The sequence below is a fragment of the Arachis hypogaea genome, chromosome 8 (genome assembly GCF_003086295.3).
Source record: "Arachis hypogaea cultivar Tifrunner chromosome 8, arahy.Tifrunner.gnm2.J5K5, whole genome shotgun sequence".
NCBI lineage: Eukaryota > Viridiplantae > Streptophyta > Magnoliopsida > Fabales > Fabaceae > Arachis > Arachis hypogaea.
In genome coordinates this window covers 36,502,675-36,574,763 of record NC_092043.1, presented here as the reverse complement: position 1 = coordinate 36,574,763, position 72,089 = coordinate 36,502,675, and the positions used below count along the sequence as shown (strand labels likewise).

The following is a 72,089-nucleotide window of genomic DNA, read 5'->3' as shown; positions in this document are numbered from 1 at the left end:
ACGGGTGAAAAACGATTTAAAATGAGGAAGTTATGTCCGTTGGAAGATTGGGGGTTGAATCTGTGAATTCTGCAGCTTTTAACTTAAAAAATTTTTAGCAGAATGACCCCCCGCGCGTAGGCGCACTTGGCGCGTACGCGCCATTCTTCCAGAAAGCGCCATCCACGCGTGCGCGTTATGTGCGCGGGTGCGCCGAATGTGCTGCACCCAATGCCCAGCCATTTTTCAGAGGGTTGTGCCTGAACTATGCCAGTTTTGTGCCTGGGGCACGAGAGCACCCACGCGTACGCGTGGCGGACGCGTGCGCGTCGCTTGGGTATTTTTCAATCCACGTGTTAGCGTGCATGACGCATACGCGTCGATGAGTTTTGTGGCCATCCACGCGTGCGCGTGGAGTACGCGTACGCGTGGCCCTGTTTTCATCCCAAAGTTGATTTTTGAGTTTTAAAAACTAAATCTCATACTTCTAAGCCTCCGATCTCACCCTTCATGTATTAAATCATTATGATATGCCTATCAATGAGAAAGGAGTTAGGGGATGTGGTAACTTATGAGTGAAGCAAGGGAAAAAGTTATGATCAATGATTATCAACGATGATTATATGAGATTTGGAGGATGACGGTGGAAGTACCGTGTATGCCATGAGCCGAATGGCTATATTTATTGATAAATGGCTGGTTCTTGATTGAACCATGAGCCGGATGGCTGAGTTATTGCCGGGTTACGACAAAGGCATTATTGATTATAGTTGAGTATAAATGCATATATGATTAATGAATGAATGTGTTAAATGAATAATAATGGAAAATGTTGAAATGTGATGTGTAACCCTGGGTAGTAGGCAATGGCATTGTCCATTGCTCCGGGTATGAGACGGAAAAGGATGTTTATGATAAATGAGTTTAATTATGGAGTTTTGAATGAATGTATTTGTGATACCTGGGTAGTAGTAAGGGTTGTGGTTCGTCCCACTTGCTCCAGGTTAATGTTTGAGATTTGATAACAATGAGGATTGATAATATGAATTGAGATTGAATAAATATATGTTTGAGATACCTGGGCAGTAGCAAGGGTTGTGGTTCGTTCCGCTTGCTCCGGGTCAATGCTTAAGATACCTGGGCAGTAGCAAGGGTTGTGGTTCGTCCCACTTGCTCCAGGTCAGAGATTGTGACGCCTGGGTAGTAGCGGCAGTAGTGGTGAATCCACTCACTCCAGGTTTAGCTTTTAAACACCCGCCTGGGTAGTAGCCGCAGTAGTGGTTATTCCACTGGCTCTGGGTTAAGCGGGTAGTAGCAAGGGGGTTGTAGCTCAAACCTACTTGCTCCGCAAGGGGTGTTTCTGTCCAATGGTTAGCTACCAGGACATGTCGGGTTGGCTTGATAACCGACAGATGATATCATCAGCCATAGGGCAGGCTTTCATCATTTGCATATGTTTGAATTGTTTGGGTTTGCCTATTTGTTTTGGATTTCTACATCATATATGCTAAGTTACCTGATTATGTGCTACTTGTTCTACTTGTACCTTAATTGTGTATTACTTGCATGTATTGCTTGTGTTTGTACAATTGAGTGGCCCCTCATGTTGGTGTCGGTGGAGGTTGAGGGTTGTTCTTGATGAGATGAATTAATGATGCGATTGCATGATGATGATGATCATTGGATGAGATAATTTGAGCCCCATGGGTAGACGCAGTGGTGTGATTTCACTAGCTCCAGGTGAGGGTATGATGTATTGATATAGAGTTGTTGATGCAGATTAACTGGTAATGGTTTTGCTTATGATTCTGAGTCTGATTCGTGGAAGAGTCAGCGAGTTGGGAAACATGTGTAACATGAACTAGATTTAGTATCCCCTTACGACAGTTGCCTATTCATGGATTAGTGAGAATCTAGGCTGGATACTTGATGAAAAGGAGTTTAGGATGCTTAGTGAGTTTTTATTGCAGTGCATTGTATTTATTTGGCACTTTTACCGTACTGGGAACCCATGGGCCCGGGGTTCTCATTCCGTATACATCTCTTGTTTTTCAGATACAGGTTCAGGTGCTCAGAAGTGAGATGCGGTTCGTCTGAGAGACGGCGAAGATATTTATTTTCTCTACTTTGTGTTTTGCTTAGAATCTCTCCACCTTTGTTTTGAAAAGATTATATTATGTATTGAACTCTTTTAGAACTTGCCTATAGAGGCTCTTATATTTCCTTTGGGAGAGATTAGGATATACTGTTGTCAACTACTTTCATATTGTACCCTAGCCAGCCTAAACTTCGCAGGTCGCGACTAGTGGCTATTACCTATGTTATATATATCTATCTGTTATCTATCTCTTAATCTCCTTTATGCCTTGTCCGTATATCACTTTCGGCTTCACAGTTTAACTTTTCATTGTCGAAGCGTGAGGGATACGTCTTCGCGATTTTATTTCTACTCTTTTTAGGCTTCTCGATTAATACTCCTTTCGAAATTAACTATATTTATATATTAAAAATCCACCTGAGAGTCGTACCACCGTAATATCATTGACTTATGACTCGAGCATAAGGAATTGAATATTAGGGTGTTACGGAATGTGGTATTGAATTTGACTTTTTTGGTAAAAATAAAGGTTTGAGGATTTTTGTGAAAAAACTGATTTTTGGCCAAACTTCAATGAATTATAACTTGGCTTCCGAACCTCCAAATTGTTTCAGATGAAAATTGAATTTGTGAGGTTTACGACGTTCGAAGAACGGATGAAAAATGTTTTAAAATGGAAAAGTTATGTGCGTCGGAATTTCGGAGGGTGAAGCTGAAATTCTGCAGAGTTAGTCATTTCTGGCCAAGCTGCAATGTATGCATACACATACCCTTCATTCGCGAAGGGTCAATTCTGCCTGCATACATGCATACGCGGACAAGGCTATGCGTACGTGAAATGGGCCAAAATGCACTCCCACACGTAATCCAGATTTGCTGAAACAAGGGTCACGCGTACGCGTGGGGTACGCATGACCCCTGTTTCATCGAATCTGAATTTTGTGTTTTTAAGCCAAACTACAAACTTCTAAACCTCTATTTCCATTCTATATCCTAAATCTTATTAGTAAGTCTAGGAACATCATGGGGTTAGGAGATGGTGGTAACTTGTGAGTGAAGTAAGCTTAGAAATTGACGAATTATGAATGAAAAGTGCGAAGATGTGACTGAATTAGAATTTAGGGGTGAGTGTTAAGACTGGCAATGACTAGTATGGCCGGAATGGTCGATATGACAAGGTTTGGGGTAAGAAACCCGTTTGCGTGTTAACTTAAAAATGTGTTCGGATGGCAAGTTGAGGACGAAAGTTCTCCCTCTTGTCGTGATGGGGATGTGAGGAAGGTGGAAAGGCACTCTCCTTTGTATTATTTCCTCTACATTCTATTCTCTAGTTGTAAGGTGAAAAGGCACACTTCTTCGATGTGGAAATGCACTCTCCTTCGTGAAACCTCCATGAGGAGGTGAAAAGGCACTCTCCTTCGTTTATGATCCTCTTGGAGATGCGCAACCTAGAGACAAATGTCTGGGTTAGCTACTAGATGTGTCGGGTTTTGGCAAAGTAACTGATGCATGAGCTCACGGCTCGTAGGATAGACATTCATCATGTGCATTTGTATGAATTGTTTGCTTGTGCATTAATTAGGAATGCCTAAGTGATTTTTAATATGCTAATTGTTATACTTGCTATTTGTATTACTTGTATTCTACTTGTGTTTGCCATTGTCTGCTTGTATGTCTATGCAATTTCATTGGAGTTGGAGAAACGAAGGAAAAGCGGAGAGATTGAGGGTTCTAGTTAGGTTTTAGTTAGGTTTAGGAATCCCCAGAGGACCACCCCTTTCATGGTTTCTGTTTTAGTCCTTTAAGATTTATAATCTGAGTGTCGGCATTCTAGGATTGCCTTTGGCATTCTCAGGATCTTATATCTTATGTGTGTGTCACCTTTACCATGCTGAGAACTTCCGGTCCTCATCCCATACTATGTTGTTATTTTTCAAATGCAAGTCGAGAGGCACCTCGTTAGGCATCTGGAGTTTTGCGGCGAAGTGGATTATTTTGGGGCCTACTTTTGATATTTTGATATATATATATATATATATGTATGTATGTATGTATGTATGTATGTATGTATGTATGTATTAGACTCTCCTCATGTGTATATTACTACTTTGCTTTTGTACCTCTTAGAGGTTTATGGAGAACTACGGCTTTTAAACATGTTCTTTTGGGCTAAAGGTTATATATTTTATATGTAAATATTCTACGGTCAGCCTTAACTTCGTAGGCTGAGTTAGGAACTTGTTATATTGTATTTTTGTCCCTCTATTCCTACTTTTTGTTTAGTTATGCTTATGAATCTTAGATTTCTTTGCATGCAAGTAATCATGTTTCTTGAGCGTTGCGCTTTTTATTTTGCGATTTTGCTTTATCCGTTTTTCAAGACTCCTCGTATATTGTATCATTTTCAATATTATTATATATAAATTTTATTTTAGAGGTCGTAATACCACACCACCTCTATTTTACTGCTTAAGCGTAAAGCCCTGTGTGGTAGGGTGTTACAAAAAATAGATTAAAAAGAAAAGCCTTGTATCTTGCCATCTTGAAGTTTGGTTTAAGAATTTTGGCTTAGAGTTCTGTCTTGACATTCGTTTCTGGAACTCTAGTTTAGAGTTCTATCTTGGCATTCTTGAGAACTTGATAGGGAAGTTCCATTGGTGCCATGGCATCGAAACTAGAATTTAGTTCCAATTGTTTGGCATTTGTGAAAAGAAATTGATTATAATGAAATTATACCATAATATGCATGAAAGTCTCGTTACACTTTGAGATTAAATTAAGATATATGATTATGTCATTTTTCAATTCTTCCTTGGTTCTGTTTCAATTTTTAGCATTATGAGAAAAAAATAAAAAAATCTCATGAAATATTTTGTTTCTGTACTAAGAATAAAAAAGAGGATAAAAGTATAAACTATCTTAGTTCAGTCTCCGATCCCATCTCAAAGTTTAAAAAAATTATTATTTGTAAAAAGATAAATATGACCTTGCTCCTATTCTTAGAATTGCCTTGTGAAGAGGTTGCTTTAAGCTCTGATTAATTATTTGTTCAACAATAGATCGGCTCCATTGGTTGTTGGTGATGGACTTTTAAATTAAAAAATGTTAGAAAGTTATGAAAATTTATTATTTTTTATTATTATTTAATTAATAACACAATTTTTTTAATTTAGTTTTTTTTAGTCTAATAATTCAACAATATAATATATATCTGATACTTTTAAATATTAATAGTTAATTGATGGTCAAAAATAAAAATTTTTAATAATCTTCTAACATTTTTCCTTTATATTAGTGTACGTGAAATCTTGTGGTTCCTAGCCTCTAATATATATGCTCCCTATGAACCTTTAATTGTGCAACTTCATACAAGTTTTACGTTCCTTGAACATCTCTAGTAATGATTTCATTGAACTTCCTTCGTTGTTCTTCATGAATTTGTTAAATATATCTATACACAAGTTTAATCACCCGTGTCATGTACGTGATAAAATTGAAATTATAATTTTAAATTGTTACGTTAAATTTCATTTTAATTATAATAATTTAATTAATAAAAAAATTACTTATATGCGTTATTTTTCTTTTCTTAATATAGTGTTAATTGTATTAACTATAAAATAGTTATTTAATCTACTTTTTTCAATAAATCAGGCATATATACTCAATATGACCATAAATAATCTAGTAATACTTAAATCTACCAACAAAGTTTTATATGTTGGTTTAAACTAAGAAAATATCAAAATCAGCTTAAAATGAAGAATAAATTAATAGAGAATTCTAATGCAGAAAGTTTTGTAATAAACAATAAATAATTTAAACCTACTGAATAACAATTCAATGTTAGCCTTTGATACCTGCAAAATATATACATGATATATATATATATATATATATATATATATATATATATATATATATATATATATATATACTAATTACAAACTATATGAATTTTTAATGGAGTTACTAGATACTAATAGAAAAAAATTATAAAAATAGAAATTATTTAATTTCAATTTCAATTTCATATAACAAAACAGTAGTTTTCAAAAATTATGGAATCTTTTTTTGACATATGTATTATGCCATACGTATAAATTATACGGGTTATTATATAAATTCATATATATACATAACAAAACAGTTTAATATTATATATTTTTTACATTAATTATATGTCAATATTTTAAAAAAAGAGATATATAAATATGTATAATATTATTGCTATATATGAAGCAATTTTATATTGCTTTAATTATAGAGACTTACTATAATTATATAAAATTTAATTTGAGGAAATAATTTTCATTGCCATAAATAATATATTAAAACTGTTAGTATATTATCTTCTTTATGGTTAATTGAATTTATCAATATCGTTATTACCCAATTTTTAATAATGACTTAATATACAAAATTTGAAATTAGAAATTGTTATTACTAATTCAATTAACTGGTTAATTGAGTAATAATTGTCAAATTATTAAGGTGCAAAATCATTGATTTACTCGATAGATTTCCATATATTATTTATATTTCAAGTAATAATTTAAAATTATATTATTTATCCAGGTAATAGTACTATTATTAAAAATTATTTTTTTGCATTGATTTTTAAATCAATTATTAAGTAATTATTTTTGTTAAGGTAATTGTTTATAAATTATTTCAAATTATATTTTGTTAAGATATAATTATTTAGATTATTACTCATGACACGGGTATAATTTCATTTTATACCAATTAATCAATTATAATTATATGGCACGGGTGTAATTTCAATTTTATCTATGGATTATTTTCCGTAATAATATACAATATATTATTTACCGTGATAATTTGATTTGATTGATTTCTATTTTATTTATGTACATAAATGATTAAAATATATAACATAAATATCGTAATTATTATAATTTTATGATATAATTATAATTAAGATATTTTATCATAATTAAATATTAATTTGATATAATTATAATGAAAATACTTTCTCAAAATGATATAATCTACTATTATTCATCCACTAATTATTTGGCAATAAACCTTAATATGATTTTTTACATCTCCGCTATGAGAAATAACTATTTAGATATACCAAATAATATGTAACATATTACTACCTGTATACGTTAAGGCATAAAGACAGAATTTAATTAAGATGATTAAAACTTTCACCAAACAGAATATGACCTCAATCGAATAAAAAAGGGTACAAGATTTTGTATTAATTAGCTAGTCGAAGAAATAACATATTCATTCATTATTCATGTTTCATTATATTTTTTAAATAATATATAGAAAACATATATCCTGTGTATAAAAATGTGACTATTAGTAATTTTATTAATAAACCTTTTTTTAAACTATTACTAATTTCAATTTTAATAGAAAATCTGAGGAAATAATTTCGCTTGCCATAAATAATATACTAAAATTGTTAGTATATTATCTTCTATATGGTTAATTAAATTTATCAATGATTTTCCTGTGTAAATCGTTATTATCCAGTTTTTAATAACTACTTAATATACAAAATTTGAAATTGGAAATTGTTATTACTAATTCAATTAATTGGTTAATCGAGTAATAATTGTCAAATTATTAAGGTGCAAAATCATTGATTTACTCAGATTTTCATATATTATTTATATATCAAGTAATAAATTAAAATTATATTATTTACCCAGTTAATAATACTATTACTAATAATTATTTTTTGCATTGATTTTTAAATGAATTATTAAATAATTATTTTTGTTAAGATAATTATTTATAAATTATTTCAAATTATATTTTGTTAAGATATAATTATTTAAATTATTACTTATGACACGGATATAATTTCATTTTATACCAATTAATTAATTATAATTATATGACACGGATGTAATTTCAATTTTATCCACCGATTATTGGCAAAAAAATTTTATTTCAATTATAAATAAAATCTGTTTTTATTGGTAAATAAATTGTCTTTAGGTCAACGATTTAATATATGTGTAGGTTTATTTTTTGTCAAATATAATGAAAATACAAATAAAGAAATAAAGGATAAAAATAAATTTAAAAATATCTGACACTACTTCATTTTATTAAATTATTTAAAAATAGCACATCCACAAAAAATAATCGTAATATATAAATTGAGGCAATAATTTAAAATTCTATAATTATAATTTAATCAAATACTAATAGTAAAACCAAATTACCTAAATAATATTGAACCTATTCTAGTCCTTAGTCACGTATAGTATAGAATCATTCTTGTAACGACAACCAACTGAAATAACATCGTAAGTTTCAATATTTAGAATTCGTGCAAAATCAGACCATCCTCTTGTTAGATAAGCTTCATCATCCACTATCCATGCAATGCAGTAAGGTATAGAATTGCCACACCGAGAAACCAAACTAACTCTTATTCCCCTCAATGGCATTGCATTGCATGCATGCAACAGAAAGCTGCTAATTTCTGAAAAAAATCAAAATATGTTAAACAATTATTCTAATAATGAACGGCTTAAACTAAGAAAATTTAAATATATTACCAATCGTTGAAATTGCATATCTGAATTTGTCACGAATTTAGCAAAACTGAACTGAAACTGAGGGAATTCAATTTCATTATATGCTCCACTTCGAAGATTTTCGGGCAGACGTAAAAAGCATGGAGGGGATGAAACTTGAACTTGCCCTATAAAATTGTATGGATGCAATTTCTCAATCAAAAATCGAGCTCTTCCTAAGAAATCTAACTTTAACCACATTCCATTGGGTTGGTCATAATAGGTGAGTAGATCCAACCATCCTTCGGTAAAGTAGAGACTATTGCCTCTTCTTTGAACGCTTACATCCATGTAGTTGGAACCCAAATCAGTGAAGACAACTCGATGAGGTATTTCATGGATGTGATGCATTGTAAATGATTGTGGCAAAAGACAATCGAACTAGAACATTAGACGATAAGAATAACTTAGAGTAACAATAAATAAAAAATTATCAAAAGAATAATATAATAGAATGAGTATATGAAAAATATTATAAAAAATTATAAATTGTACCTTAAAATGATCAACTTCAATAAAAAAACGAAGAATACATTCTTATTCTATGAAGTAGTAAAAAAAATACTAAATATAAAATTATGAATTGACTCTCAAATTTAAATTCATGTACCACAGAAAAACACTATATATAGACTTTAGTAAAACAAAAATAAATATGTAAATTACCTATTATTAAGGTAAATTTTTAATAATGCATTAAATATTGATTTGATACAATTATAATGAATATATGTTCCTAAATTAGTATAATTATATATTAATTTCATCATATCACGGGTAACAAAGATTTTTTATTATTAGTATTACTATTATTGATATTATTATTATCATTAAAATGAATAAAAGTATTTTTAATTGATAATTGATAAGTAGTTTAATAGTGCATTAAATTTTGATTTGATACAATTATAATGAAGATATGTTTCTAAATTAGTATAATTATATATTATTCATAAATATTAAATACAAAATAATTATATTAAAGATATTTTTATAAAATAATTTAGAAAAATTATTTGATATATGTGAATCGGGTAAAAAAGATTTTTTTATTATTATTACTATTATTGATATTATTATTATCATTAAAATTATTAAAAGTATTTTTAATTGATAATTGATAAGTAGTTTAATAGTGCATTAAATATTGATTTGATATAATTATAATGAAGATATGTTGCTAAATTAGTATAATTATATATTATTCATTTAGTATTAATTATAATATAATTACAATAAAATCATTTAGAATAAAAAAAAAAATTATTCGTTTTGAAGGGAAAACGGAGGCATAAGAGATCAACACGTCACCTTTAGTAATTAGGGGAAAATCCAGTTTTAATATATTAAGTAGATAGATATAATTTACTCTAAAATATTAGGTCCATAGTGAATTGGTATTGAATTTTCTATTCTAGAGCTCAATTAGCTTATTTCAATTCTACGCACCTTAAGAAACATGATATCGATTTTGTCGAATCAAATAAAAGAATAATACATGAAAATGAAGGCTATCTTGCTCTATATAAGACTATTGTTGGTGAAATATATAATTGTAGCTTTGTGCTAATCTATTCTATTATATAAAAATCGGATGTCTGCACTTAATGATGGAGCTGACGTGGCATGTTCTGGAGAGTGTTTTTCGATTTAATTATTTTAACTCATTTAATATAATTTATTATCATGACTTAATTATATCAGCTAATTGATTTGATTAAATATTTAAATATTAATATAATTTATTATAATATATATTACTTAATTAATTTTACTACATTAATTATAATTTGTTATATTAGTTAATTAATTTATTTATTTATAAAATCTGAAATAAAATAAATAATTTATTATTTATTCTAATTGAATTCATTAAATTTAATTATACATTATATACGAATTAATAATAATTTGTAAATCACTTTATATTATATATGTATTAACAAATTATTATATATGTCTTAATGTGTTAATTAAATATTATATACGCACAGAAAAATAAATACAAAGATGATTTATATAATATTAATAATATTATATTAGCACGGTGATTTTTTTTGATATCATATAGTATTAATAATGATAATATTATTATATAGTATTATATAAACTTTCTAATATTAATATAGAAAATTGAAAAATTAACTTATGGTAATCATTCTTAGTAGAATAATGTGTCCTTTATATAGTATTGATAATTGTTGCTTAAGTTAAAATAATTGTATGTTAGTATCTTAAATTTATTTTTAATAATGACCTAAATAGACAAATCTAATTGAATTGAATGACTATATAAAATATTTTATATTATTAATATACTAAAATTAAATTTATTTTTTGATACAGAATTTTATAGGCAAATTTTATACAAGATTAAGTAATTTTTTTTATTTGTTTTATCTATGTTACTTTATTTAATTTTAAGTAGCGTCATAGTTAAAATTACCGCCAGTATGATATTTTATAAAATATAAAAATCAATTTTTTTATAATTTAAATATTAATGTTTGAATAGAAGAACTTAACAGACTCACAATGAGAGAGAGAGAAAAATTTACCTAGAGAAAAGAAACTCGGCATGAAAATGGTGGTGACAGGTTCAACAACGACGGTAACGGGATGAGCAGCGATGATGACATAAGCTGTGAACATTGACGGACCCAGAAAAATTTAGTAATGGGGACAAAAATATAATAAAATTTAGGTATAGATATTTTTTTTTGCTTCCTACGATATTCAACAAGTTAAGGACTAATCCGTCATGAATTTGAATTCCATTTAAGAATCTACAATTGGTTGGCAACGAGACAGAATTCGAACCCTCAATACTTATTTAAGCGGATGACTAAGTTGATCACTTGATCAATCTAAATTGGTTTAGATATATTCAAAATTTAAAATTAAAACTATCTAATACATATTGATAAGAACTAAAAATATACACACAATCATTATTATAATATTTAAAATAATAAAAATATAATTTCATACACATAATATAATATTTAAAATAACAAAAAAATATTTATAAGGACTTTTTTTATTTTTAACATGATTAAATATTATTTTTTATATATATTTTTAAACAATTATTTTACTTGTCAAATCTACTTATTATAATTTTTATAGTATAAATAAATTTTTTAACCAAAATAATTATAGTATATTAATACATAGATAATATATTTTTTATCTTAAACAATTTTTAAAAAATCACTAATAATTTAAATTGTATTTAATTAGAAAACTAAGTTTTAATTTAATTATTAATTAATTAACTAATATAATATAATTAATTATCACTAATTTTTTAGTGTATTTATTTATTTTTCATACTAAATCAAATTTAACAATATAATTATTATTATGTGTTAAGTTTAACAAAATATTTTTTAACATAAAATACAAAAGAACTATTTATATTTTATTTTGAGACAAATATAATATAATAAGCGGTATATATGTATACAAGTATTAATTTTTTTTCAAAAAAATTTGTGGGGGCAAATGCCCCCTCTATATTAAACGTGGATTCGTCTCTGGCTGTGAAGAAAGATGGGAGTTGTGAATAGGTAAGCGGCGATGGACTCAGTAACAACATGACAGAAGCTATGCGATTTTTTTTTTTTGAAGAAGTCGAGAAGAAGAAGATTTTAGATGAAGATAATTGAGTTTATCTTGCATGGCTATATAGAGTATAGACTGAAGCTATGAATCATGTGTGATGTGAGGCAAATTCTAATTACTAAAAAGTGTTTATATGTATATATTCGGGGCAGGTACACCCTAAACTCGACGATACCTGTCTTAAGCAAAATCTGTCCCGACTCGAGTCAAGTTATTACCCTTTTCATTCGGGTATAGATGGGTCGGGTACCTGTGTATTCGAAAATTCCTGCCAAATCTAACCACGTAATGATACCCCTTTTATTAAGGGTTTATCGCTAGCCAATAAATTGCTATATACACAAGGCTAGATTCTAATTCCTAATAGTTGTTTAAACGGACGAGTGAAATAATCACTTAACAAACTCAAATTGATTAAGATAAATACTAATTATTTTTAATATTTTAATATTAAAAATTTTAAGAGTTTAATTTTAATTATAATTTTATAAAATATTTGTAATAATAATTATTATATATATTATCTAATTTTTTAATAAAATTTTTAATATAATTTTATGTATTATCCCGTACCTTAACATTCACTAGTATTTTATTAATTTCGGATCTAAAATGATGAGATAAATTCAAATGTTGGATTGAGTCAATAAAATATAATTTTTGTAAGATATTATCAGGATAATTTATTTATATAAATCATATTAATATCAAAATTATCATATTATTCTAAAAATAAAATGGCTACAATTTTTATCTTCTAATTTTTAATATAAATTATGGGTATTTTAAAAATTGTATAAATAAATGTAAAATCATGGTAGACCTCATAATTTATGGCAAAAGTAGCATGCATCCTGGTTTAGTAAATTATGGGATTTTGATAGATTTTGAGTAAAGTACGTAACCCACAAAAAATTCCCATGATTTATCATAGTCTTAGCTTGCATAAAATTTGAAAAAGGTCTATGATTTATGCATGGTTGCATAAAACTCTATAAAATTCCATGATTTACTGTTGAGAGAGAAGTGTGTATAAAATTAGTGTGAAGTGATCAAAAACAAAATTATATATTAATATCAATTCTTTTGTTTCTATAATTTAAAATTTTTCACATTGACAATGGATTTTTTTAAAATTTAAAATTATTGTTTATAATATTTTATTTAATTTAAGTTATATTATTTAAATTGTTTACTATTTTTTAATTTCATATACTTTTTATAAAATATTTAAAAAATACTATTACGCTTAAAGAAATGTGTGGGTATAAAATCACAAGTCTATATATAATTAAGAAAATTATATTAATATGTTGTGAAGTATTTTAATTTTTATTATTTGAGGAATATAAATTTAATATATTTTATGTGAATAATAGATAAAATGTCATGAAAATAAAATATTTAATATATACCCATAAAAAATTTTATTTCTCTCTTAATAGTAAATCATGGACTTTTATAGAATTTTATGCAACCATCCATAAATTGTGAGTTTTTTCCAAGTTTTACGCAAGACTATGGTAAATTATGAGAATTTTTTGTGGGTTACGTATATCATTCAAAATCTATCAAAATTCCATGATTTATTATGGCATAGTCCATGCTATTTTTGATATATATTATAGAATCTCTCATGGTTTTACATTTATTTGTGTATTAGATATTTTTCGTACAGTTGTGTGATAGATCGAAAATTTACGAGTGGAGGCAGTAGTTGAATTGTCTAATCGGAGCGAATGGGGTGGATATCTGCAAAAATATTCTGAGGCTTAAGTTAGAATAGATTTCAAAGATATGTGTGAATAGGATGAGTAACGTATCTGAAGGGAATTTTGGCTCCCCTTTATAAAGTTTGAATTAGTTATTTTATCTTCTCGACTAAGATAAGAGGATATTTGATTTCGAATATTAATTAGAAATTGTAAAATCGATTTGGGCCGTAAAAAGGAAGTCAAATGCTAGGTAATCAGGTTAGAGGCAGTTTCGATATGGAATTCGAATAACGGATCCGTAACAATTTGTAAATTTTTTAAAATACTCATAATTTATATTAAAAATTAGAGAATAAAATTATAGCTATTTTATTTTTAGAATAATTTAATAATCTTGGTGTTGATATAATTTATATAGGTAAATTATCCAAATTATTATTAGAAGACAAATATATCTTCAGTTTCTTTATGTATTTGAACTTTTTGTTTCATAATTGATTTCTTGAAAATATTAATAACAATGATTACAGGAAATGAAATTTTAACGAAGCATTTGTATTTAAAAGACGTAGTCTTCTGATTTAAAAACAACTTAATTAAAATATAATATTATATATTGGTGGCGATCAAGTAGATTTCAAAAACCTCAAAATTATTGGGGAATGAAGTTTTATGGAGCATTTACATGCATATACTATAAATCCTTTAAAGAAATATATACATGCATGTCAGTGATAAAGAACATACCAAAGACTGTGAATCAGCATAGTGAAGGAAGGTATCCTGCCAATTGCTAGGACCAAAGTTTGCACAAGGTCGCTCATCAACAGAAGCAGCTCCAAGAGACATTGTAGTTTTTTTTTTTTTTTACTTCGAATTATATTTTGCTGATGGAATACATGTTTTATATTTATCAATGGACGATGATAAAGCTCAATTTGGGCAGGGGTATATATATATGAAAAATATGCTTTACAAGAGCCAATCCAAGTCTTTCTAGTCCTCTTAATTTTTTTTGTGTCTGTATCATTTTTCACTTTACAAGAGCCAATCCAGGTCTTATATCCTCTTTTCTCTAAAAAAATTTCCGCTGTAGTGAAATTAGTCTTTTCGCAACTACCGCTGACATTTTATAAAGGCTGAGATAATAAATTGGTAGACTATTGATTACTAATTTGATGAGGATCAACTTTCCTACTTTACTGAGAACATTTGCTTTCCACAAACTAAGTTTCTCTTCCACCTTATCAATTACCGGCTTCCATGTTTTTATCAGTCTTGGATTTGCTCCAAGATTAATTCCCAGGTACTTTACCGGCAGAGTGGTTGTCCAACACCCTAGTAGTTCACACATTCGATCAACCCACTCTTGATTGCAATTTGCCGGTATCAAACTGGATTTTTTAAAGTTAATGCTCAACCTGGACATAACTTCAAAGCACCGCAAAAGTCTCTTGTAATTTCGAACTGTCTCCTCCTCTGGTGGACAGAACAATATAGTGTCATAAGCAAATTGCTGGTGTGACAACTCTATATTATCCCTACCAACTAAAAGAGTGATATTCTCCCATTTCTAACCGCCTCCCCCGATCATCCTATTCAACACATCAACTACAAGGACAAACAAAAGCGGTGATAAAGGATCACCTTGCCACAACCCCCTTTTCATCCTGAACGATTTCGATGGTGACCCGTTAACCAATATGAAGATAGAGCCTGATCTGATACATTCTCCAACCCATGCCCTCCATCTTCTCCCGAACCCCATCTTTTCTAGAATAACATCAACAAAGTTCCACTTGACTCTGTCATAAGCTTTTTGGAAATCCAGTTTGATGATTGCTGACGCCTTTCTTTTCAGTTTAAACCATTGTACAGTTTCACATGCTATTAACGCCCCATCATGTATCCTGGCCTTAACAAAAGCACTCTGTGATTCTCCTACTAAGCCTGGTATTACACTTCTCATTCTCATTCTCCTCTATCTCCTTTGTACCCACAAATTTCGGTACCAGCGCTACCCAAGTAATATTGGAATCTATTGGTAGCCTCGCCATCTCAAAGAAAGTCATCACAATTTTAGTAAATTCCACTCTAATCTCCTCCCAGCACATTTTTATAAAGTTCATGTTATACCCATCACTATCCGGCGCCTTAGACGATTCGCAATCCCATACTGCATCCTTCACTTCCTCCTCCGACGGTAACATCTCTAACGCTTGAGCTTCCTCCATCCCCAATCGGTTGACTAGACCATCTCGAAAGCTGATATTTGGCGTAACTTCCTGTTGGAACAATTTCCTATAGAAATCTCTGATAGCGACCTTGATCTTGCATGACTCCTAACCAACCTCCCGTTAATGACTAAAGACTCAATCTTGTTATTTCTTCTTCTCGCTTATACAATATTGTGGAAATATCTTGTGTTCCTGTCCATCTCCTTGGCATGCCGAGCCCTTGACATTTGTTTCCAGTGTATATCTTGCCTCGTATACCACAGTTCACAGCACCTCACTAGCGCCTTTCTTCTTGCTTCGATTGTACCATCATAAACCCCATTACTGACCATGTCATCCACTTTGTTGATCTCATCCTCAAACCTTTTTATCTTTTCAGGTATATTCCCAAAGTGCTGCTTGTGCCATCTACCTAGCGGTTTTGATAACGCCTTCAGCTTATCCAGAAACTGAGCATCTTCCAACCCTCTCCATTCTTCCTTCACCATCCTTAGGAAGCCTTCATGTGTGAACCATGAATCTAGGCTGCGAAAAGGTCTTGTACCCTAAACTACTCTTCTGTCTTCTACTATCAATAGACAATGATCTGATAATCCTCTCGGTCCTCCTCTAAGCCGAGTATCTGGGTATGTGTCCAGCCATTCCAAACTCACCAGGCATCTATCAATACGACTACAAGGCTGTCCTCTAAACCATGTATACTTGCAATCATTAAGCGTTAAGTCCACCAACTCCATATCATTTATCAATGCTCAGAAGTCTTCAGCGGTTGCTGATAGACCTGTCGCCCCTTTTCTTTCATCCATATGCACAATTTCATTGAAATCCCCATGTAACAAAAAGAAATTTGGTACAACCCTGTAACATAACTTAACTCCTCCTATAGTAAGAGTTTTTCCTCTCTCACATGCGGTCCATATACTAGACAAACAGCACAGTGAAAGTTATTTTTAGTCATCATTCCTTGCACATATAACCACCTATCTCCTTTATAGCAATTTAACAATTTAAAAACAGATTCATCCCAAATTAAGAGTAAGCCTCCTGATGCTCCAAATGAATTAACGCACTCCCAACTAGCACTATCAAACCCAACATAACTATTCTAAACTTATTTTTGAAGTTTTTTATCATATTCAATTTTGCAACTCCTCTCAAACACCTAACATTCCAAGAGCTTAAAATCATTTATAAAATTTATTACACACCTGCTTACGAATTTTTGGCCGACTTTTTCTGATTTTCTCCTTTTGCTTAGATTGTCTCCATTTTCTAGCTAATTCGTCATTTTGCTCTTGGAAAATCGCCATAATGTCTTCTTCATCATTGCACAGAATTGCACTTGATTCAACCGCCAATTTCCAAGCCTCCCTATTCTCTGCCATTTCTTCTTTCTGACTTTGGCCTTGGTTGCCTCCGTATAACGCCGAATCTTTGTTCCTACCCAACCCTGCTTCAGACTCATCTTCTGCTTGATTTTCATTCCCTGTTTCTCGCCCAACATCATAATCTTCTTCCAACCCTGTCACCACTCCTCTACTTGCTGCGCCTCTGCGTTCCGGTCCCACAAGGTACTCTTTAGTCGGTCCTCTTCCATCCCTCTCATTCCCCATAATATTCTTTCTCAAGCTTTCAAAATCATGGTTCTGTTGCTGTGTTATAGCCTTCCCAGGAGCCTGTTGATCCTCGCCATTGCCGCGTCCAAAACTCACAGCTACACGGTTTAGATCTCTAACGTCATTGTCGGCTCCATGACTGTCGCTCTTCGCTCTTCCGTCAGCTCTTCCCGCTGCACAGCGGCGCACTTGCGCCACCCCAGGGATCTGTGCGTCATCCCCATAACCGCGCCTGACACCGCCATCTTCAGGGTACAAATTCGTGGTGTCATCGCCGTCCTTCTACCCGCCGATTTCTGCGTCTCTCCCAGCTCCTTGGGATGCGCTGTGGCAACCTTGTACTGTTCCAGTCTATCGCGAATTCACCTCGTCCTCTCCCCAACACATCCATCGCGACCTAGCAAGGAAACAATTTGCGTTCGCTGGTTCTTTCTCCATCCGGGTCAGGGGCTGCACAACCCGTTGTTCCACATTCAATCGGGCCGGGTCGTCAGCTACTCCAACCCTACCCGATATGGGCAGCCCACAACCTCCCTCTTTCAATTGGGCCCTCTTTAATTTGTTCTTACCATCCTTACTCTTCAAGCCATTGGGCCTGCTTTCGACCAGCCCAATCCTCTCCCTTCCAATAACGGTTGAATTGGCATATAGGATATGAATTCGCTCATAATTACATGATAGCGTGTAATCTGAATCAATCTCCTGATTATTTGCAGCTGTTAACATTGAGATTTCCTTCCCCTTTGTTAACACGTAATCACGGCTCTCATAATGATAATTTGAAAACTGAATATTCCACTTATTCAATTCAGAGGGCAGAATTTCTATTTTGTCCTTATCTTGTTCCTCATTCGATTGTTTCTTCTTCATGAGTCCAGCTGCTGGATCCCATCTTGCCACCCTCGGCTCAGCGCCACCACTAGCTGCCTCCCTTATATCATCCTGCTGTATATTTTCCGTGGCTACTATATGCTTACCTCCTTGGTCAAATGTGGTCTTTGGAAAACATTCTTCTCTATACACCTTACTGTCTACCTCTTTTACAAGAACATCAAATAGTGACATGAACCCACTCGTTGATCATATCGAACATACATGTATCTATCAGGACGCGACCAACACTAAAAGAACTACACATTTCCGTTAAAGTATCACACTTTACCACTTCACCTCCATTGATCTCCTAATCTTGTGAAGGTCTCCTTTGACCAGGCATGCAAAGGTACTCCATAACATTTCAACCAGACTCTTCTAGTTTCGCTCCTCTCAGTCTCATCCCATCTCCATACCCTATAGAACAATTTTAATAGATCGTTCATTCTGAATGTGTACGCTTCCTCCGCATTAGCTAACGTGTCAAACGTTAGCATTGCTTTGTATGCACCCAACTCCCTTTTATGCGTTACGCACTGCCATTCATTATGAATCTTTTGACATAGTGCCTAAAAATTGATTATCTTCTTTGTGCCTCCCACAATATTCTTTTGTAGCCAAGTAACATTATCTTTTGCCACTGGTATTTCTATTTTCTTGGACCATCTATCCATTCTTATTCTTATTTGGGTCCTTGCCCTACGCATCTCTTGCAAACTTATCCACATGCTCTTCCATCTTCCTTGCAATCTTGTGCTGCTGAGGTCCACCTTCCTGCTATTTTCTTGTCGGTTCCTCCACTTCTTTTCCTTTAACGTCCTTCAATTCATGTTTTCTTCTGTATTTTACTTCTGCAACAAACATTTTCTTATCTTTCAACACCATGTGATTCATTTCTGCAATAGCCTTCAATGCTCCTCCTTTTGTGGTGTACCGGATAAACACAAATAGATAGATCTGTCCATTCTTATTCTTCCGTGCAAGATAAATGTCTATAATCCTGCCCGTCCAGTTGAATTGACTGAACAGTTCACGCTTTGAGATATCAACTGAAAGATTATCAGTAAAAACCGAGAAAGAATCTAGCTCCAATCGATGATACTCTTCTTTGTTCCAAATCTGAGGATCCCTATCCTATTGGTTTGTATGCCTATTGCTATGCCTCTCCATATTTATCCACCCGTGTTTCCCCCTCTCTCTCGCTCTCTCATGGCTCTCAAAACCAGTTTAACCGCAACATTGGGCAATTACTAACATACAAACCACTTTTCTTTTGATTAACTTTTGGAAATAAGGTTGAAGGTCTCTAATAATTGATTTTGGATTCTAATAATTGCCGCAAAAAAAATTGACTAGAATAATAACCAGCTAAAATTAATGATATCAAGTGAAATTCAGATATGTAAATATCTGCCACTTGACCTTAAGTTTGTATGATGATTATTATTGGAATAATGTTATAATTAAATAGTTATTATTAGTATTTTTAATGGTGTGAAATTACATCTAATGATATAGAATTATTCATTTTTTTATTAATTAAGTGTTGGTCAGATTTTAATAAAACTTCACGAGCGACAAGCGAATTGTATAAGCAAGACAGATGGAAACGTGAACCATTGGCTGGCCACGGGCAAGTCGAGGAAGCACGAGCAGATCAGAGGGCATGAAGGAAGCACCCAGAGCAGAGAAGAGCCCAAGGCAGCAGCTTACGGTGACGGCAAGCCGGCAAGGTGGCTGAAGGTTTTTTGGATGTGACGTCGATGAGAATAATTAATTTTATATTTTAATCTTATTAGTTATATTTTTAGTTCAAGGCTATTATTAGTGTATTTTCTTATTTTTCACTATAAGATAACCACTTTTCTTTTTATATGAGTCACTATGTATATTGCTCTACATACTTACTTTGAAGTTTGAATATGCACCACGAGTAGTGATGAGTGATTACATAAAGATGATAAGATCGGACATTATGAAAAGTGTAGTTGAGCTGATCTAGAGCAGCCATATATTGCAATTTGAAACTATATAAATGGACACTTAGAACAAGTTTGGTACTCTGAGGTATAATATTAGGCTAGAGAAAGTTTATAGTTTAAATATATTGAAAAACCATACTTATTACACCCTAATAGTTAATTGGTCTTTAAATTTATTATACGCGAGCATCAATTTAATTTTTAAAATTTTAATTCTCTTTATTTAGTTTTCAAACTTTACAAACATAAGTTATGTTATATACCATCTTAAATTCAGTAAAACAGACGTTTTTGTTTTGGCACTTGAATAAACAAAAACAATATTTTAAGTTGTGTTTATTGAAATTTTTTCTTCCAAAACAAATAATACGACATCATTTTATAGATTCTATAGCGTGATATCTAATTATTTATGTCAGTATTTGTTTCGAGGGTTACCTGAAATTGTAGGTCAATCTTGGACGAGATCTTCTGTATTGGTCAGAGCTGTTGTGTCCGGCTTGTTGGACTTGGTGGTGCTGCTGATCCTTTGTCACCGGAGGGTGGTGGTACCTGCAAGGGACTCCGATGCTTAAGTTAGCAAGGGTATTAAACAGGTTTTTTGTAGAATCAGAGTATGAGTTATACCTAGGTGCTCCAGTGTATTTATAATGGTGTGAAGTGGCATTCCTGAGGATAAGATAGTTATCTTATCTTATCTTTGGGTGAAGTCATCTTATCTTTAAGGGGGAACCGCCTTATCTTTCTTTAGGCTTTTGCCGCCTTTAAATTCGGGTTGTATTCCTCCGTTTTGGGCTTTTTTGGGCCTCCGTAGCGTTTTGGCCGACCTCTTTTACGAAGAGGTCGGATAAACCTGATCTGAACAGGTCGGTTGATTTGTCGTCTATCAGCCTGGGTCTTACAGCTCGACCCAGGGCATGAACAGTATTCCATTAACGTTTGTGTATCGAAAATTATCTCAAGAACTAATGTGAGTCATGTTTGTAAAATTTGAAGATTAAAAAAAAATTTAGAGGCTAAATTGAAGATTATTTCTGCTTAAAATTGAAGATAAATAAACTATAAAATATAAAAAAAATGTATTTTCTTGTTAAATATATTATTCAATACAATTGTTTCTTAAGAAGCATTTAAAAGAAGTTCAATATAACACTAGCTGCCCCCAACAAGCTATTTTATTAAACAAAAAATAATAACAGAGAAGGTGAACAACATCCATATTATTAAAGCTCCTTATTAAGGATTAAGGACAATTGATCCCGGTAGAACCCAAAAGCTTAGGACCATTGAAACTGCTACACGACCACGGGATCCAAAAGTAGTGCCACAATGTGGTCTTTGAAGAGTGCACAATTTGTAACTTTATCCTCAGAGTTCGCATATATAAACTCACATATGCGTGCCATGTTAACAATGCAATCGAGGACTGGCCTTGGGATATATTCAATTAACTTGAGGTACTCTTCATTCATATCCTTCCAACAATTATTGATATCCATTTTGATGAATGCATGGGCCTCCTCTTCAGAAAAGCTATATTGCTTCATGCAACATTCTACCGAAGAAGCAACATGTTTCCTTTGCTGCTCAAACTACAAATAATTGGTTCAAATATTTAGGAAAATAAGATAGTATAGGCCCATGATTTAGAAACAGAGATCTAATAATATGTGTATAAGCATTTTTAATTTTGTCCGATCAGCTCAACTACACTTTTTATTAAAAAAAAAAAGCAAATGTAGAAAGAGAAAATCTAATCGAAGAACGAAAAGAAGATACAAGAGAAGAAGAAAAGAAATGTAAAAGAAGAATGAGGAGTAGAAAAAAAAAAGGAAAAAGAGTATTAAGAAGAAGGAAAAGATGCAAAACAATGATGACAAGTGACAACGTGCTATTGGGTGAGCAGACGAAGAAGTGATTAAGGTTCTATTTGAAAGGAACATAGAAACATATGAATAAGAGAAGGAAAAGATATGGTTAAAAGTATTTAGTTAGATTTGGTTACAAATATTTTTTAGTTATTTAAAAAACATTTTATGTTAATTAACACCTAAACAAAAAATAATATCTTTGTAAATTGATTTAATTTATATTTGTTAACTTAATTATTATACTATTATGTAAAAAATAATAACAAAATAAACTTAATTATTAATTAAGTTTTACTGCAACTAGTGAATTGCTTCTTCGTACCATTATTAATTTATCAATGTTTCAAATAAATTAATAATTCTTTATAAATGGATTAAATTAAAGTTATACTTTAATAAATATATAATCATTTATATGAAATAGTTTCATGATACATAATTTTGCGCACACAAAAAAAGTTAAATTTATAACTCTTCCTGTGGCGCTACCAAACAACTTTTGAAATAAAATATTTATGTCAAATTCTTCAAATATATAAAGTTATAAACCATTCATATAGTAAGATCTAATAGTTTAATTTATAACTTTTTTTTTGGGAGTTTGGGGAGGATTTTGTTATTTTTTGTTATAAAATTACTTCTTTTAAAAATTTAAACTGGTAGAAAGAATTGAACATAAATAATTATATTTTTAATATATTTTCTTAAATAATTTTTTTCTTTTATTTGTTAAATTTTTTGTAAAAATTCTATTTTCACTTTTTATTTATCTTATATAAATTTATTTTTCCAAATCACTAATTATCAAATTTTAAATCTTTATATCATAAAATCTCTTATACTATATTATAAAATTAAGAAAAAAAGATAAATAGTTCCTGACGACCTTTTAAAACTTTGACAAATAAATTCTTTAGAAATTTTAATTACAAATACATTTTCAACGTTTGTAAATAACAGATATAAATACGTTCTTCCGTCCATTTGCCTCTCCTAAAGCAAACGGAGATGGCTGAGTTAGCTCCCACATGTCCATAACGGAGCTACGTGTCTGATATGGTATTAAAATATAATCTCCTCAAAAAAATTATAGGACAAATAGGTCCTTGTACTCCTAAAATGGCGCTGTTTTGAGAGTCACCTTAAATCTTCAAATTTTAGTCGAATCCAGATCTCGCGTGATCCGAAGATGGAGATTCTGTTATTGTCGAAGACTTCCTTCCACCCCATGTGGATTGGAGAGGCTCTTATGTTGGTGTTGTCGGAGGACTTGCAATGGTGGATGTGGATGTTGTGGATGATCATGTTTGAAACGTACTGAAGCGTGATGTAGCCATGACTAATGACGTGCACATATTGGTGAGCGAGCTTCTATCGGTTTGTTGACCAGTTTAGGTCGCACCACTAACAGTTGTCGACGGGATTTCCAGTGAGACAAGATGCATTGGTCTTTTGAGAGAAGCTCCCTTCTTGAAAGTAAAGCATTGATTTTCTTTCAAAATGTCACAATTTAATTTCATGGAACAGATATAAAAAAGTTGAATCTTTTAATGTTTGTATTACGAGAAAGCAGCTAAAAATTAACTTTTTATAAAGAGTTCTGGTTTAGTATAACAATGACAATGTTGTTTATGTGCTGAGCTTGAATTGAAAAGGGGCTTATCTCTGAACTTGATGAACGGTATTGTAATGGAGTCTGACTAGAATTTGAAATTTTAAGACAGCTCTCAAAACGGTGGCATTTTGGGAGCACAGTATCGTAACAGGTAATTCCGTTATAGATATGTAGGTGCCAGCTCAGTCATCTTCATTTGTTTTAGGAGAGACAAATAAATAGAAAAACGTTTTATAAATGTCAAGAATGTATTTGTAATTAAAATTTTTTTAAAAATTTGTCTATCAAAATTTTAAAAGGTGAGAGATATATTTATTATTTTCTCTAAAACTAATTTTTTAAAAAACTTAAATTTATAAAAAAAATACATATAAATTATTATATATCTAACCTTTCCAAAATTAATATTTCTACCTTATGTGAGGCCAAATCATTTGTGAGCCTGGCAACAAGTGACGAAGCTTGTAGGATGAGAGGAATATTATTAGAAATCCAATGAAGAGTTTCTTTGGTTGCGAATTCTCCCAAAGCAATAAATGTTATTGCAAGCATTTGGTATCCTAAATTTGAAGCTGCGTTAGTCTTGTACTCATCATATGTCGGAACATAACTCTCATAGCACCATTTTGCTTCAACAACATAACCTTGTACATAATGAGACAACTGTAGATAGAATAATTAATGAAATAATAATGTTAGGAGGACAAAAAAAAAAATAGCCAAAATTTATTTTATTTAATATTTATTAATAGTTATAACAATTAATTAATGTTAAATAAAGTAGGTTCTTGCAGTCTTTGGCTAATTTTTTTATTACTAAATATTTCTGTTAATGAAAATGATACTTAATTTTGAAACTAAGAAATAAAGCTTACCGCCTGTTTAACACATTGCAACACCAAATTTGATTCTCCATTTCTAGCACTACTCAACTCTATTATTTCATCGGTGACTTCCAAAATTGCATTAAAAATAGTTTTGAAACACTCTGGAAGAGATGCAATGTAACTAATATCCCATCTGAAACACAAAAGGGCTAAAAACTAAGAAAGTGACATAATCATGGAATTGAATTATTAAGATGATAATTTTGGATCCTTTTTAATTAAAATATAAATAGCATAATGTAAAATTGGTCAATTCTTGTTTTAGTAAAATCAAACCTTTGAATTGCCAGTGTGAGGAGCTCAAGTTCTTGAATTGTTCCATAAGCATCATAAGTATCATCAACTATAGTCATCCATTGATTCACTTTGGTTGTCACAACTCTAAAAGTAGTATATTTAAGCTCAGAGTTCATAGCAAATGGCCAAAAGTATAACTCAACTATCCTCTCTCTTGCATAAGGGACCTTTGTCCCAAACTCTGAATTTCTCCACCATCTATAATAATACAAAAAGTTATATTCTTGTTCATTAGAAGAAATTCCTTCTCTTTTTTAATAAGGAGTACTTGTCTAAATTTATATACTTACTTGGTGGTAATACCAATTTCTTTTTTATACCATTTCTGTAGCATATCGAAATTTAGTTTTGCAAAGTTTAGAATAACTTTGTCATGCAAAGGATCTTCTTCGTAGAAAGACATATATGACCTTGCCCTCATTCTTAAAACTGCCTTGTGAAGAGGTTGTTCTAAACTCTGATTGATTTGGTCAGCCAAAGATGGGTTCAATTGATTGGTGATGGACTTAAGTTTATTGTATGTGAATTCATGTGCTTCCTCTAATATATCTTCCCCATAAACCCTTAATTGTGCAGCCTCATACAAACTCCATATTCCTTTAGCATCTTGAACAATAGTTGGTTCATTGAATTCTCCCTTTTTATTCTTGAATTTGTTGAAAATATCTATGTAATTCACATAATAATTAGTGTGAATCCATAATTAATAATTGATATTTTTTTTAGGAGTGCTAGAGGCCATCAACTTTTGGGATTTATAATAATCAAGTAGTCATCAATGATGTTTTTAATGATGTGAGATTTTATCTAATGGTGTGGGATTATTTACTTTTCATTTATTGGTTATATGCTGGCTAGAATTTAATAAAGTTGCTGTCTCTAGACTTTTTCATTTTTTTATACTGCAATTATATATAAGATAAAATATTGAATTTTTTACATATATACCTGATGAAATATAATATCCCTTTTGTCGGAGTAAACGAAAACGTAATGCAATAAAGTGAAGGTCATGATCCTCTGTAGCAAAGCCATTGTTGATAAAATCATTGTGGGCTTGTACTAATATCTCATCAATTTCACGTTCAAAATGATAAGATATACTCAAACGTTGAATTGAGTCAATTAAACTTAGTTTTTGTATGATATTATTGTCATTAGAAGATAGATACATCTTCACTTTCTCTTTGTATATTTGAACTTCTTCTTTCATACTTTCGTTCACTCCCTGCAAATGTTTTCAGTTTAATATTTAACTTAAAAGAGTAAAAAATCAACAAATTAAAATGTGATTTATCTCTATATATGATCAACTCGATGTAGATTGTTATGTGATGATTATTTGTTGCGAATTCATTGGTTTTATTTGTTTCTTAAATCAAATTTGATATTAATCAAACTAATACAAATAATACTTTATGTTTTGATCATATATATGTAATTTTTAGTCAATTCTCTCATAAATAAAAGTCTCTTTTCTAAACGAAACTATCTCATCCAATTTTTTTTGGCATGACCATCAAAGAATAGAGACGAATCAAATCAAGGACAGATCTAGAGATTATTAAAGGAGAAACCAAATTTTAGAAATTATATTTCAAAGAAGAATCTTCTTTGTTATTAAGATCAAATTAATATTTTAAATAAGCATTGTTATTATTATAAATATAATACTACTTGATGACTTTAATTTGCACTTGGGTTTGGTAAAAAAGTTTCATATGCAAAAATACTATGAAAAAAATCATGACATTAAAAATGAAGACGGAAAAAATCAAGGGAGAAATGGACAAAGCTTAAAAGGAAAATTATGATAACGGAGAGCGCACCTGCTGAAGGAGATTACAATAAAAAAAATCCAAAAAAAAGATGAGTTGCAAATTTAAGAAGTATAAGTGCAAAATAGAGTTACATTATAAAATCATTGAATGTCATCATATCTAAAGATGATAATACTATATAGATTTGCAAGTATCTATTTTACTCTTATCTCTCAGATCAGATTTTTAGTAAGATAGAATTTTAGAGAGAGTCGAATTTAAGTAAGACATGTCCTTACTCACTCTGATATATATATATATATATATATATATATATATATATATATATATATATATATATATATATATATATATATATAAATAAAATAATTAGTAAAATAATAATTAATAATATTATGTTATCCTTAAGTTTTTATTTTAATTTATATTATATATATAATAATAGTTATATAAATTTTAAATTTTAATTTTATTTGTTAAATTTTAATAATTATAAGAATGACATGAATATTCATAAAAATAAATTAAAATTTAATTTTTTATTATCCATAAATAAGAACAGAATAACTTCTACGCAAGTTATTATAGAATAAAGCTAAGTGGGATTAAATAGGACAAAAATTTACCTCTATTTTATTGTCATCCTTAGTTATTTCATGGCAAGGGATAATTTTATTCTGATGTAGCAAAATGAAAAATCACAATTGCAAATCTTGAAAAATTGAAGCCTAAAAGTATTGGATCACTACAAGAAGTGTCCAGAGACATTTGGATCAAAGTTATTGGAGTTAGAATCCAATATAAAAAGGGGAAAAAAATCTTAAACGATTCTTGAGCATTATTTCAAAAGACAATAAAATTTTTAATAAAAAAATATTAATATTTTTGGTCTTTAATCTTTATTTTTTATGAGACTTATTAATCCTTCTATCAATATTTTTTTCTATATTAATGGAATAAAGCATATTAAACTATTGATTTATCCGTTAAAAGTTTTTAAGATTGATAAATTATTTTTGCTGAAAATTTTGTTGTCTTTTAGAAATTATTGTCAATGCCATTTAGTTTTTCTTTTGTTACTTTTTTTAAATATATTAGATAAATTTATTGTATAAAATTAAAAATATTAATAATTTTTAAATTATTTTTATTTATAAAAATTAAATAAAAAATATATTAATGATTAATGTGTTATATAAGTATGTTTTAAAAAAAATAAATAATAAAATAATTAATTAGTCTTACAAAATTAAATATCAAAAACTTAAAAAAATATTTTTTTATTTAAAATTTATAATCTTTTAAAAAAATTATCAAAGACCGAAATAAGTTTTCACCCATATAAAAAGTAAGGTATGCAAAACTTGGAGTGAGCAAAAAAGTAATAACATCATGTGATACAAATGATTGAATAAAAATGAAGGATAATGAGTTAATGACAACATCACATGAATACCCTTGACACAACAACAAAAGACAGTAAAAAAGGACAACAACAAAGTACAATAACAAGTCTTAATAGCACAATTGTGTAATTAGAACGAAGATTAATAAAGTTATATTTAAAAGAAAGATTGAGATTGAAAGATAGAGATTAAATTAAATTTTTATGTTATATTTAGTATAAAATATATAGATTTGAGTTATATTTGAATATCATATTTGATTTAAAATAAATATAAAGATTGAGTGATAATAGATTTAAGATTTAAAAAGTTAAATAAGTATTTTTTAAAAAAGAAATGTTATTAAAATTTTCGTCCCTAGTTCCAGAAATTTTAGTCTCCTCATTCTTTACATTTTAAAAGTACTAAAAGATCTAAAATTTTGTATCATGAAATTGAAATTTTTGTTTTAATTTCTAACTATTAAATACAATATTTAGTTCTAATTTTTCGGTCTCAATTCTAATATCTAAAAACAAACATTAACAAAAAAAACAAACGGGGCCATTAATTTGTGAAAATATTTTTTGTTTTTATTTTCTGAAAATGAAAATTATTTTTAACTTTTTGCACTTTAGAAAACAAGATTGGTTTGTGAAAAGAAGATTCATTTTTAAGTATCGAAAATAATAAAAATATGTTTGGTTGATTTATTTTCAAAATGTATATTCAATAGTTTAAAATTATGAAACTATATTTTTATTAAATGTACGATTTTAGTTATTTAATTTTTTATTAAATTAACAATTAATTTTTATACGGTATCAATATGAAATAAATTACTATCTTATTATACTATTTTAGAAAAATTTAGTATCTCTATATATATATATATATATATATATATATATAGTTGATTTTATATTTTCTATGATACTATATAATAATAAAAAATATCAATTAAAATAAAAAAGCGAAACTAAAATTAGTTTTACATCAAACGAATTAATTAATATCAAAATTAATAACAATGATGACAGGAAATGAAATTTTAATGAAGCATTTGTATTTAAAAGACGGAGTCTTCTGATTTTAAAAACAACATAATTAAAATATAATATTATATATTGGTGGCGATCAAGTAGATTTCAAAACCCTTAAAATTATTGGGGAATGAAGTTTTATGGAACATTTACATGCATATACTATAAATCCTTTAAAGAAATATATACATGCATGTCAGTGATAAAGAACATACCAAAGACTGTGAATCAGCATAGTGAAGGAAGGTATCCTGCCAATTGCTAGGACCAAAGTTTGCACAAGGTCGCTCATCAACAGAAGCAGCTCCAAGAGACATTGTAGTTTTTTTTTTTTCTCTTACTTTGAATTATATTTTGCTAATGGAATAAATGCTTGATGTATATTTATCAATGGACGATGATAAAACTCAATTTGGGCAGGGGTATATATACGTGAAAAATATGCTTTATATATGTATATGACACGTGAAAAAAATATTTTAGACACTAAAATATAAAAAAAATTTGTTATGTCTATACCCCTCATAATAAATACGCTTTTTATTATAAAACAATTTTGTTTTGGATATTGTTCGGTTGGTCGGTGTACCGGATGGGTCGGGACGATCTTTTACGAGCTGGTGGAAATGAGTTGGAATCTGGGTTGGATGTGCGGGCAGACGATTTCGCGGGTTCTTCGTGTGATGAAAGGCGGTGCCACCTGCAATGACACTCCGACGCTCAAGTCAGACGATGAGCAGGTGGTATTGGAGGAAGAGATTTGGTGACGTATCTTGGGAGAGGAGTAAGTCCCTCCCCTTTTATACCTTGTCAATGAGATGGGTCCCGCGAGAGCAGACTCACCTTTCTGGAACTTTCCTAATCTCTAGCTGTCAATAGCTGGATCTCATGAGGTGTCCGGATAAAAGGCTGAGCATGCGGTGCTTTGTTGCCCGTTTTCTCGAGTCGGGTTGGGTCGGTCACGCGACCAGCTGGGCAGGCCGCAACAAATATGTATGGTACTGGACAATGGACAATGTATGTTAAAGAGTTAAGAATCAATCATTAATTAATATATAGATGTGATTTCTAAAGTGCTATTCATTAACTAAAGGGCGGTTTAACACCCTTCATGTAGGGGTGACAAATGGGCCTAAACCCACCGGGTCGGCCCGCGTAACTCGCCAAAAAAGATGGGTTGGGCTGGAAAATCGGGACCACCAAATAGCAAAAACCCGCCTAATCCGCACCGCTTAAACCGCGGATTTTGGCGGGGCGGGGCGGGCTTTCTCACCGGACTAAGGTTTTTTTTAGTGAGGGGGTATTTTTACAAATTTTTTTGCCAAAATCTAACTTTTCCCAACCTAACTTACAAAAGTATGAAGATAAAAATTGAGTGTTTTGAATTATGTTTATGTTATTTTGGAGACAATATTTATAATTATGTTTTGGATTATGTTTATTTTGCTTTGAAAAGAATATTTATACTTATATTTTGAATGAAAATTTGGTTTATAATTATATTTATTAGATATTTATAATTACAAAGACTTTAATGTTTGTGAATATAAAAAATATAATTTTTTATGCCATTAGAAATTATAAATTTATTAATATGGTTGTAAAATTATATATATTACTTAGTAGTTAATAGTAAAAAAAAAAGGAGCTTTGTCGGGTTTAGCCTGCCAGCCTGCCAGCCCGCAGTTAGGCGGGGCTGGCCAACCCGCCAAAGGACGGGCTTCTGGCGGGGCGGGGCGGGCTTCCCGGCTTGCCACCCCTACCTCCATGGTTGGCAACAAATATTAGTCTTATTTTGTGCACAGTATTTAGTCAGATAAATCAAAAATTAATCTGTGACAAATTAAAATTTTATTTAAATATTTATTGTTGACTGACAAATTACTATATATATAAAATAATATTTAAATTTTTTATATTTATTGAAGTAAATAAATAAATTAACTATTTAACTAATTCAAATTAATTATAACAAAATATTAGTTGAAATGTTAAAGTTAATTTCCACAATAAGCTAAGTTTCACACTAATGTGCACTGCTAATTTCTTTCATGTTCTATTATTGGAGCCGTTCTAAGTATAGTTGTCAAAATCGAACCGAATTGGTCAGTTTGATAAAAAAACTGGTAAATCGGATCCTATACCAATCTGGTTCGAGGTTAGGACCGTTCAAGACAGAGAACCGAAACGAACTGGTTGAACCTGTAATGAACTGGCTAAAACCGGCCAAATCCTGTAAAAATCGGACCGGATCGAATCATTTGATCCCAACTGAAGGCGAAGCTACGATACATCTGAGTTCTGCAAGTCCACCATGCTCTCCATAAGCTCTAGCGTGCCAAGTGTCAAAGCTGTGTAGTTTTTGGATTTGAAAAATTTTTCAAAATGGCTATCATGGGGTTCAAAGTGCTCACACCAAGGTTGCAAGGAAGACAATCTAACCACCAAGCTACATTGTTTCTTACTAATATATATTCAAATTATAATACATATAGCAATTTTCTATTTACTTATATTCAATTGATTTTAATTTTAAAGTCACTAATTTTTAAATCAATTATATTTTATTTAACTATAAATTTTATTAATATATATATATATATATTAAAAAGATAAAAAATTATTAATCATAATTTCTTTTTTCTTTTCATGATTATATGATATCTACTAATATTATTTTTTCAATAAATACTTGTAGTATATAATAATAGGTAAAGACTCACATGCAGTTATCTTCATATGAAGTTGATAGTTGAAAATCGTTAGATGATATTTAGTTAAATTTGTCAAATTATCTATTTTTAAATATCAACTTCACATAAAAATTAACTGTATGTAAGTTTTTACTTATAATAATATAATAATACAATAAATATAAATTAATTAATAAAATATTAAAATTTGAAAATGATAATTATTTTTATGAAAATAAAATAAAAATAGTTATAATAAAAAAATAATTAAATTTTACATAATTATTTAATTATACCGGATTAACTGGTTTGATCAATAACCCACCGGTTGAACCAGTAATCCAGTAACCCAGTAATCTTATCGGTTCGATTCTGACAACTATAGTTCCAAGTGCCAATTCTAGAAAAATTGGTAGATCATAACTTAAATCGGTTAATCTAATTTCACTTAATAAAAATATAAAATTTTTAAAAATTTAAAATTAAAATTTTGAAAGGCATATATTTTTATTAATATTTTAATAATAATTAAATCTCAACTTTTAAAAATAACTAATACAAAAATAAATATTAAATTAATCAACAGAATAATATTTTAATTTAAGACAATAAAAGTATAAACATAACAATTTATATATATGTCCAATGAACCAGTTACTTATTTAATAATATTAATTATAAAAAATTAAACAGTTATCTAATCCTAAATAAATTAAGAAGCAATAAGAGCCTCAGAAAACTAACAATTATTTGGACACAGGACACAAAAAGAAAACCTTAATTATTTATGTGACGTGGTGGCTTGCACTTTTTAATTATATCTTCTTTCAGCCACTCTACTAAAATTGAAAAAAATGATCATGTGAAATAATATCTCAATTGTTGGTATATTATTAGTATATTTTCTTATTTTTCACTATAAGATAACCACTTTTCTTTTTATATGAGTCACTATGTATATTGCTCTACTTACTTTGAATACGCACCACAAGTAGTGATGAGTGATTGCATGAAGATGATAAGATCGGACATTATGAAAAGTGTAGTTGAGGTGATTGTGTGTAAGATGGATTGTGTGAAAGCGTTTAATTTTATTTCTAATCGTTAAGATTATTTTGAATTTATCGATCCGTTGAAGTTCAAAATAAAGAATATCATACATTAGAATTTATTACAATATACAGATGCAGAAAAAAAAAGTAATTTTATTAATTAATTTTGTTACAGATGAGATATATATACATGTACATAACACAGGGGTTTAACTATTTAGTGAAGGAGGGGTACTCTAACTAACTAATCGCTCATATTGTAGAAAAGCTAACTAAGTTACATGAGTGATTGACTAGTGACTAATTAACTTAGATAGTCCATAATATCTCCCCCCCCCCTCAAGTTGGAGATAAAGATTTATCATGCCAAATTTGGAAATGAGATTGTTGAATTGAGCTGGGTCACTAGCTTGGTAAACACATCGGCTAGTTGATGTTGCGTCCGAACATGAATGAGCTTAATAAACTCCGCATCCACCTTTTCACGCACAAAGTGGCAGTCCACTTCTATGTGCTTAGTTCTCTCATGAAAAGTGGGATTGGATGCTATGTGAATAGTAGATTGAGAGTCACAAAACAGCATAGAAAAGGGAACATCAATTTGAAAGTCAAACAAGAGGCCTTTCAACCATGTGAGTTCAGCAGTAGCTGCTGCCATGGCCCGATACTCAGATTCTGCGAATGATCTGGAGACTGTGGTCTGCTTCTTCGATCGCCATGCAACAAGAGAATCTCCAATGAACACACAAAATCTAGTGATACTCCGTCTAGTATTTGGACAACCTGCCAAATCTGCATCCACATAAGCCATTAGTCTCTTCTCGGAGTTTGTCGAAAAAAGTAAGTCTTGCCCTACGGTGCCTCTGATGTACCGCAGCAAATGATGAAGGGCATAAAGATGTGCAGTGCGGGATTGGGACAAAAATTGGCTTAGGGAGGAGACAGCGTAGGTGATGTCTAGGCCCGAGATAGTGAGGCACATCAATCTCCCTATAAGCCTTCTATAGCTCGCGGGATTCTTGAGCAACTCCCCATCTGAGTTACTACGCCTTAGGTTGGGTTCCATAGACAAAGAGGTAGGCTTAGATTAAGCAAAATTGGTGTCTTCAAGGATGCTGAGGGTGTACTTACGTTGGCTAAGAATAATTCCCTCATCTGATCGTGCCAATTCCAAACCCAAAAAATACTTCAAATCACAAGAACCTTCAATTTGAAGAGCGATTCCAATAACTTTTGCACCTTATACAACATGTCCTTAGATGGACTGGCCAGAATGATATCGTCTACGTATACAAAGAGATAGACTGTTTGGTCGCCATTACCATAGGTGAAAGGGGAGTAATCACGCCTCGATTATTTGAAGTGGTGACCAAGCAAAGCTGAAGAGAATTTGCAAAACCATTGACGGAAAGCCTGTCTCAAGCCATAAATGGATGAGAATGTGTCCTTGAAGTCTATACCAGCTTGTTGGGTGTATCCTTTTATAACGAATCTAGCTTTGTATCTGTCCACAAAATCATCTGCTTTGCATTTGACTTTGTAGACCCATCTGCATCCAATGGTGTATTTGCCAGCAGGTAGGGGCACCAAAGACCAAGTATTTGTGTCTTCCATGGCCTGGAGTTCTTCATCCATTGCTTTTCGCCATTCTGAAAACTTGACTACTTTATGGAAGAAGGTAGGTTCAGGGATTGCAGCAACATTGGCAATGAAAGCACAGTGAGATTGAGAGAGATGTTTAAAATTCATGTTGTAAACATTGTGGCATTGATAATCCTTGAGATACGGAGGTGGTCTTGATGGTCGAGATGTTCAGTAAGGTTCAGTGGTGGGAATCGCCTGAGATAAAGCTGGGACTTATTGAAGTTTTGGCTTTACATTGGTGGCAGGTGAAGAGGAACTAGGTGTCACATCAGAAAGGTAAATAGGCATGACCACATCAGAAAAGATATCAATAATAGTGCTGAAAGTCCTAGAGGATTGTTGAAATGGAAACTCGGACTCCACAAAGGTAACGTCCCTCGAGATAAAAATCTTCTTAGCGATTGGATCATAGAGCTTATATCCCTTGTAGCCAGAAGCATATCCAATGAAAACTGACCGCACTACATGTGGAGAGAATTTGTGTCATTTGGAAATGAGGGTGGAAGCATGAGCTAGACAACCAAAGACCCGTAAAAAATGGTAGTCCGGCTGTTTAGAGAATAACTTCTCATACGATGAGCTATATTGAAGGGCTGGACTTGGCAATCTATTGATTAGAAATGTGATAGTCAGAACACATTCGCCCCAAAATTCAATTGTGAGCCTTAGATTGGAAGAATAGAGCCCGAGCCACATTGAGTAAATGCTGATGTTTTTGTTCGACTGCAGAGTTCTGCTCAAGCCTTTTGACACATGAGAATTGATGCACTATCCCTTTCGAATTGAGGTATTCGGTGAGGAAAAGTTTACCTGCATTGTCTGATCGCATTTGCTTCACCCTGGTCTTAAGTTGAGTCTCAACAATATTGAAGAAATTGATAAAAGTATTAGCAGCATCAGATTTATGTTTCAACAAGAAGGTCCATGTGAATCTAGAGTGATCATTCATAAGAGTAAGAAAAAACCTCATACTATTATATGTAGGGACACGATAAGCCCCCAAATGTCACAATGAACCAAATAAAAAATGGCAGGACAAAAGGTATTATTTGATTGAAAGGATAAACGCCTAAGTTTGGCTAATTGACACACATCACAATTGGAGTGATTGAATTTTAAGGGTGTTAAAGACAAAATAGAATTCAACATATTGAAGACTTTTTCAGACGTATGACCTAATATTGCATGTCAAGTAGAGCTACTAACAGAAGAAACTAAATGACAATTATCAACATCAAAAGAAGGAGCATGCATTAAGGGTGGTGATTGCAGAACAAACAGATCATCAACTTCATCACCTCTGCCAATCACCTGCTTGGAGTTCTTGTCCTGTATCACAAATGATAGGTCAGAAAAATGGACACTACAATTTGACAATTTTAGAAGGGAACTAACCGAAATCAAATTAACTCTATAGGATAGAATGAATATGAAATTAAAAAGTGTTAAAGAGGGGTTGAGGACAACATTACCAATGGCTAATGCACGAATTTTGGTATGATCAGGTAAAGAAACAAAGTGGTTAGATAATTATTTTGGGTCAATTAAAGAATTAAAGGAGTTGGTGATATGAGTGGTAGCACCTGAATTAACAATCCAGGTACTTGGAACTGCCTTTTGGTTCAGTAACAAGAAGAGAACACTTCACCTGCACATATCTCAGGTTCAATGTTTTGAACAGCTTACTGTGGTTGAAGAAGAGCCATCAATTGGTTGTATTGAGCTGCCGTGAGAGAGAAGGGATATGTGAGTGATGAATCTTGCACTTCTTTAGCATGATTCACTTGAGCTACATGATGCACCTGAGGCTTGGGAGTCTTGTTTTGCAGATAGCCTGGTGGATAGCCATGAAGGTGATAACACTTATCTTTAGTGTGTCCCATGAGTCCACAGTGAGAGCAAGTTGGACGATCTTTCTTACCCTTTGGCTTTGAATTTTGGTGCATAGAGAACTTCAGAGACTACTTGACTGCGAATGCCATGTGTTGGCTAGGTTGAGGAGAAGTAAGTGCCCGTTGTTTCTCTTCTTGCAAGACCAGAGAGAAAACTTTATCAATTGAAGGGAGGGGATCTGATAACAAAATTTGGCTTCTAACATTTGCCAAATTTTTATTGAGCCCCATGAGGAACAGCATGACATATTCTTGATCGAGGTAGGTTTGAATCGATTTGACACCGCCGCAGGAGCACGAGACCAGAGGCTTGAAGGTATTCAGTTCTTCCTAAAGGATCTTCAACTTCGTGAAGTATTGTGAAACAGAGAGAGCGCCTTGGGTCAGTGACATGAGAGATCGTTTAAGCTCAAAGATGTGAGGTGCATTGCTTTGAGAGAAATGAGTCTCCAAGTCCTGCTAAAGGAGAGCGGCTGAACCCGCGTAGATCACGCTTGCAGCAGTGTCCTTGGAGATCGAGTTTAGCAACTACGTCGTGACGATGTCGTTGGTGCATTGCCAAGATTATGCAAGCACGGGATGAACATTTGGATCTGGTTTCTGCAAAGAACCATCAATGAAGTCAATCTTGCGTTTGCCACTCAACGCAAGACACATCCATCTGCACCACGAAGCATAATTGTCTTCTTGGAGCGGCTGAGAAACAAGCACGAGTCTTGGATAATCGCCGGACTAAAGTGAATAAGACTCGGGAATCGGCGAAGACTGTGCCGGAGAATTCGAGTTGCCTTGAGAGGAATTTGATTCAGAGATTGTGAACATCTTGATCGGAATCAGTGAAGCAAGCAGCTCGAAAAGGAAAGGAAAGAGAAGAAAATTGAGGCGAGAAAATCAGAAAATTTTCCCGAAAAATCACAATGAGAAGGAAAGTATAGCGGAATTGTGAAGAGAATTCACTTCTGATACTATGTTATTATATGCAGATGCAGAGAAAAAATGAGTAATTTCATTGATTAATTCGATTACAAATGGGATATATATACATGTACATAACACAAGGTTCTAACTGTTTAGTGAGGGAAGGATACTCTAACTAACTAATCAATTATATTGTAGAGAAGCTAACTAAGTTACATGAGTGACTGACTATTGGTTAGGCTAGTGACTAATTAACTTAGATAGTTCACAATATAATTGGCGTATTGACTTTTGTTTGATTATAAAATATACAAACATGATGACAGACACCATGACAAAAATAGTGATAAAGTTACAACTTTATTAAAAAAAAAATTTCTGCTTAAAAAAATTTAAAAATAATCTTAAATAAAATTATTCCTCTAATAGTTCTTTTATTTTTTTATTTAATTTATTTAAATAAAAGAAAAATTAAAAATCAAATTTAAATCAACATGGATCTTTATTGCAATGCTAATAAAAGAAAGAAAAAGAAAAGACAAAACACAATCCTAATAAATCTCCGATAATAACGGTAACTGACCCTCCAACCCTGTAGCATCTATACTTATTTTTCAAATTATAACCATCATCCACGACTCCATCCCTCTATTATTCACCCAGTTAAACCTCCATATGTCTCTCCTCTGTCTCAGCTCATCCACGACCCCATCCTTTTATATATATATTTTGTGTGTTGTTTAACTCATTGTTATTATACATTTTGTATTTCAATATAAGAAAGTCTAGATGCCAATATTTTTATTAAAATTTAGTTAGTACTTAATTAATAAAAAAAAATAAATAATTTTATATTATTAGATGTAATTTTATATCATTAAAAAAGTTAATAATGACTAATTGATGGCTATAAATCATAAAATTTATTAATTTTTTAACATGTTTTTTAACTATAAGAACAAACTATCAATATAAAATACATGTTAAAATACAAATATACATTTTTATAATTTTTAACATGATTATCATAAATTAGTTTCCTTTCCTGAATTAATCTCATCATCAATAACTGCAATTTTCAATCCGTTATATCTCATTCAAAATTTTAACATTCATGTGAATCTTGATCCCCGGATATTCATGAATACCTACCTCATCACGTGTTTGTTATAGTTCCAATTTTTTTTTTTCTCATCAATTACAAATAAAATAGGTACACGGTACAACAAGTCACCAATTCAACAAGTTAAGGTAAATAATTACGTTGTGTCAGGATAGTGTATATGAGAATAATCAGTAAAGTTGTGTTTGTTTTGAAAGACAAGACAGAGTATGATATGAGCAGAAATAATAGAATAAAGGTACTAAAAATTATTTTTTGGGTATTATATTTAGATATGATATATAAGATATTAATGCAATGTTTATATAGACAAGACTAAAATATTATATAAAATGACTAAAATAGTTATGTAATTCTAAATTTTTTACATCAAGTATAAACTAATTTAATAGAAAATGAGAGTATGTAAAAGTACAGACGAAATTTGAAAAAAATGTTTAGAGAGGCAAAAAATTTTAATAAAAACTATATAATAATATTTATATTAAAATAAAATTTATAAATATAATTATTTTATTTTTAAATTTATTATTAATATATAAGAATACATATTGTTAAGATTAATAAAAAATAAATCTGAGTTTGATTAATAAATTTTTTTGTTTAGGTTAATAAGCCAAATTAATTTTAAATAAAAAATCAATTTTAAAAAAGAATCCGTTTTTACATGAAAAGAAAATTAATTTTTGCACATAAAAATATTTTTTTATTTAGAAAATCAATTTTTTTTATCTAAAAACTTATTTTTCTTTTCAAAAACTGATTTTTCTTTAAATTATATAAAATCAATTACAATTTATAAATTAATTTTTAGTATTTTAAAAGATTAATTTTACTTTTGATAATATTTATCTTTTAAAAATTTTAAGATTAATTATTTTTATTATTATTTTTATTACAAATCAAATAATATAATACAAGATTAAAATGGTATTGAAGTAAAAACGATAAGAAGGAAAGAGTAGGAAGAAGAAAGTACCTCATTGAAAACAATGGAATAGAAAAAATAAAAAGGGATAATAATAAAGTCTGTATCCACTCTTTTAAATTCCGTGTCCATCATTGTCCTGTGTAAAAGAGTGGACACAAAAGTATAAAAAATTGTTTTAGAGACCATGTGTTCAATGTCCATGTCTCTGCTTTCAAACACTTTTTAAAAATGTATTGTCCATATCTCTATATCTTGCCTCCAAAAACAAACGCTACCTAAAAAAATGTAGTGCAGTCAAAACTAGAAAGAGTGAGTTAGAAGCAAGAATGTTTATGTCTATGCTAAGTCAGCAGTTATTAGTAAACTGGTAAAGAAATAGGAAAATTTGTCCAAAAAAAAGATAAATTGATTGAATTGATTCCGTTTGTAGCAATTAACCAATTTAAAATAATAAAACACAACAAATTAAAAATTATATATATTATATATAAATATATTACTTTATTATATTTGATTCAACCTTACATAAATTTTAACTAAACCTTTAGTTCAATTAGTTTAGTTTTCATAATCTTGTTTGAAAGCATGGCCTTCACAGCTCAATCAAGCTTCACAGAAAATCCAATTTCAATGAAGTTAGATGGAGACTACTTTCTACAATGGAAAGATAAATAAAATTCACCATTAAAGGGCATGATCTTGTAAAACACATAACTAGAACAATTAAACTAAGTGGCGTTGTGAATCCTAAATATTCGAAGTTAAAACAACAAGATGCTTTATTCAAATCATGGTTGTTGGCTTCGATGACAAATCCTTCCACCACAAGAATGGTTGTATGCCTTTTCACTTTTTCAATTTGGAAGAGGTTAGAGGCACATTTTTTCCCTGTCATGTCAAGACTATTGATTTGTTAATCTCAGTAGGAGAACAAGTTAGTGAAGATGATCATGTTAATGGAATGAAAAAGTATTGGTAGATAATGAAAGTATTAAACAATGTAAATAATGAATATATCGGATGTTTAATTTACTAGGTGTGCAGATAGTTATTCTAATATTAAGATTTAGGTAAATACTTTAGGAATATAGTGTATTTTTTATTTTATTGGGCCAATTTTAGAATCCATTGTTCACATTGTTCACAAAAGTCATTATCTACCTAACAAAGTCCATATACAATTTTGCATGGATTAATTACAGAATATGGATCTTTGATTATTGTTCTAGTGTCAAGACCAATGAGTATAACAGTTGCAGAATTAGCGGCATTGCTTCTTGCTCAGGAAAGTATGGAAACTAGATCAATTTGCTCAGATATATGTAGTTCAATACAGTCTTCAAAGTGGTTTCAGAGAAAATTTAAGAGGTAGTCTTGGAGGAAATAGAAGCAAAATAGGAGGAAGAATGAAAAGAGAAGGTTATAGTAGAGGATATGGTGATGGCGGAGGTGTCAATGGATCATAAATTCATAATTCACTCCAAATTGATTGTGAATCAGCATAGTGAAGGAAAATATCCTGCCAAATGCTAGGAGCAAATTAAGTTTGCACAAGGTCGCTCATGAACAGAATTATTACTGCCCAGGACAGCAATAGTTCTGTTGCCTCAGTTGTCGTCTTGTCGATCCTAATATGGTTTGGTGCGATACCGTATTTAAGTTGTACAAGAATCGCTTCTATGAGTTGGGGTAGTTCTTTACGGGTCCGTCTAAAATCAGCCCAAGTATTTTGGGCACATCTGATGTACCATGTAATTAAGATCATTGGATTATGTTAAAAAAAATTCAACGGTTGAGATGATATTAATTTAAAATTTTTTAAAAATTAAATCAAAGGACATGATATATTTCAAAATTCTAAAAAGATTCCTCCTCTTCCTTAGAGTAAAACGAAACCCTCCCTGCCTCTGTCTGCTAATCTGGGTAAGGCTGACTAAAATGAAACCCTACTCTACCCCTATGTGCTCATCTAGAAAACACTTCCTTGGACGAATGCCGGCAACATCATTCCGAATGCCGGCATTACCAAGATTAGCGCCAAGAAGGCCATGACACCGATATTGTCGAGGACAACGGTGAAGGGAAAGAGCAAGATTATATGGTTTAGGTGACAAGAAGACACGGATGGGGATAACCATGTGTTACTGTGGTCATTGACGCCCTGTTGGTGGTTTCGAGCTCCTCTTTGAATTTTGTTAGAATTTTTACAATGTCAATTTCTGAGAAATCACTTGTCAGATCTCACTAGAACTACACTCAAGACTGTAATGATTATAACATGAAAAGTAAATTCAACAAAATCACAGAGTACTTGCATTCAATTTCTGATTATGTGGATATCAAAAGGGGCTTCATGGGTTGCAATTTTGTTGTTTTTTTCATTATGATTCTATTGTTTGTAGAAGACGTTAATTACTTTATTGTGATTTTGCTCAAACTTCTTAATGAACTAAATTGTAGTCCTTCCAAGGTAGCATCATACTAAATTATATAATTATTTTAGCGAAAACTAGAGATAGTTGCTAGCAAACATGATGTTAATTTAAATCAAAACTTCAATTGATGTTTTAATTTGATTCCACTGAGGAAGCCAAAGTCCATCATGTGGAGGTCTTTTGGTTCATTGTTTTGCTGGAAAATTAAGGAGATAAGCTTCTTCATTCCTATCTTTAGTTTAGAATTTTTTTCCTTTGTGCTAGAATAAATTATAAATTTTCATGGTTACCTACCTGCCTTGTTTCAATAGTTAAATCTGAACAGACAAATATGACAACAAAACTATTTTGGTCAACTCCTTAGAGCCTTGCCATGGAAATTTAAAAGTCCACTACTCTTGAAATATGTCCCCTCTTACCATTTAATATATCAATCTACCATTTTGTCCCAAATGCTTCTTACTATTCAGAGAACTAAGAAAAATAACTAAATGCATGAACATTAAGCTTGGTTCAGGATTCTCTCATTTTGACTTATTGGCTTGTTTTTACTTTTGTGTGATTTAGGTCTATTAAACTTTTAATTTGGTGAATCTAAGTTAAGTCCTAATGACAATAGAGGCATCATAATCAAGAGTGAACTTTCATTCACCAATGGAGATTGGGAGCAGGTGGTCATGAAACCTTTTGGCATACTTTTGTTTCATTCTACTAATAAACTTTTGGCACAGTTGGAGCTTGAATTTCGACCACCAATGTCAGATTCAAGCCTTAGTACAGTTGGTGCAGCGAACCAACATGAGTAGGTAAACTACTTTTGGATTTGATCACGGAGAATCCAATCGAGGGAGTGATGAACCCGCCATACATGATGATGTATAAATGGGAACATAATCCTTGTGTAATTCTTGAAAAGAAATGTAGTTGTCACTATTTTTTTTATAAATAAAAATTTAATTTAATACCTACCAGATGGTGGATTGATTGTTCCTTTGATTAACTGAGTTAGAGGATTGATTATGTATGTTGTTTGTGTAACTTATTTTAATTGTAATTAAATTCAATTAGCTAGTCAGTTGCAAAGTGGAAGCTCGGTGTAAATTGATGGTTGCTAGTCTTTTGATGTACTAAGAAAATGGATGAAAGAATGTCTCAATTGTTATTTTATTGAATAATTTTATTTATTTTATTTGAGTTAAAGAGTTCAGTTTTATTATTAGTGAACCTAGATGATTTTTCCATTCTATTTTTCATTTTTTATTATGTTGAATTGGTTGTTTATGATGTTATGCGTATCATTGAATTCAATAAATTTTGATTATTGCATAATTGATTTGAATGGTGATTTAGCATGGCATAAAGTTTTGGTGGCTGAATTGGAGGTAAAACATTAACCAAAATTTTCTTGATATGGTGTAGGTTGTAAGATCAAAACAAAAAAAAATCATATAAAACTGTATATTGTAAGTATAAAAAGAATGGTTAGGTTTGTTCATCAATTTTTCATCCGTTAGACTCCATGAAGGATTCAATATAAAGCAATGTTGAAGACTTACAATACGATTACCTAAAAGTCTAAAATAAATTATTCATTCAACGGTAACAATTTAATGTATGAAAAAACTACTTAAAAGTAATTCGAAAAAGAAAATATCAATGATACATCATACTTCATCCAAACTACACCAGCATCAAATCTTATAAAAGAAGACAGTATGGTCAAACAATAACTATATGCCAAACTGTTTCATATGCAATGCCTTATTCTAAACTAAATAACACCACTAAAGCATGAATTCAATTGCAAGCCTATTAACAGGATCGTAAGCCAAATGCAGCAATCTCTTGTGCATAAGAACATCCATGGCTCTCTCAACATTCTCATTTGGCGGGTACCTGCATTTAAATAGAAACTATCATAAGATTAAAAAAAATCAAACATCATGGCCATGCATCCACATTATTCTATAGCCTTCTGAATGATTTTAGCTTGTGATGGGTTTATGCTATACCAATCAATAAAAAATCTTTTCTTGCCTCACAAAGTATGTTCAACATGCCAAAATAAAAACTCAAGCAGCAAAAAGGTTCTGTTCTTGCCTTCAGTGTGCGCTGTAGCTACTGAATGCTCCTTTAAATCTCTGGCATTTGCAAACATATTCAGCATCCTTTAATTAGAATTCATAATCAAATAATCAAAACTAACCAACAAATTAGTAGTGACCACTGAATTTGCAAACAGAATCATAGTACTAACTACTGAATTTACAAACAGTAAAAAAAAATCAAATTGCAGTAGCAAAACAAAACAGAACAAAAATAAAATTTGAAAATCACAAACAAAATCATAAACACAGATCTTGAAAACAGAATCATAAAAATAGAATTCAAGATATTTTAACACTCATAAACAGAACAAAAAAAATCGAACAAACACATAAACAAAGTAAAAAAATAATTAAATAAAATCAATAAAGCAAATTCATACAAAAAAAAAGCTGAACAAATACATTGGAACTCTGGAAGTAGAGCGATGAAGGGGCAGACGGAGCACCACGGCGTTGACGACGATGCTGACTCGCTGAGACCCACACCACCACTCTGAGGCTGAAGACGACGCGAAGAGAAAAGAGAGATATTGAGAATGAATGAGACAACGAGATGCTGGGCTGAGAAGAGAGAGAGGGTGAGAACGACGCCGGGAGAAGGACTGAGACCAGCAGCAAGTGCTGGAATGCACGGCGACGACAGAGATCAGAGAAGCGTGGAGTAGATTGTGGTGGTTTAGTGGATAGAGAGGCAATGAGATTACAGGTAAAGAAATTAGGTTTCTCCAATCCCTCATGAATTTAAAAAATATTTGGGGTAAATATAAAATAATAATTATTATTATTAAATCCCATATGGGTCATATTTGTAAATAGTTTAGTGTGCACATCAGAAAAGCTCAAAAGACTTGAGCTTACTAAAGACAAACCCGTTCTTTACCAGCAACCTCTGCACTTTCACATTGACGGATTCGTCCACCTCTATCACCAGTCCTGCCGATCTTGAGGACAATAATATCGATTTGAGAGAACAGGTGCAGAATCTCACCTAGAGCCTTCACCAACAGGCTCAGCAACTACAGTAGGTCGAGGAGAGGTATAACGTGATCCTCGCACGCGTACCAGACAAGATTCCTTTAGGCTGGAGTTTATATTAGCCAATTGCAGTAGCGAAATCAGTGGATGGAGTAACAAATGGCAGTGTACTAGAAGCAAATGCGCACTGGTGACAATGGCGCTACTAGAGGGATACCGACATCACTGCTAGACCACCGCCTCAACAAGACCAGTGGAATGACGTTGACAACAACAACTATTAGGATCCATAATTCTTAAGATTTTCTTCTACTTTATTTGATTATATCTTATTTATTAGATTTTTTGTTTTGTACGTACACTTTATATTTTACATTGTATATATAACTGACTGTGTTTAATAAAATCTTTATTTGATTGTCATTAATTAAGATTTGACTGCTAATTATGCTAAAAAAAATTTTAAAAAATTTAAAAATTATTTGAACTTATCATCGAATTTACTAGGATAAAATCTAACGGTACGCAAGCTCCAAATTTTGGCACCAAAGTTATTAACTTTTATTTTGTCACACTCTTTGCAGAATTTACCAATAATTACAATCAAATTTAGTAATTCGGTAGTAAATAGTTATCGGTGAAAATATTATCGTCGGCTTAAATTCGACAATAATAAATTTATCGGTGGATTATTTCTATAATCTCACCATAAATTCAACAATTTTCAGCGTATTTTTTTTAATAAAAAATTATAAGATAAATTATTTAATACGAATTACAATGACATGAAGTCATGAAAAATACATTATAATATATCTTTATTCAATATAAAAATAACAGATAATTATTATATAATTATTCAATATACAAGATTTAGGACGACTACTATGTATATAGCCTCACCCCCTATTTCAAATACATCTTCAGCAGCATTTTGTGTATAATTTATAAAACTCTAGTAGATAGTGATGGGATCTAAAAGTAGCTCAGAAACACGTTCTTTCATAAACTCTCCGTTTGTGAATCTGTCTTGAAAATTTGCATATGTAAACTCAGATATACGTCCCAAATTAACAATACATTCAAGCACTGCCTTTGGGATATGATTATTTGGATTGAGGCACACTTCATTTATATCCTTCCAAAAATCTTTGATTTCCTTTTGAATGAGTTTGTATGTCTCTTCTTGTGAAATTCCATATTGTTTCATGCAGCATTCAACTGCTGAAGCAACATGATCTCTTTCCCGCTCAAACTACAAATAAATTAACCAAATCCGAAATTATAACTTGTAAAACAATTAACGATTAGAAATTTTAATGATAAATTTGATAGAGAAAAGGATATGATATATTATTATTAGTGAGAAATAATTAACCTTATGTGAAGCCAGATCATCCTTGAGTCTGCCAACAAGTGATACAGCTTTTATGATTGTTGTTGGATCGCTAAAAATCCAATCAAAGACTTCTTTGGTTGCAAATTCACCAAGACCAACAAATGCTACTATGTGAAGTGGCAATGAAGAAGATATAGCTCCATTATCCTTGTATTCATCATATGTCGGAACATAATCCTCATTGCACCATTTTGCTTCCAACAAGTATGCTTCTGCCAAATTTAGAAACTGCACGTATATACAACAATTATAATGATGATTAATTAACTAAAGTGGAGGTTAATTACTAAAGCATTATTTTTTTTCACTATGGATACAAAATTAGCACTAGCTTTAAACCTACCGCTTGTTTAACATTTTTCAATACTAGGGTTGATTTTTTCGCATCTACTAGTGCTGATTCAATTTCATCCACCACTTCTGAAACTGCGTTAAAGACCACTTTGAAACATGTTGGAAGAGATTTGATCGGATTAATATTCCATCTGAAAATCAAAATAACATAAGAAAGTTAATAAGTTTTGTTGTTGTTTGAGGATTGCTAATATAAATTAGAATTTCAGCAAATAAGAATATTTTTTTAAGTCATTTTTTTATTAAGTGAAGATAACTTTTTTTTCCTTTTTGGTTTACCTTTTGATTGCCTCTGTGAAGAGCTCAAGTTCTTCAACTGTGCCATAAGCATCATAAGTATCATCAAGAAGACACATACATGCAGTCATTTTGCCCACAATCCTTCTATGAGTGCTATGTTTAGGCTCTGAAGACATAGAAAATGGCCAAAGGTATGCCTCAACCACCCTTTCTCTAGCATAAGGAACTTTAGTTGCAAAATCTGATTTTTTCCACCACCTGCAATTAATAATATAATAATGATTCAATGTTAAGTCATAATGTTGGTTGATAGAAAATGGGTTCATGCTGATTTTTATTTTTTAATTATGATATTTCATCTATTTTTTACCTTTTATTTTGTCAATTTCATCGATTACCTTTTAAACCTTTTTTTGTCACTACACTACTCACACCACTCACATTATGAGGTTTTTAAACCATATTCCAGTTTTAACTAAAATTGAAACTTGGTGTAGCTTTTTAAAGACAGTCAACTCTGCTGTTTAATTAAGGCCATAGTTATTTTTTACCTATTTTTTTTTTAGGTCAATTTTATGGTGTCTATAAGTTAGTATCTAAATTTTGTCTAATTTATCTTTTGCAGTAAATTTTGATTTTTTAAAAATTATTTATTGTTATATTTTTTAAATTAAATATTATTTTTTAATATTTTTTAATAAATAGATACCACTTTTTAGACACTATAGCATTCACCTTTTTTCTATTGGGTATAGACTTTTTTTCACTTTCTATTTTTTTTTTTGATATTTTTTTACCTTCTATATTTGCATCATTGCATGGCATCTCTAACATAAGTTTTCTAGTAATTTTGTTTTCGTTTTTATTTTTTAGGCATTGGTCTAGCTAGCATTGCTATTTCTTTACACAGTTTTTGTTATCCCAAAAATCTCAATCTATTTATATTATATAAAAATTATGCATGTTTATTATAGAATGAATTTAGGCCATATTATTATTCATAATCGGATCATGAATTTACATAAATGACAACTTTTATAATATAAAAAATAATGAATTTTTATATAAAATGATACTAAAATTTAATCGTGCAATTAAATTTAATACTTATTATTACTCAATTGAATTAAAAAATAACAATTAAATATAATTAATATCTATATTAAAAATATAATAATAATATTCAGTTATAAATATTCAAAGTGAATACCATTTGATCTACTTAAAAATATTTAGTACATGTTTATTAGTAAAGTTTTGTTATTATTACTCCATCTCATATATATATATATATATATATATATATATATATATATATATATATATATATATATATATATTCTCTTAAATAAATTATTTAAAATATTTTTAACTACGATCAACATTAGCATAATAACGTCTACTTATTATGTATACATTCTAATATATTATGATTAATAAAATTTATTTATAATTTTATGTTATATTTTTTATATTTTTGTTCTCAATATTTTTTATTTTTTAAATTATCTCTAAACACAAACAACTAAAGAAAATTTTAAAATTACGCCATAAAGCACCATTTTCTAAGAAAGTATTAGTAAACAAATTATAGATAACAATATAAAGCCTATTACACTGTTGGACTTCAGCTTCAAATCATTTTTATTTTGTCATTATTCTTTTGAGAAGGAGCATTTGTTGCCTAGTCCAAGAAAGCAAATGTAGGAGTATTTATCATAACCAAAAAAAGAAAAAAGAAAAAAGAAAGAGAAAGATAAGAAATACTACTACTTGGTTATATACTCATATGTAAAGTTATGTCACTTAATTAAGTACGTACCTGGTAATATTTCCAAGTTCTTTTTGATGCATTTTCTGTAAAACATTAAAATCTAATTTTGCAAAAGTTAAAAGAACTTTGTTGTGAGAAGGATCCTCTTCATAGAAAGACATATAACATCTTGCCGCTATTCTTGCAACTCCCTTGTGAAAAGGTAGCATTAAGCTCTGATCAATTTGCTTAGCAAGATATGTGCTCAACTTATTATTGGTGATCATGGACTTGAGGTTAGTGTATGTAAAATCACGTGCTTCATCTAGTAAATCTTCTCCATGAACACTTAATTGTGCTGCTTCATATAAGTTCCATAATCCTTGAACATCTTCAGTAATGGTCTCATTGAACTTTCCTTTATTGTTCTTGAATTTGTTGAATATATCTATGTAAATTAATCACAAACATTATTATATATCTGTGTAACATAGGCAGTGTACAGTGTAAATAGAAGCCAGTAATGTCATGATATTACTTTTTTTAAAAAAGTTAAATTGATAAAAAAATATATAAATGGTCATATTATTTTTAATATGTCTTTGTCATGTAAGAGTTTTTTTTTTTTTTTTGAGTTTACATAAATTTTTATATAAATATTTTTTTTACTTTACTTATGCTAAAAAAAATTTTTACTCAATAGGAAATTGAAGTCTAAATTTTTAAGTCATAGAAGTTATACTACTAAAAAAATTATTTTTATCGATCATTTATTTTTATTTTAACGGCAATAAAAATAGTTGCTAATGTTTACTAACAATTAGATATTAATCGTTTTATGTTTAATCGTTAAAAGATTTTAGCGATAATTATATAATTACTGGTGAAGAGGTTTGATGACCAAAAAAGGTATATAATTATTATTATAATATATAATAATAACAAAAAGTATATAATTGATGCAAAAATATAATTAAATAAAATATACAGTGACTATTATATTATTACTATTAAAAATAATTTTTATTTTAGTAATCTTAATATCATGTTATGATACACTATTTTTATAAAAAATTTTATAGAAAAAACACATAAATAATTATATTTCTAACAAATAAATATATAAATATATACCTGATAAAATGTGATATCCTTTTTGTCTAAGCAAACGAAAGAGTAATCCAAAGTGTAGATCACCTTCTTCTATGTTGAGTGCATTGTTGATGAAAATATTTTGAATTTGTTCTAATGCTTCATTAATCTCACGTTCAAAATGATAAGATATACTCAATCGTTGCATTGAATCGATAATATTTAATTTTTGTGAGATATTGGTTGAAGAAAGAAAAATCTTCTTCACTTCCTCTTTACATATTTCAATTTGTTGCGTCATGTTTTCATTCGCTGCATCCTGCAATAGTTTACATGAATCAAAATGTCCATGTGGATGCATATATAACTCAAATTTTTACTTAAAATAATGGTTAATTAGGATACATTTTATATATATTGCTTTTATCCTCCAACAAAAAATATTGACGCAACTAAACACGTGGAACCCATGCATTTTCAAAACACATCAAACTAAACAATATAATATTTTATATATATATATAATAAAATTATCGTTCATAGAAGTTGATACATACAGTTTTAGCCCGATTAAATATTTCCTGAGTTTAAAAGTTAAAAAGAAAAAGAAAAAAAAAACTTGAGAAGGTATGTATAGCTACTTATATTTATCTCATGATACATGTATGTATGTGCATATACAAAATTAAATAACATACGACGGATTCAAAATCAGCATATTTGAGGAAAGTATCGTGCCAAATGCTAGGAGGAAAATTTGCAGTGTGTCGCTTTGAGTTAGAAGGGGCATGTTGAGTGGAAGTCATCACTGGAACCGAAGCTGATGAAAAAATAGTCATGGTGGTGCTTTTGATATGTATGGGCAGTATGGCATGCATTTGATAATGGACGATTTTAAGTCGATGATATATGTGGTGAATGTAAGGATAACAAATGAGCGTCGGTGTAATTTTTAAATCTTTTTCCTTTTTCTATTGACAGGGTCCAGGTAAAAAATGACCCGACCCGAACCGGATAACACCCCAACCCAACAGGATCCTACTCTAGACGCCGTATGTGTTCTTCGAAGGTCAGAGAAGAAGATTCAGGTGTCATCGCCGCCACTAGGTGCCTTCGATCAACATCTCCGTCGCTGCTCCGTCCAGTCCTTCTCCATCCTCCATCGCGTTTTCCAGGATCATCTCCTCCGTGATGGTGCCCGCAACGGTGATGTTGTCGGCGACCATTTTCTTCCACAGTATTCTTTGTTGTTGCTCCATTAATGGCTTCTTTGTGGATCCTTTTGGCATTGCATTTCCCTTTTTACCATCGCAATAAACTTCCCACACCGCGTTTCACACTCGCCTAATTACATATTACTGCTGTACTGCATAACAGCCATCTATCCTCACTTAATCCGCTCGCCATGAGGTTGGCAAGTAGGAACTGTATTTCTGGTTTCGAGTTAGAGAGCCAGGTTAAAATTAAATGAGAATTAATAAAAAATCACATCTTAGTCTTTTTAAAATTAATTCTCTTTTTAAAATTAATTCTTAAGATATTTTAGTCTTTCTAAAATTAATGTTTAAAGGAATATTTTAGTTTTAGAATTAACTAAAAGAGAAGTTGTTTTAAAATTAAATTTCTAATTTATGATGTAATTAAACAAAATTAATCTCAAAAGATTATCTTAATCTTTAAAACATTAACTAAAAGTGTGTTTTTTAATTTTCATAAGATACATTTAAAGAGTTTTTTTGTGAAACAATCATAAAAATATTTTTTTGTAAAATTAGTTAAATAGCTATTTCAGTCATTTTATAATTAATTATAATACCATTTTAGTATAAATCATTATATAATATATATTTTAGAAGAAAAAAAAACCGATACAAATAATATGATCCACGTATTTTTTTTTTACTCATCAACATTTTCATCATATTAATACGTACTGAAACAAGTATCTAAATAAATTATTATAAATACAAATTTAAATATTGTGGCCTACTTTGTAAGGCATAAAATGCGGATAAATATTCAACCATTTTCATCGTTCTCCTTCGGATAGAAGAAATATGCACTTTTATAACATGTTCTTTATTATACTTAGTCACCCATCACTAGCATGCAATGCAATTTGATATGCAGTTTGCCAAGAACTAATTAACAAATGATCAATCATATCAGATTGATTATGTATTAAAAATATAAATATTTTTTTTATATAAATAATTTTAAAAATAACTTATAAATATGCTCAAACAAGAGTCAAGTTCCTCTTAAAAGTATTGGGTAAAAAGATAGAATTCCAAAAAACACTTTAAGGAGTTGAATTTTTTTTTTGTGGGAACTAAATTGGTGAAAATGGATTGGTTGAATTTAGAAGGTAAAGAGTGTTATCTAATTAAAAGAAAACCAAACTAGATGTCCCTTCACTAATGTCACATTTCATGAGCCTTAGTTTAACTTGTATAAATCAACTTCTTCCCTTAAACACTTGAAAAGACTTGAAGTGACGAAAATACCTAAAAATATTTGGGATAAAAGGAGTAAACTAAATATCAGACTATAACCATAGGACAATAGATTTCCTCTTCAAAATGGTTTTACACTATAAAAGGACCTCAAGGCACGGGATTCGATGGTGACAGAACGTTTGAACCATTAAATGGTCCTATAACAAAACATATTTTTTAAATTTTTTAATAACTGCTAAATAGTCCTTATTTAATTTTAATTATAAATTAATCTTTTATATATTATTTAATTATAAAATTTATTTTTTATTTTATAAATTATTATTTAATCATTCATCTATCATGTTTATTAATAATAAAAAACTAAAACAATAACAAATTAGATGTTCCACTAATCGTAATAAATATTTTGCAATCTTAATCGATTATAATTTTATCATTGATCCGTTTACATACATATTGGATTGGAAAAATCGTGTTTGTTAGAAATTCAATCGATTGGATGGACAAACCAATCGATTGAAATTCAAGCTTTCTAAACTTTAATCAATTGAATTGATACACAATCGATTGAATTTTGCAGGGCATGTGGAATTTTTTTATTCAAATCGATTGAAATCATCAAAACAATTTGAGAAATACATAGATACACGGGAATAAGCTCTATTTAACAAGAATTTTTTTCATTATAAATTAAAAAAACCCATTATTGTACTCCTATATACTTTGAAGAGACGATGATAATGATTGCCATTGTGAAGCTTAATAATTTGAGTTAGCCATTTTTTTTAGAATTTGAAGTGAAATTCGCCTTGTTCAGCATAAAAAAATTTCATATTTTTTGAGAAATTAAAAGTTGAAAAATTGGGTTTTGGAAAATAATAATTTTTTATTTTATTTTATTTCAGAAAAAAATTCATTACTAAAAGATAAAAAAAATATTTTTTCATTATACACTCAATTTCATGAATAAAGGATCGAAACAAAGAATTGCAAAATTAGAGATTATATTCACTAATCTCGATTTTGTAATCAAAATAATGGATTGTTTTTTAAACACTACAGTGAAAAAATTGATTGGATCTTTATCGCCAACTGTGATTATCAATTAATGATGAATAAATATTGGATATTAAAGAGATGGATAAACAATAAAGAAAAATTTTATATTAAGTAGATAGATAAACAATGAATAAAAATAATGAAAAAATTGATAATCAATCAGATTGATAAATGATTCTCATTGTAGGATTGAGTAATTGATGATAGATTATTCACTAATTTATAATCTTAATATTAAAGAAAAGATAAAATTAGAATATCTAAATTAAAATAAAAACTTAAAAATTGAAAAATAAAATTCAGAATATTTAAATTATACTTAGTTTTAACTTCATAGTTTACAATTTTCAATAAATCAACAATCAATAAAATTTCTTTATCTTTTCTTTTTCTTCATTATTCTTTCACAATTTTATTATCTTTGCGTACTCTTTATGTACTCTTTCCGTTTTATTATGGTATTAGAGCTTCTCTTGAGCTCTATTGACATCCATGGGAAAAATCAACCAATTCAAATTTTAAAACTCTTTCAACCTCTCCTTCCACTATGAATAATCAACTTCCCTACTCTATCCTAGATCAAGGAGAAATGGCACACCAACAACTTCATCCAGAGCCTCTTTTGAACCTTTCGTCAGTCCATCACTTTTCTTTCATAGCACTTCCTTCCAATAAAGACGCTCGTCTTTCAAACTAACTTGAGCTTTTGTCAAGTCCAACTACTCATTATTTTTGTTTTTTCAATACTTTTTCTACTGTTAACAATTTTTCAATTCGAGATTCATTTTTGAATACTTGGATCATTGATTCTGATACCACGGATCACATTGCATCAAATTTGTCTTGGTTTATTTCTTACACAGAAATTTCTCCTATTATTGTTCATTTACCAAATGGTTCTTAAACTACTATTTCTTATAAAGGTATCATTCAATTTTCACCATTCTTGATTCTTCATGATGTCCTTTATTTACCTCATTTCAACTTTAATATTATCTCTGTCTCAAAAATTACTTCAGCGTTCATATGTGAACTCACTTTTTCATCTTCTTCTTGCACTCTACAGAGCAACAATTTGGGAACAATTGATTTGTCCAAAATGAGAGAGGGATTATATGTCTTTGAACCCAATTTCGGTAAAATTTTATCCACTACACACTTCATAAATTCCATCCAATCTCCACCCATTACACCTTTAAATATATGGCATTTTCGTTTTAAGACACCTTTTTGGACAAAGACTTAATCATTTACATAAACAATTTCCTTTTATCTCTATGCATCATGACGAGGCTTGTGACATTTGTCATCTTTCTAGACAAAAGAAACTTTTGTTTTCTCAAAGTTTTAACAAAGCCAATGCAAGTTTTGATTTATTACATTTTGATATTTGGGGTCCGTCTCGACAAAATTCTATTCATAATCAGAAATATTTTTTTACTATTGTTAATGATTTTAGTCGCTTTACATGGGTTATTTTATTAAAATCAAAATGAGAAGTGCAAAATCATGTAAAAATTTTTATTACTTTAGTTGAAACACAATTCAACTCCAAAGTCAAAACTATTCGTTCTGATAATGGACCATAATTTATTTTACATGATTTTTATGCTTCAAAGGGTATTATTCATCAACGTAGTTGTGTTGAAACTCCTCAATAAAATGGAAGGGTAGAACGCAAGCATCAACATATTTTGAATATAGCTCGTGCTCTTATGTTTCAAGCTAATTTGCCATAATCTTTTTGGTCTTATGCTGTTAGACATGTTGTTTATTTACTTAACAGAGTTTCATCATCCGCAATTAATCTTAAAACACCATTTGAGATTTTATTCAAGCATCCACCAAATTATCATTACCTTAAAGTTTTTGGATGCTTATGTTTTGTTTCTACCCTAATGGCAAACAGATCAAAATTTGATCCAAGAGCCAAAAAGGCTGTATTTATTGGCTTTCAACATGGTTTTAAAGGATATATTGTTTATGTTTTAGAAGATAAAAGAATTGAGATTTCTAGAAACGTTGATTTTTTATGAAATGATCTTGTCCTTAGTCACAAAAAATGTCCAATTCCATACACTCAACCCAACATTGTCAAACACACCTTCTCAAAAACAAGATTCAATTAGTCTTCCAGTTGAACTCTCACCTATACCCATTGACCCAACTCCATCTAGTTCTTTATTTTCTCCAACAACCTCTCATTCTTCCTCACTATTGTTTCCTAACCAAGTTGAACCAATGATCACCGAATCACTTTCAACACACACACCCATCTCTCCTTCCGCACTAGACACCAGTCCACCATCACCTTCTCATCCCCCGTCACCTTCTTCACCACCTGAGCAACCCCATCCTCGTCATTCCGACCTCTAGCATATCTCTCTGATTACTTGTGTAATTCCTCTCTCATCTCTACAAATCAATCTCTCTCAAAGTGCAAGTATTCTTTATCTTTAGTCATGTCTTTTTCTTCTCTTTCATCTTCACATAAAAAGTTTCTTTTATCTCTATATTCTGACGTTGAGTCAAAGTCTTTTAAGGACGCCAATCAACACTCTAATTGGCGTAGTGCTATGAAAGATGAGTTGGATGCTTTTGAGCTGAATAAAACTTGGCGTCTTGTTGATTGCCCTACAGGGGTTAAGCCGGTTGGCTGTAAATGGGTCTATTGCATCAAACGCAAGCCTGATGGTTCAGTTGATCGATATAAAGCACGCATTGTGACTAAAGGGTTCACTCAAACTGAAGGTGTTGATTTCTTGAAAATTTTCTCCCCTGTTGTCAAGCCTGCCACTATCAGATTAGTTTTGACATTGGCCTCTATGAAGCATTGGCCCATACATTAGTTGGATGTCAATAATACTTTTTTACATGGGAATCTTTCTGAGAATGTTTATATGACTCTGCCACCCGGATTTACATTTCCTCAACCGAATCAATGTTGTAAGCTACTAAAGTCACTGTATGGTTTACGACAATCTAGTCGTATGTGGTATGACAAACTTTCTCATCTTTTGCTATCTCATGGATATCAGCAGACCTCATTTGATTATAGTCTATTTGTTAAATTTATTGGTGATCAAATTTCTATCCTTTTAGTCTATGTTGACGATATTGTTCTCACTGGTAATTCTATTTCTGAACTTGCTTCCATTAAGTCTATTTTGCACCAACGCTTCCGAATTAAAGACTTGGGCCCATTAAAATATTTTTTGGGTATTGAGGTTGCTCAATCAGTGAAGGAAATTTGCTTATCTCATAGAAAATACTGACTTGATCTTTTGGAGGATTCTGGTTTATTAGGTGCTAAACCTGCCTCTGTTCTAATGGATAGTACCACAAGACTATATCAAGACAAAAGTCCCCTGCTATCTGACCCTTTTGTATATCGCCGTTTGGTTGGCCGTCTTATCTATCTCACCACTACTCGACTGGACATCATGTATGCCACTCAACAATTAAGTCAATTCATGACATCTCCTACTGAATCTCATCTTCAAGCTGCCAAGCATGTGTTACGATATCTGAAAACTAGTCCCGGCAAAGGACTTTTCTTTCCAAAAGAATCAGAAATTCAGCTTCTCGACTTCAGTGACTCTAATTGGGCCGGATGTCCTGACACTCGGCAATCTTTAACAGGTTATTGTTTCTTCTTAGGCAGCTCTTTAATCTCTAGGAAGACCAAGAAACAAATCACCGTTGCTCGCTCGCTCATCCACGAAAGCAGAATATCGTGCACTTGCCAACACAACTTGTGAACTTCAATGGATAATAAATGTGTTACAATTTTTACGCATCTCTCCTATCCGTCCACCAGTTTTATATTGTGATAAATCAGAGTGCTCTTCATATTGCTGCTAACCCGGTTTTTCATGAACGGACCAAATATTTAGAGGTTGATTGTCACTTGGTTCGACAAAAAGCTTAAGCTGGAGTGATGAAACTTCTCCCAATTCCCTCTTCTGGGCAACTAGCTGACATTTTCTCCAAGTCTTTGTCTTCTCAACGCTTCCATCTTAATCTGAATAAGTTTAGTGTTCTTGACATCTTTCATCCTTCAGCTTGCAGGACATATTAAACCACTCTTCCACCTTAACCCATGACAATAATAAAGATAATTTTAGCTCAACAGAATACACAAATTCAATTATAATTTTAGTCTTTATCTTATCTTATCTTTATCCTTATCTTTATCTTTATCTTATCTTTATTTACTTTTATCTTTCATAGGCCAATGCTCTATATATACTTAGTTTTACCTTCATAGTTTACAATTTTTCAATCAATCAACAATCAATAAAATTTTTTCATCTTTTATTTTCCTTCATTATTTTTCACAATTTTATTATTTTTTTATACTCTTTATGTACTCTTTCCATTTTATTAAGAACTAAAAATCAAGAAAGAGACGCGTTATCATGGAATTGAATTATTACACTACAAGATAAAATTCATATTACATTTAATAAATGATGTTTTTGAATGAAAAAGCGTAGCTATAGATATTATAGTAAGGCTAAGCGACCTTTCTTATATCTAAAAACTGCTTCCAAGTGATGTTATAATATTAGTGTTACTATTACTTAATTACTTTTAAAAAGGCAACAGATCAGAGAAAATATATAGGATATGCTTTTCAAACATAACATAAAATAATGTTGCCTTAAGCATAAATTTCTTGTAATGTTAATAAGATAATGACTAAAATAAATATAAAGTGATTGTTATGATACCTTACAAATAGTGTCTAATTTTCCAAAATAAATAACTAGTTAATATTTAATAAATTTTAAATATTTAATTTTTTTACTTTAAAAATAGAATTCACTTAAATATAAACTCGTTGATCACGTATAAGTCCTTTCTATTTAGATATGTAGCATAAATGTAAAATTGGTCAATTCTTTTTTCAGTAAAATCAAACCTTTGCATGGCCTGTGTAAGGAGCTCAAATTCTTGAATGGTTCCATAGTGTAATCAACCATAGTCATCCATTGAATCATTGTGGCCACTACCCTTCTAAAAGTAATATATTTAGGCTCAGTGTTTATAACAAATGGCCAGAAATATAACTCATCTACCCTCTCTCTTCCACAAGGGATCTTTGTCCCAAACTCTAACTTCATATACCACTTTCAATCATACAAAAAAGTCATATCTTGTTGATTATAAGATTTTTTTAATATATTCTCATAAGGAATTAAGGAGTACCTAGCTAGATTTAAAGTAGTTATTACTTAGTGGTATTACCACTTTTGTTTTATATCATTTCTGTAGCATATTGAAATTTAATTTTGCAAAATTTAAAAGAATTTTGCCGTGCATGCAAAGATTCTTCTTTGTAAAAAGACATATATGCCATTGCCTTCATCTTCGGAAAGGGAAAGTCTAGGGGGCAGCAATTCTATTGAATTTTGGCCAGCATGTAACCAGCAGAGAAAGGTGAGCCATTGGATGAAATCTCATACCAATCTCACACCATCAAATCATCATTGATGGTTAGTTGATGGCTAACAATCACAAAAGTTGCTGTCCCCCTAGCATTGCTCTTTTGGAAATGCCTTGTGAAGAGATTGTACTAAACTTTGATTGATTTGATCAACAAGAGATGGGCTCAATTTTTTGGTGATGGACTTGAGTTTATTGTATGTGAAATCATGTGCTTCCCCTAATATATCTTCTCTATGAACCTTTAATTGTACAGCCTCATACAAACTCCACATTCCTTCAACATCTTGAACAACAATAATTTCATCGAATTTTCCTTTTTTTTTTATTCTTGAATATGTTAAAACATCTGTATAACACACACATATATTTAACTAGTGTGAACCGATAATTAATAATTGGTATGATTTTCTTTTTTCTAATGTAATTATATAAAAGATACAAAAATGAGTTTCACTACAAGAAAGACGTCGAGTATCGTTGGATTTATCGTCAGACTTTAGCGTCGAGTTTATCGGCAAATTTAGCATCGGATATGGCAAGAAATTCGTCACTCTAAAGTATTACCATCGGATTGAGGCTCCGACGATGACGTCGACAGTAATATTTGGAGAGAAAACGGGTAAAATTTGGGTGCATTCACAACCGTCAAATTTACCGTCGGATGATCTGATAGTAATCGTTTGTTAGTGAAACGTTGCGTTTTAGTCACAATGATCACTTTACTGTCAGATTAATCCGACGGTAAAGTTGGGCTAAATTCAAACGTGCAGCCCTTCTCCCTCACTTGTCCGGGTTCTCTCTCTTCTCTCTGTCTCTCCTCTCGTGCTCTCTGTTTCTCCTCTCCCATCCTCTCGTTCTCTCTGTCTGTCCTCTTCCATTATGTGAGTTTAGATTTTTTTTATTAAATAGTTTATGAAATTATTGATTAAGTTAGTGTAATGAAATTTGTGATTAGAATTCGGTATAGTTTTTTTAGTGGTTTTAGATTTTTTTTTGTGACTTTAGAGTTTTGTTAGGAATTTTACCAAATTAATGATTAAATTATGGTAATAAACTTTGTGGTTTAGGGTTTGGGTTAGGATTTTTAGTGTTTTTATATTTTTTTGTGAGTTTAGGATTTTGTTATGAATTTTATTATCAAATTATTGATTAAAATAAGATAATGAAGTTTGTGATTATGATTTTTTATGTTAATTTAACGTCAATAGAAATTATAATTAAGGTAGGTTAAGTAGGGTGAGATTAAGAGCGTTCGACATTGTTGGATGAGTTTGTGTAGTTTGTTGAATTAATTAGTGTCACCTTGTGACTTTAATAAGTTTTTTTTTTCATTAGGATGTTTCTTTGTTGCTGACATTAATTGGATTTCGCTTCTTCTGTATTGTGTGCATCGGTGTTTCAGGTATGTTTTCTATCTCTGAATATAATTAACTATTTAAGTTTTATGTTGGACTTATTTTTCTTAGGATAGCGTTTTACGACGGAAGTGGGAGAAGGTTGCATAGAGGCGCCTTCTCGAAACCCTTGTTTCCTAGAAAATTATGGAGTTATAAGGGGTTGCATACTAGAACGGTTAGAATTTGATGTGTTATTGAACTCATGTTTGTTCTAATTTATGCCTGCAGCTGTTTTCAATGTGAAAATTGTTATATTTATTTGATGAATGTCTCTGAATTAAGGAGAAGTTCTACCAAAATTTTGGTTAATTTGTTTTAAATCTTGTTTAGTTTGTAGAAAATGATAATTGTATTTGGCAGAAGATTCTAATTATATGGTATGCTCTGCTGATTTCGTAAAAAAAATTATTGCATAAAGTTGTTCGTTAAATTCTAGGGTATGTATTTTAAGATGATTCCAAATTATCGACTATAGATGTATGATAGGAATAATGGTGGACGAGAAAATTAAAACTTGAATTCTTTGATGGGGTTGACGCTTTTGTTGCGCATGTGTTTAGCATAAAACCATTTAGGTCTAAAAAGGTATCCATATGTTTGTATGTAAAATGTCGACTGACTAAGTGATTAGAACGTATGAATATAACACACTACCTATATCGTAACGAATTTAAAAATGGGTATTGGATATAGATGGAATACGGAGAAGTGGACCAAAAATTATAGCAACATTTTCCAATGTGACAACACACTCGCCAACCAAAAGGTGAATATATGTGTATCAGAGTGCTATCTTTCGATTAGTGTATTAACCATTGCCGATTGACACTAAAATTACTCTAATAAAAAAAATATGATAAAAATCAGTTTCCTATAAATGTCTCTCTATAATCGGATTGTATGAATCCAACAGTAATAAATAATTACACGTCAACAACCGTAAACCTTACAAAACGTAACTAAATTTCACAATAAACAAAGATATTCATAAAAACTTAATTATAATATATATATATATATATATATATATATATATATATATATATAACCATAATATATGTATAATCATAATTCATTAATTAATAAAATTTAAATATATCTTATTTTTATTAACACATAATAATAATAATAATAATAATAATAATAATAATAATAATAATAATAATAATAATAATAATAATAATAATAATAATAGTGTTACGGTGGGTAACCGGAGATTAATAGAATGGATGACGTTGGTTGGCCCAATTGTCTGCAGAGGGTGGCTTTCGAGTAGGTTCGTTCGCTGGAGCCTCCTTCCGACTTATGTACGTGAGTAAATGGGGGGTGGTACCTGCAAAGACACTCCGATGCCTAAGTCAGCAAGGGTGTTAGCAGGTCTAGAGAGTATTGGGCCTAGAGATACCTGAGGGGTGTCAGTGTATTTATAGTGGTGAGCCAATAACCACCGTTGGAGTAGTGTCATATCTTTAGGGTGTTAACCGTCCCATTATCTTAGGGAGGTTAAGATATGGCTTGATGAAGCGGTTAGAGAGATTTTAGGGGCGGTTACTCATTTGAATGAGTGTTTATCTGCCAGCTAATCTCGTGCCCGACTTCTTTAGGACAAGTCGTAGTCAACACCAACTTCTTATCACGAAGGTCGGTGCTTAGCAAGGCTCAATCCTCTAGACTAGGCCTTTCTTTTGGACCTGGGCCTTTATTATTGGGCCAGGGTATGAACAAATAGTATCATTGACTATTCAAAATATACTAAATTTATCTTACAAAAATTTCACAATTATATTTAACTTCTAACAATAATTAACAGAACTTAAATATATCTAAAATATAATTCTAATAATTATTATTAAATATATTAAAAATGTATTTTTTTAATATCTAAACCTATGTATAATAATAATAATAATAATAATAATAATAATAATAATAATAATAATAATAATAATAATAATAATAATTAATGACTTATTATTAACTAAATAATTCTATAACCAGAAATTCTAAAACGCATCTAAATTACTCTAATATCACTATAATAATATTATTTAACAGTAAATTTATTATAATAATATTTAACATAACTAACTAATTCCTTGTTCATGTTCACGTACGGCAAAATGATATATGTTAATTACTTATTAACTAATGTGATTATAATGATAACAATAATTGTTATATCCAAAATTTAAAAACATAATTATAATACAATAAATATATTAATTAAATATCTAATAATAATTAATTAATTATAAAATTTAAAAATATCTAATTTTTATTACACATAACTAATATATTTATTTTACAAAAATATTCAAAATTTATTTTATAGAAATTTTCGAATTAGCTTCTAATAATTAATAAAATTTAAATACATCTAAAATATAATTCTAATAATTATTACTAAATATACTTAAAAATATATTTCCTCAGCAACATTTACTAACTAACTGAATAAAAAGATATCTCTAACAATTCCACGTATCATATTATTAACAAATATAAACTATCATTTAACCTCTAATATTATTACTATTATTTTTACTAAAGCAAAAAATTTAATAATAATAAGTTAATAACTTACGTAATAAAATGACTGAGATAATTAATAATGTAGAGTTTAGGATGATTAACCTTTTTTTTTTGTCAACTGAATTAGACAGCTCCTAATTTTAGATATTAACCACATGCTTTACACACTCACACACATTACATAAATACATATTATAGATAGATGAAGAGAGTTGCATGTGTGACATGTGACAAAAAATACAAATTAACCTAATTGAACCGTCTGATTACTCCTCTCATTAAATCAGACTGTTCGATTTATTCTCTTTTTCATCACAATAGCATAAAACACCGAATTTCCTAATAACGCTGCCACTCTCCTCACCATTTCAAAGTTAAAAAGTGTGAAATAGTGAGTACAATAATGTATATATACCAAGCAATTGATTTACTTACGATATTTGATTCATGCATGCAATAAGAGAGAAGTTAATGCGTCTAACCACCCTTCTATGAACAAGTTGTTAGTGAAATAAAAGTAGCATAAGTGCAAGATAATGTTTGTATTGAAAATAAATTCTCTCAATTTTTTTAATTATTTAATAAAATGTGATTTAAACTTTACATTTTTTAAGTAAGACAAAAAAAAATATATAAAAAAAATATTAAATAATAAAAAATCACACTTTATCAAATAATTAAAAAAAATTAAAAAAATCTATCCCCTCATATTGATACTTAAAATTTTATCAACGTCTTAATTTGGTCTTTCAATTTTTTCTATAATATTTTTTATTTTTTTATTTTTTATCTTTTATTTAATTGTATTTATTAGGTAACAAAATATTTTCATTGATGTTATATTTTTCCAGGCATCAGTTAAGGCCTCAAAATGTAGCATATCTAACTCAACCTAAAAGTTAATTCAGCACAGTACATGAATGAAAACGTCACATGCCCAAAATATTGATGGTGTTTGTTATGGTGTCTAAAAAATATTGTTTAATTGCTAAAATAGGTTTAATAATTAATTTTAAATTTAAAAAGATAAAAGTTAAAATTTTTTAAATATTTTAAAGTTACTATAAAAAGTAATTTAGGCAAAAGTTAAACACCAAACAAAAATCACCATAAAAGAATTAAAAAAAGAAACCATGAAAAATAAGAAAGAGAAGCGAAGAAACACACTCAAACTTCTTTTAGCTTCTATAGGAAATTATATATTAATTGAACAATAGGGACTAGTATCTGCTGCTGAAAATTGAGCTGAAACAAAAACTGAACAAAGTGCTCCTGTTCCAGCAAGTTCAATCAACGTATCTGGGAAGGAGAACAGAGCAATCCAGAAGCATCAGCCCCTACAACTGCAAGGTCACATACAGTGCATAGCTGACCCTCCTGGCTCAGCACAAAGCGTGCAGTGCAATATGGACAAGAAACATCCTTCTGTCCGCGGTAAATTGGCACATAAGTTGCACCACAAACCACAAATGGGTTTCTGAAATCATAGTTCAACTGTGTGGTATTGGTCATGTTCTTTTCCGCAGCTCCCAGAACTTGCCTTGCTGTCTTGGCATGGTTTTCGACAGTAGGATTGGTCTCGAGTAGCCTCCTCGCAAAGTTGGCAGCTGTGGCAAGGTTCTTTGCCTTGTAGCAGACAGTCATTGCATTAAGCAAAGCTAGCCTCAAATGAGGGGTTTGGAGATTACAATGGGTGAAATACGCAGCAAGCTCCTGCTGGCGTGCTGGATTGTCCTTAATTTCCCTTCTCTTCAGCTCCATCTGCAGACCCAAAACATATTCTTTGACTATGATAATCAACTCCTTCACATCATCAACTTCCTTCCTCGACTCAACGACAATCAAAGGAATTGTATGAAGGATACTGGTAAATGTCTTTAGAGCCTCGGTGAATTTCCCTGCTGTAGTTGATTTATAACCAGCTTTGAGCTTTTCATCTAATTGAGACAGTTTGAAAGGTAGTGCGGGTGGGCCTCTTACATCTGGACTAGATAACTCACTCCAACCTCTTTCAACAGCAAGTGATATAACTGGGGCAGATGAGAAGGCACGCAGGTAGGAGTGGCTGCTAGTATGAAGATCAAGGAAAATGGATCTCAAGGGAGTGAAGTTCTTTATTGCAAGTTGCCTGTTCAGTAACCTCATGGCTGTATCAAAATTGCCAGCAGCCGCATGATCAGCTGCAAGAGATGATTTCTGAATCCACATCTGGCTAACTGTAATCCCAGGTGTTGGGGCCACGAAAACTGAAGATCGTGTACCGGTAGAAGCTTTTGGAGTTTCAGCTTCAGGGGGAAGCTCCAGATCTTCCAGCTCCCATCCACCTTCTCCATCATCCTCTTCACCCGGCTCTCCATCATCCAAAATTGCAGAAATGTCTCCATTTTGTATGCCATCCACATCAACCATATCAAGCTCCTCACCCCAGTCACCATTAGTAGCTTCATACTCTTCTTCTTCAGCATCGCCGTCTGTATTGCTAAAGCCACCATCAAATATGCCTCGCATGACCCTAAGAAGGGGCCAATCACCACTGGTTATTACAGGTGATGGTGGCATCAAGAGAGATGGTTTTTTCCCCTCAGGCAAAGATGGAAGATCATCCCCCAGTTCAGCCGCAAGCCTTTCAGCAACATCATGTAGTCCATGGACTTTGGCAGTGAGGTATGCAAGATGCAAATGACCCACATTCTCCAAAATCTTAACACGCTCTCGGACATCACCCATATATAAGGCATTGTGAAACTGGCCCATCACATCATTCTTGACTTCGGCAATTTTCAACATCTTCGCAAGTTTCTCCACATTACCAGTAATGAGATAAAGGAAAGACAATCTCTCAAAATTTTTGGTCCTCTGGTATGCATATTCTACTATACCAGCATTGCCTTGTCGAAGAGCTTCAACCCCTAATCGATACCAGTGATCTTTCTCATCAATTGCAGTGGCTGATGCAACAGCAATTTGAATGTTCCCACTCTCTAACGCCAATTTGAACCGAATTCTCTCATCTTTCACAAAATGAAGGGCAACTTCAGGAAACCCTTTCTGCTGTAGATATGCAATCATAGCCTGCCCACAAAGCTGAGAGTTCTTTATCATGTTCATGACATGGTCATATCTTTTCTTTAAGAGAGATAGCTTAAAGATATATTCAGTCGCATCAATAGCTATAGCTTTGTTTTTCCCATCCCGACCCAAGCAGAATATGGTGTTTCCAACAACCTTTGTGATATAAATTGGGACATCCAGTGTTTTTATTATCCCGCTATCTCCATTAGGAAGGCAGTACTTGATATGATTTAATGTTGTGTAAATAAAAACGCCGTTTTCATCCCATGCTCCACTTTTCACGCGGATTGTCTCATGGAGGGTGCATTGGTGAACAAGCTTCTTGCTTGCGATGACAATGGCATGTTTGCCGAGCAAGGCAACAGTTTCCATGTCATTAGACCAGACAACATACTTGATAAAAGGGGTCTGAAGATCACCGATAACAAGCCTCTGCTGAAGATCAAATATAAAAACCCTATCCTCTGACCTACATAACAAGTTGCCTGTTCCAGCATAAAATATGGCATCTGTAGCAATCGGGAGAGCACTCTTTTTAACAAGCTCATTCTTCAGATTTTTAACTAGGACTTGATTGCTGGTTTTGTCGAGCACAGCAAACCTATTCCTAGCCACAAAGACAGCTGATCCACCAAGACCTTTCTTTGGCTCTTGCATATCTCCCCTACCAATAACTGAGTCATCCTTGGATATGGTATACAACTCATAAGACCCGCCCTCCACATCTGAACAGAGAAGAACCGCATTTTCAGATGGGCTATAGGAAAGAGTCTTCGGACTTTGATTCAGAGTTAAAGAACCAGGTCGTCGAATTGGAAGTACTTGTGTCTCTCTCCGTGTTGAAAATTCATAGTAACGCAAAAAACGGTCTTTTGCATAGAATAAACAATCACCACTAACTGCAAAAGCCGGCCTTTCTCTCTCCAGCTTAAAGACAATCATTCCACTGTCATGACCAGCAGCCAACAGATTCATTTCAGGATGTATTGCAAGAACCCAAAATCGATCATGCTCTCTGCGGAAGGTTTGAATTCCAGTGCGCTTTGTCGCATCCCATACTCGAATACTTTTATCTTCAGAATTTGATACAATGATGTCCTGTTTGGCATGGAACATAACACATGAAACATTATTCATGTGCCCTCGCAGAGTATCCACTTCCCATGCCTTAGTATCTGAACACAACATAAATTTTATTAGTGAAATGTGCGAGATGACAGCAAATACTTTTTCTTCTTGGTTAACCATCTAGTACAAAAGTTAATGCACACAAGAAATGTATTTTATGAAACATTTTTGTTGCCAGCACTAAACAATGATATGCTAATATTTTTAATAACCACAATGGCATCAATGGGTATAGTATATGAAAGCCTACGGCAGCTCAACTATCGTATGCAAAATAGAAAGTCACAGATACTACCACTCGGTTGTTATTCAGGACAACAAAAAAGAAAATAACTAGGCTTCAATTTTACCATTCATCCTCCAAAGTTTCACTTGTCGGTCATCAGCTCCAGAGACAATGAGAGGAAGTGTAGGATGAAAAGAAGCCCAGTTGACCCCGCGATCGTGACCTTCCAACACATATTTAACAACTGCATCAACACCACCAAAAAGATCTGTGTTCATCTGACTAAAACGCAATATATCATCTGAAGGAGGCCCAGCCTTCTTTTTGAGAGAACCAATATCCCAAACACGAACAGTCTGATCTAGAGAGGCTGACACCACAATATCCTCTTTTGGATGGAATGAAGCACACATAACATAATGATTATGCCCTGTTAGGACAGATATACATGTTCGTGATTGCCAGTTCCATATGCGAATAGTCTGATCATCACTTGCACTCACAATCCACGGGTTCTCATGATGAAATTGCACAGTGCGAATATAATCAAGGTGTCCTAGAAGAGTGAACAAACACCTATGCAACTTGTAGTTCCAAACCTTAATCTTGTAATCATCCCCTGTCCAAGGGAAAAAAAAAAAAAGCAAAAGAACAAAACCATCACCAATAAGCAGCAAATAATATGAAGTAAAACCTTCCCCTTCTACAAGTGACAAGATTTTTTTTTTCTTAACAACAAAATACACCAATTTCCCTTCCTCTCTTTATCAAGTGACAAGCATAATTACATAAGTGCAGGAAAAATCACATTTAGACCCAACCAATCACACACAGAGCTTAGTTTAAAAGAACGGATTTGTTACTAAATTAACAGATCTAGATAATCTCAATTACACCAAAGATATATCCTTTTTATGTAAATTAGAGCCAAAACAAATCACGAAAAATTACAAAGTGTACCCCTCATGTGTACTGCTCACTGTATCAACACCATGGGGCAACCAAAGATTAACAGGTAAAGAGATAATATGATTATCAGCATGGTTACTAGAAGCATACTTATTACTACACAAACAAAGGCTTTCTAAAACTTAAATATATTACCTACCAGAAATGTTTAGGTGGATCCTAACATAATTTAGATGTGTACAACATAAGCTAGATTATGTTTCCATAGTTGACTATAATAGCGTATGCACAATCAATGGAACAGAGTATTAAGCAGTGAATGGAACAAATCAAATGCAGAAACAACCGAATGGCCTTACCTCCAGAGACAAAGAGAGGCTGAGAATTGTGGAAGTGAACACCTCTAACGGGGCCATCATGCTCGTCAAACCTGTCGATGAGGGTTCCCATGCGGTAATCCCATAGTTGAATCACACCACTGTGAAGACTCGCTAGGATCCAGGGCCTTTTGCTGTGAAAACTAAGCCCCTTCACTCTGTTACTCTTGGTCTCGAACTTGGTCAACATTTTCTTCTTCTTCTTCTTCTTCTTCCTCCCCCTCAATCACTAAGCACTCTTTCGTGCCCTCTGCAGCACCATCCAATAAAAATCAAAACGGTATCAACTATCAAACCAAGACAGAGAAAAAAAAAAACTTGTGTTTTGCATCGCAATTGAACCTCAGAATGTGAATATGAGGATAGTAATCAGATTTTCGTTAAAGGAAAGAAAAATGGGAATCTAAGCGCATGGAATCGTTACTGTATTGAAGTCTTTCAGGAAGCGCAATGTGGGAATGATGAATCATGGAATTCACCTCGACGAATCGGAAATCAAGTTCACCGACACAGGTGAGCTCATATATCTAGAGAGAGAGAGAGAATATTGAGTGATGTTGTTTCAGATGAGATCTGTTAATTTTCGAAGACAAAAGCTCTCAAAAGAAGAAAGTGGAGAAAAGAGAGAGAGGGCGGAGAGAGTAGAGGAGCAAAACGAGTAACCGAGGACGAGGGTTTAGGAAATGCATTTTATTTGCTTACACATAACTAGTCGTTGATTTAGACACATTTTTAAGTTACACTGAATTTATTATTAGAGACCACCAGGCCCCAAGTCAAATGAGTTTTTTTCTGTTTATAATAAAAAACAATTAAATTAAATACATCCCCCCGTATACCATTTTTGGCTACGATATCTATCACTTCTCCAACTCACAATGCATTAGCTTCATGTCCCTTGAAGCACCTTAATTAACAATCTCTTCCGCTCTGGTTTCGATGTCGAAAAGGAGTAACATCAGTTAAAAAGAAGATAAAAGACAGGTGAAAATAACTGGTTGACAAGATATATGTAAGCAGTAATCACACTTGTAGATTAAGAGTAGAACACTACATACTAGACACACCATCCATAGACTACAATATAAAAATGACTAAACGAGCAATGCTACAGGATTAGCGTAATTTCTTCTTCAACAGTTAGTCACCAATATTTTTAGATGACAAGTTAGTCACCAATATCTAAAAGTATTATATACGATGCTAATGCTAGGCTGTTGAGGTTCACGTATGGGATTGCTGGCCAAAAATACTGGTCAATATAAACTAAAATGGTTAGTCCTTGAGTTTTTCTCAATAAGAATTTACGTGTGTTATTACCTTGGATTATGTTTTCAAGGAATTGTTCATCCTTCAAAACTTCTGTCCCTGCAAGAAGAATGCATATATGAAAATTCCCGGGTTTTTTAGATCCTAACACGCCCAATCCACTATTCTTGATAACATACTCATCTAAATTTATAAAATTCGCACCAAATAAACCTTCAGAAAGATATAATAGCTAAAAATTTACTTCTAATAATAATAATAATAATGTGGATGATCATGATGATGTGGATGTGCAGCAATGCTAGTGTTTGCGGGTTAATGGTACCTTCTAGGCTTCTACTGACGCTCAAACGAAAAGCTGTGAGCCTCAAACAGAGACTCTGCTTCGAGAGAATCCCAAACTTACAAGGTTGCATAAGTGCAGTGCACCCTAAATTGAGAGAGAAAGAGAGAGAGAGAGAGAACAGAGCAGAAACGGAGACAGAGAACAACAACCTCATTTTGATTAGGCAGTGATAAAAAATAGATAAATTATATTGACTATTTAACACCACTGTTAACAAAATACACTTAATGGTATGTAGCTAAAATATTATAGACCATAAATAAAGATAGAGTAATGCTATGAAACTAAAAAGGTATTAGTCAAAAATCAGCCAAATACCTCTAGGTTAATTCAAAATTTCTACGAGTTAATATATATGGATGTTTCTTCTGCTAAGTATTAGAATGTTTTTTTTCATACTAAATGGATGTTCTTTTATATATTTTTTTGATTTTATAGTTAATTATTTTTGCTAAAATATAACTGAATATTTTTTTTGTTAAGTATTAAGATGTCTTTTTTATATTTTTATAATTGTTCAAAAATTCCTTTTAACTAAGATTAAGTGTGTAGTTTGCAATCTTTTTAATCATCAAAACAGCCCCTAATATCCCAAAACGTAGAGAAAAATATCGACATAAAATTATAAACTCTTATTTAATAACATAATTGATACAACCGGTACAACAAATTAAGGTACATATATAAACAAAATAAAAAGAAAAAGAAACCATCAAATTCGTACAATAATGATTATTGATTCAACAAGGATGGAACAAAAAAAGGAATAAAAAGCTACGTAAAGAGATCGAAATCATAATTCCACAAACGCCAACAAAGGGAAGGAAAGTGACTTTCAGCTACAATATCAAATTACAAAGTCTCTGTCGAAGGAACTACTTCAATTTACCAGAATGTCAAAAAATTATATTCCACAAACTTACACCCCGGATACTTCTTCATTGGCACCACCATCTGTTTCAAATTGGTCATAAGCTACGCCAGATTTGTCTGCATCTGATGCAGTAGTGTATGATTCGTTAATGAAATCATGATTTAAAAATCATGATTTGTTGATTGAATTGGTATTGTGATAGTTAATGAAATCATGATTTAAAAATCCGATTGGTATATTTATATTGAAAAATGAGTTGCATTAAAAATCGGGTTTATGTATATTTATATTGAGAAATAGTTTGGTTTGAAACTATTTGAGAAGGCTGAGAATTCTAAATTATTGATTTGAAGCTTTTGAAGTTGGTTTAAATTGCTATTGATGAGATTTGGTTGATTGAGTTCTCGATTTGTTGATTTTCTTGAGAGTTGGTGTTGTGATAATGATTTATTGGAATTGATTTGAATGAACGAGAGATGTTTGATTTTGTTTGGTTATGACCTTTGAAGGGTGGCAAAGTTAGAATTTTAGAGGGGATACTATTTAAATTTTTATAAAAATTAGAGATTTTGTTTGAAGTGTTATTTAGAAAAGTTTGGATTCAAGAATTATATTATTTGATTTTGAATTATTAAGAAAAGAAATAAATTATGTTTTTGAAGCTTTATTTATTACGAAAAGTATTATATTTTGAGTTCGATTTATTAAGAAAAGAATTATACTATTTTGAATTCGATTTATCAAGAAGGGAATTATGTTTTGAGTTCCAATTTATTAAGAAAATAATTATGTTT

General features: G+C 31.2%; 4 protein-coding genes across 7 annotated transcripts; all 4 read right to left on the bottom strand.

The window, feature by feature from the left end:
* Positions 1-21,241: 21,241 nt before the first annotated feature.
* LOC112705327 (probable terpene synthase 2) lies at positions 21,242-29,980 on the bottom strand. 2 transcript variants are annotated; one of them, XM_072201254.1, is made up of 7 exons: positions 29,797-29,979; positions 26,321-26,600; positions 25,663-26,038; positions 25,352-25,570; positions 25,064-25,208; positions 24,603-24,851; positions 21,242-22,294 (listed from the first exon to the last, which is right to left on the bottom strand). In XM_072201254.1, exons 1-7 carry the CDS (start codon positions 29,896-29,898, stop codon positions 21,998-22,000), a joined length of 1,668 nt encoding a protein of 555 aa, XP_072057355.1. In that variant the 5' UTR covers positions 29,899-29,979; the 3' UTR covers positions 21,242-21,997. The 2 variants fall into 2 exon arrangements, with proteins under 2 accessions (XP_072057355.1, XP_072057356.1); XM_072201255.1 differs by lacking the exon at positions 21,242-22,294 and adding an exon at positions 23,461-24,039 and having other exon boundaries at positions 29,797-29,980.
* A 3,707-nt stretch (positions 29,981-33,687) lies between these two features.
* On the bottom strand, positions 33,688-34,392 carry LOC140174720 (secreted RxLR effector protein 161-like). Its single transcript, XM_072200221.1, has one exon. It carries the CDS (start codon positions 34,390-34,392, stop codon positions 33,688-33,690), a length of 705 nt encoding a protein of 234 aa, XP_072056322.1.
* Positions 34,393-46,153: 11,761 nt separating this feature from the next.
* LOC112708425 (probable terpene synthase 2) lies at positions 46,154-51,187 on the bottom strand. Its single transcript, XM_025760581.3, has 7 exons — positions 50,889-51,187; positions 50,233-50,509; positions 49,168-49,546; positions 47,385-47,603; positions 47,095-47,236; positions 46,731-46,979; positions 46,154-46,607 (listed from the first exon to the last, which is right to left on the bottom strand). The coding sequence occupies exons 1-7, from the start codon at positions 51,066-51,068 to the stop codon at positions 46,308-46,310; spliced, it is 1,746 nt and encodes a 581-aa protein (XP_025616366.1). The 5' UTR covers positions 51,069-51,187; the 3' UTR covers positions 46,154-46,307.
* Positions 51,188-64,254: 13,067 nt separating this feature from the next.
* On the bottom strand, positions 64,255-69,686 carry LOC112707274 (coatomer subunit alpha-1). 3 transcript variants are annotated; one of them, XM_025758951.3, is made up of 4 exons: positions 69,231-69,686; positions 68,789-69,056; positions 67,645-68,139; positions 64,255-67,341 (listed from the first exon to the last, which is right to left on the bottom strand). In XM_025758951.3, the coding sequence occupies exons 2-4, from the start codon at positions 68,994-68,996 to the stop codon at positions 64,385-64,387; spliced, it is 3,660 nt and encodes a 1,219-aa protein (XP_025614736.1). In that variant the 5' UTR covers positions 68,997-69,056; positions 69,231-69,686; the 3' UTR covers positions 64,255-64,384. The 3 variants fall into 3 exon arrangements, with proteins under 3 accessions (XP_025614736.1, XP_025614737.1, XP_025614738.1); XM_025758952.3 differs by having other exon boundaries at positions 69,149-69,528; XM_025758953.3 differs by having other exon boundaries at positions 69,286-69,512.
* Between the last annotated feature and the right edge of the window lie 2,403 nt (positions 69,687-72,089).

What these genes read in the sequence shown, in the direction of transcription:
- LOC112705327 (XM_072201254.1), bottom strand. Translation starts at nt 29,898, where the DNA reads ATGTCTCTTGGAGCTGCTTCTGTTGATGAGCGACCTTGTGCAAACTTT. An exon ending in GGGATATTATATTTCATCAG is followed by an intron (nt 26,039 to 26,320) that starts GTATATATGTAA and finishes TGAATTACATAG; the next exon opens with ATATTTTCAACAAATTCAAG. An exon ending in GAAATTGGTATTACCACCAA is followed by an intron (nt 25,571 to 25,662) that starts GTAAGTATATAA and finishes GTATTATTATAG; the next exon opens with ATGGTGGAGAAATTCAGAGT.
- LOC140174720 (XM_072200221.1), bottom strand. Translation starts at nt 34,392, where the DNA reads ATGGAACCCAACCTAAGGCGTAGTAACTCAGATGGGGAGTTGCTCAAG.
- LOC112708425 (XM_025760581.3), bottom strand. Translation starts at nt 51,068, where the DNA reads ATGCATGCCATACTGCCCATACATATCAAAAGCACCACCATGACTATT. An exon ending in AGGATATCACATTTTATCAG is followed by an intron (nt 49,547 to 50,232) that starts GTATATATTTAT and finishes TAATTTACATAG; the next exon opens with ATATATTCAACAAATTCAAG. An exon ending in ATGATCTGGCTTCACATAAG is followed by an intron (nt 46,608 to 46,730) that starts GTTAATTATTTC and finishes ATTTATTTGTAG; the next exon opens with TTTGAGCGGGAAAGAGATCA.
- LOC112707274 (XM_025758951.3), bottom strand. Translation starts at nt 68,996, where the DNA reads ATGTTGACCAAGTTCGAGACCAAGAGTAACAGAGTGAAGGGGCTTAGT. An exon ending in GCCTCTCTTTGTCTCTGGAG is followed by an intron (nt 68,140 to 68,788) that starts GTAAGGCCATTC and finishes TCCCTTGGACAG; the next exon opens with GGGATGATTACAAGATTAAG. An exon ending in GAAACTTTGGAGGATGAATG is followed by an intron (nt 67,342 to 67,644) that starts GTAAAATTGAAG and finishes TGTTGTGTTCAG; the next exon opens with ATACTAAGGCATGGGAAGTG.